Source organism: Sinohyriopsis cumingii, chromosome 12, assembly GCF_028554795.1.
Source record: "Sinohyriopsis cumingii isolate HCF-2022 chromosome 12, ASM2855479v2, whole genome shotgun sequence".
NCBI classification, from domain to species: Eukaryota; Metazoa; Mollusca; class Bivalvia; order Unionida; family Unionidae; genus Sinohyriopsis; species Sinohyriopsis cumingii.
The window spans coordinates 35,576,388-35,648,476 of NC_142972.1; the positions used below are offsets into that span (position 1 = coordinate 35,576,388).

The following is a 72,089-nucleotide window of genomic DNA, read 5'->3' on the forward strand; positions in this document are numbered from 1 at the left end:
ACAGACTCTACTTGCGAAGCGTGGAAGTGTTACCCAAAGTAGGAAGCGACATCAGTCACACTTTGAGCAGAACGACCGCCAAGTATCCGATACGACGCGTGGAAGTGAAAACTTTCACCATTGCCGCTGAACTCCGATCCAAGAACGAAGATCATCTGTTCCAAGGACGGTTACCCATGCGTTTAATCGTTGGCATCGCCAATCCTTTCGAGTTCAAGCACTACAGAGTGTTCAAGACCGAAGTTAGTTGCGATGGAAAAACCTTGTGTAAGAGACCCTTCGAACCTAACTTTGCTCAGAAGAATTACTTGAGATCGTTCTTGTCCCTGTACGAAGCCACCGGACATCTAAGGACCAACACCAGTCACGGCATTTCGTACGACGATTATGCAGGAGGCTAAACTCTGTGAGCCTTTGATTTCACTCAATGAATCGCCGTGAAAAGCTATAACGCTTGGCGGGGCGGGACATATAACTTTATATAACGCCTGGCGGACATTGTTGCCAATGTCCAGTACCGTGACGTCATCATTCCTATTGTCCCTATACAAACCCAATATTTTTTGTCCATATACTGGTTGTATATTCCCATGTTAAAGTCCCATTTTCCCCAAAGTGCCGGTCATGTATTCCCCATGTTAAATTCCCATTGTTGTTAGACAGTCCCAATCCATTGTCACTCTACATCCCTATGTTCTATTCCCCTTGTCCCTATACAGTCCCAATGCATTGTTATTATACATCCCTATGTTCAATTCCCCTTGTAGCTGTACAGATCGAATCCATTAAATTTCCTTTGTCCGTATACAGGCCCAACCTATGTTAAACTATCATTGCCCCTATACAGGCCCAACCTCTTGTCAGTATATTCCTTGTCCGTATTCAGGCCCAAACTATGTTCGATTCCCATTGTCCCTAGAGTGGACATAAAATTTCCCGTGTCAAATTCCCTTTGTGGCTAGAGTGTATATACCCCTTTTAGCATTAAGGTCCCATTGAAGCTAGGGTGACCCAATCCTTTGTCGCCATGTTCAATTCCTCATTCACTCCATGTTAAATTTACCCATGTTAAATTCCCATTGTCCCCAGAGTGGATATAAAATTCCCCATGTTAATTTCCCATAGACCCTATAGTGGATATACAATTTTTTAACACTTAAGTCCCATTGAGGCTAAATCGTTTGTATTGAGCCTACACAAGCACAATCCCTTGACGCCAAATAGTCCCAATCACAGTCCCAGTCAATTGAGCCGCTATAGTCCCACCCATGTTAAATTTCTCCATGTTAAATCCCCATTGTCCATAAACAGCCCCAGGCCCTTTTTAACTGGGATTTCCATTCTCCGTAAACAGCGCCCATTAACTACTGACGCAATATTAAACACATGTAATATTTAAAAGTGAGATAAATTTCAAAGACATCATTTGATAAAAAATATTTACTAAATTAGAGAGTGGTCAGATTAAACATTTTCAAAAATTCGAAATAAGATTCAAGCAGACGAAGGTAAATCTATTAAATGCCAAAAAAATGGGAAGGGGTAAGGATGGAGGGAAAGGACAATGGTCTCACGAACATTTAGCGGAAGCTAATGTGCGGATGTATGATTGTTTTCTTAATAAGCTTAAATACTTCATCAGTGTCATGTGTTACAATCTCACCATCTTAGGTCACGAGTTTCTAGATCATTTCGGGATTTTCTGCTTTGAATCTCAGCTGACTTATACCTTTTCTCGAAGTATCTAAACAAATCAGAACCGCCCCGGGTCCGGCAAGAACACCAGATAAGATAAACAGCTGCTGCCTTGGTGTCTTCAGTGCATTACATCATTTTAACAAATCTTACTTGTAACTGAACTTGGGTTTGGGGCATTTGAGTTGAAGCAAGCTTTTACACGTAACTTTACTGTAGCAATGCTTGGCAAGAAAGATATAATTCAGCAAAGACACCGAATTATAAGAAGTGATATTAAAGTAGTCTGATTTTATTGTCTGAACGGCTGTAATTCCTTCTAACACTCAGCTCACTGAAATAATGGACCTCGTCCCAATGATTGTACGCTTAGGTCCACCTTCATGAGCAGAGGAAACTCAAAAGGCTGGTGCTTGATTCCACTGCTACAAGATTTCGTTTGAAGACTGCGCCGAGGGATGTCTTTTGTCATGTATTGTAAACTGAATACAGAAAACTACACTTCGATACCAACACAAAATATAAGCAGTGATTCAGAATTCTATCATAACTTGGGAAGTCTTGGGAAAAAAGTAAAAACAAATATACTGAGGTTATCAACACCATATAAAAATCAAAGATCTCCGTACTGTATTTTGCCTCTGTTTGTTTTCAAATTAATAACTTCACGCCTTTTGACAGGTGTTGTAGCTTAGATCGTTTTGTAAAATAAATATAAATAATATTGATGAAGGGTTTCACTGGAGAAAGAGGGAGTCAACATTAGTCGAAATAGTCACAATCCATAAAATTGACTCAAGGATGCATTCTGTATTCATTTTGTATTGGTTTTGAAATATATTTTATATTCTCGATATCGAAATATGGATATATAAAAATGTAAAATATGTTTACATAGTATGCTGATTGTGAAGATTTCAAAGATCATATTGTCGATAGATAATCGAGAATTATTGAAAAACGATATTAGTCATTCTAAACTAAATGTCCGCACTGTACAGCTTTAGCAAATTCCACAGAAAGCAATACATATGAAGAGGTAGAGGCATGCCATCGACATTTAGGAGTTTCTTATGGTTTTTAGCTGCACTTTTAGTTCATAATTGGCTATATCAAGCCGAAAAACTGAAATCCTTCCCCAAGGACACACAGAGACAGCCGTCTTGGGTTGTCATGAGATGGTCTCGAACCCATATACTTTAGTTTACAAATCAGACGCTTTATTAGGCGAGCTACCATGGCTCCCAATATGAAGAATAAGAACTTTTGATGTAATCGTCAAAGGACCATAGACAAATTGTTGCTGAGGGAGAGTAAAATAAAATACAGAAATATTGATAATTATGTTGGACATGGTAAACTGAATCGAATCTCTGAGTTGTAAATTAATTAATATGTTTACGTCAAAAGTAAATGCTGTTCAAAACAATTATTATTTTCATTGATTTTTAAACTTAAACAAAATGAATAGATGAGACGAGCGTAAATTTCTGCATGAGATAGATTGAGATGGATGTACCACTAAGAAAACGGTTGCCTTTCTTCCATAATGCTATAATTTATATAAATCTTTCAAAACTTAAAGGTTGGAAAATTCAAAACGAAATTTTTTCACATTTAACGTCGTTAATACTTGGTTCATATAACCCTCACAACAAAATAATGTTTTCCTTAAGGATATCGACCTTATTCCTAGTCCAGTTTGACGGTTGTGTTTTATGTGCCAGAACCAAAAAAAAAATTAAGACTCAGCTTTTATTTATTTGTAGATTAACTGGTCTAGAATCAATTCTAATTTTTAAAACATTAAGTAAGCTAACAACTGTTCAGTTATACTGCATGTACTCTTTCAATTAATTTAAACATTTTATTTAATTTTTGTACGACAGTTTCCTGATAGGCTTTTCACTCCCCACGTGTGCCGTCAACCAGAATGTGTCTGAAACGACAACGTACAATGCCGTTATGCTGGTATGTTTTTTTTTTTTATAAAGCATCTTAAAGTAGCGTTGTATCCAATGTATTTTATTTAAGACTGTATATATAACAGACTATTGAAGCTTGTGTTCTTATTTAGAATGAGAATGCAATGATTCTCCTGAAAGACAGTTTGCCCAGTATACGAACACTCTACAAGTTGGTTCGGTCGTTCATTTACTGCTGCCTCCCCGAGTACGGATCATTATAACATGTAAGCCAGACAGCTCTCTGAATGTATGGTTCGAAAACCTCGGAAGTAACAGATAAAGGGGGGATATAGAAGTAAAGTTACTCGATTGTTAATGGTGTACTTATTTTGGTTTTTGACGTTTCTGTGAATGTCACAATCATAACATTGATATAGGGACAGCATACTCAGACCAGCTTTTATATAAAACTTGCATGTACATTTCCGTTATTTATTTATTTATTTATTTTTATTTATTTATTTAACCAGCTCTATTTACTTCTAAGGTGACTCGTCCATGTCACTTATCTGACTATTTGCCATATTATTCATGCCAAATAGTAGCATGCGAATAATGTGTCAATCTCAGATTTACTCTTTGTAAGCTGCCATTTTCTCTAGGTTATTTTCCTTTGTCCTAGTTGTCTTAGCTATGCAATAAATACGGTTAGAATTATCAAAAAGCTGCTTGATAATTTTCTTAGTGCTGATTTACTCCTTGCCAATGTAGGTTACTCCTTGTTTGCTTTTGTGGGATTTTTTGTACTGTTGTTTTCGAGAATTGTATGTTTTAATGTTTACATAATTCAAATGAAAGCGAAGGGTACTTACTAGGGTGTTATGACTCTTGTAGACAAAAAGTGTGAACCGGATTAAATGGTATTTATCTTATAATTAATTAAATGGCAATTATTTTTACTAAAAAATGTTGATTGCCAATTACGTGTAATTCCTTATAAGCTAGTAATAAATTATCCAATAGGCTGCGACCATTTTTATCTTTGGGAAGGAGGTGGTGGTGGATATTTTATTTGTTTAGTTTCCGGTCCAAAATTTGATCTCATGATCTAAGCGTCCCATGTAATTTACTGAAAAAAGAACTATTATAAAAAAATGAAAATAAAGAAAATGAAATTCACAACTTGATAGAAACCATCTCCCTAAAAGATAAAATGGCTAATGCCTTACCGATTACGATTACCCCATGTCTGATTGTATGTGGGAGCGGTTTGAAGTGATTGCATGCGGATGATTAATGCAGCGAAGTGAGGGAGCACCCTCCAGATTTTAACCATGGCACCACCAAACCCCTTTTTGCGTTAGAAATTTAGATCCTCGCTTATGTATGTGACGCTAAATGCGAATAAGTGGGTGACACACGAATCTAATGTCAAGACGACGGTTCCTGGACAGAAACCAACGTTTTATGTCTAAGAAGTAAATATATTTTTCTTATACAGCATTTCTCGGTATATTTTTCTCGTTTTATTTTTACCTCCAACGAACTGTCGTGGGATATTTATCCTATGAAAAAGTATTGTATAAATTTCCTTATAAATCTTGGAATTATTATTTGCTCATTTTGTCGTAGTATCAAGTAACTGAATTTAAGCATACAAATTTGTGAGAATCCAACAATGGACTTCAAATTTAACAAATTAATATACAGTCCACCTTATTTTGTCCTGCAACACATTTAACGTATCCAGTGTACCGCGACATTGGATAAATATTTAAAGAGGTAAAACTCTGCTACAATGAAAATAATATTAAGCATACAATCCGTTAAACAGTTTTGAAAACTACACTATTAGATTTGTTAATAATGACTTTTTGGGGTTGTTTGGGTTTAAAGCCATTCTTCAACACACGATCGGCTATGCATGGCGACCACTATAACTGGTGGAGGAAAAACCCGGAAAACCCAGTAAGAACCATCGACCCGCATATCAATACTGGTCGAGTCTGAGAACCGAACTCGCGGACAGAGGTGAGATGGCAATTATCGGTAAAGTGAGCGCATCTGACCACTTGGCCAGCCGGGGCCCCATAATGACTTTTTAACCGATATAGAGCACAGTTTGATACAACATTCTGGTAAAATGAATTAAACTGTCCAGTATGGTTGGCATTAGTTGGTCGTGTGATATCTTACAACATTCTGGTAAAATGAATTAAACTTGTCAGTATGGTTGGCATTAGTTGGTCGTGTGATATCTTACAACATTCTGGTAAAATCAATTAAACTTGCCAGTATGGTTGGCATTAGTTGGTCGTGTGATATCTTACAACATTCTGGTAAAATCAATTTAACTTGCCAGTATGGTTGGCATTAGTTGGTCGTGGGATAGCTTACAACATTCTAGTAAAATCAATTAAACTTGCCAGTATGGTTGGCATTAGTTGGTCGTGGGATATCTTACAACATTCTGGTAAAATCAATTAAACTTGCCAGCTGGTCGTGGGATATCTTATTGGCATTTAATTAATAATTGCCAGAGTTAATAACAACCGGCATCCAGGTTTCTTGTCTACTTGCAGACACAACACGATTGTTTGAATGTTTAACATCATTACCTGGTTGAATAAGCTTGTAATCCAGCCGCCATCAAAATGAATACAATCGAAACTATTTAACATCATTTGTAATAATATCAAAGATCGAAACAAACCAGTACCTGGGATATATAACTGGAAACAAATACTTAATTGATAATGGCTCTGAAGAACATACAACGGTATATTAGCGTTTCAGAGGGCCTAAACATTATGTTGCGTAAACAGCTTACAAACGTCGTTACAACTATACGATACTGCCAATTAACAGAAAGGTGTCTGATGAAGATATTAAATAAACATTTCTTTCTGTAATATGTCTATTTTTACACTAATTAAATGAACCCAAACCAGCCTGAAAAGTGATGTTACACAATATATAAAGTAGAGCAGTTCTATTTCCGGCGAAACAGAAAAATACTAGCAGGAGTTGAAATAAATAGATGGAATCTCCAAACAAATTGCTGGTAAAACGTTCACTGACCAAACACAATCAATAATACATATGAAATGTTTGTGATTGTGAAATCAGCTAAACTAGCTGTCATTGTCATGTGTCATCATCCTAGCATTTACATATTTGATGAGCAAATGTAAACCCATTGATGATTTCAATGAATTTTATATAGAGTTGAAAGATTACATGACGTGAATAGAATTAGATACTTCAATGGATTTTTATAACATTTCCGTTGGGATTGCCTCACTATAAGCATTGAGTTCTAGCTTGGTAACATTCCAACAGATACATTTTGAAATACCAACAGAAGGAAAACAAAGAACAGAAAAAATTCTAAATGAACGTGTACTGGATGGTTTGCAATTGATTCACTTTCCCCTTAGCCACTGTTGTGGCAACTGTTGTCATTACTAGAGTGTCTGTTTATTATCTTCTTAAACTTTCACGGAAAAGAAAATGAGAGAGAAAGCAAAATAAAATATGCGAAAAAATTTCTCAGGATTTGTAAAGCTTGCTGTTTAGAGATCTTTTACATTATATATTCCAACATCTCTTGTCAATGACATGTTATCATGATTTGTACCTAGTTTTCTAGTTAACATGTATATAGCATTTGACCAGTAAAATTAGTTACTTTGATGTTGAGAATTAAATTGGTGAAACGAAGAGCATGACAGAAGATGGTCTGTTTAAAACATCGTTACTTATACCTTAGGGTTTGATATAATTCAACTATCTCTGGTAGAGGTCAATAAATACAACGCTGAGATTTGTCAACGTCGTATCTCTTTAATTATTCGAATCTACAAATTATGTTTTAATAGTTTCTACAATTCTGGGCTAAAACGAATTTATATTCTCTCCCTTCAAGCAACGGCATTGAAATCTCTCACGAATGTGGGGTAGTTTCTGTTTCCTATAGAACATCTTTCCATGAACAATGAAAAATTTAAAAATGACAGCTTACTCAAAAGTATTGTCCAACAAGGCGGACTTTGATAATATTTATTTTCTTTACAAGGCAATGTATAATACAATGCAATCGCGTGCGCGGACAGGAAAGGGTCTAATAGATTTCATTATTTGGAAATTCACAATGACGCAATCGGACGCAATGAACCCGATAACGTTCTCCCTATTGTTTAACGGCACATATGTACCTTGTTGGAAGAACATTGTGCGTCAGTTATCTTTATTTCTAATTAATTACCCGGCATATGTTAATTATTTTTTTTTATTAATCAAACTTTAAAATCATACAATTGCTACTCATAAACAAGACCGCCTTTCGTGTTTGCGTACCTTCGGGCATACTAAAATTAAATGGCAATTGGTTTGGAATCTTCTGATGCATAACACATTCTGGCAAGATGACAGTGGCAAAATATCACAAAGGTCATTCTCAACTTTACCTAAAAGATGCCATTTCTCTAATTTGTTTTGTGGAAGCTTCCCAAGAGGAACGTTAAACCTAACTGTATTGATCAGTTGTAGAATACTGATAATATTTCACAACTGATAATCTTCAACACAGGCTACATTTATCAGTGTGCATCGTACGAGGCATAACACTATCGCGATGAAACTGAAGAGTGTATGGGTTTGGTTGCCCTGTATGCTTCTGGACCTAAAATATTTCCATGGAGCTCGTCCCAGTGATTGTATGCCGAGGTCCACCTTCATGAGCCGAGGAGACTCAAATGGCTGGCGCTTGATAGGATTCGTTTTCCACTACTATAAGAAGATTTCGTTGGGAGACTGTGCCGAGGAATGTCTTCGCCGGACGAACTGCAAATCACTGAACTACAATGTTATTACCATGTATTGTGAACTGAACACAGAAAGCTACACCACGATGCCAGCAAATATAAGTAACGATTCCGAATTCTATCATAGCTTGAGAAGTACATGGGAAACGGTAAGAGCAAAGGGGTGTTTTTATCGAAACCATCTAAAGAATCAAATAGCTTCATTTCCGTCATTTGGTTTTGTTTGCTTTCATTTGCATGTACTTTTTAAATTCAGAACGTCACGCCTTTGTCAGTGTTCTATGCCATCTCTCTCTCTCTCTCTCTCTCTCTCTCTCTCTCTCTATATATATATATATATATATATATATATATATATATATATATATATATATATATATATATATATATATATATATTCCGACGATTTTCCCAATGAGCAACAGCTGGTCCCAATATGAACAAGCAAAACGTTGATATAAAACCGGCACAGTAACAATGATAAATTAGCCATTAGCGATTAGAAACAATGGCGAGTAGAAAAGAAGAATGATCGATGATTTATATAAAATACTATTTTATCCTTAAACATTTTTTTGTTAAAAATAATTATTATTTTGATTGATTTTTCTTCACACTTTGAGGATGAATGGATGCAATGAGCGTAATGGTCTTTTCATTTAGCATTAAGGTAAAATGCGAAGTTTAATATATACTTCTAAGCGTTTAAATTCACTTGGATAACCTTGATATAGGGCCCTTGACAATTACAAACGGGATATAACCTTATAAGTTGCAGGTGCAAAGGTTGCTCTCGGAATACGTTCAAATCATGCATGGCACATGCTCACAACACGTGAATAGATGCACCGCAGAGAACACTGCATTTTAAGTCAATATGCTACAATTTATATCGATACTTTAAAACTTAAGAGTGGGAAAAAGCTATAAAAAAATCTATTTAAAGTTGCATTTTGACACCGCCAATGCACACGGTGTTCCACCGAAAAGATCCTTTTATTTTTTCTCCAGAATTATGGACTGTTTGCAGACCAGTTTGACTGATGTGTTCCATGCGCTAGAGCCTCAGTCTAAACTTAAGCTCCGACGTCGACAGACATGGTCTGATGTAGTATCAACTCCAACAAAAGCTTAATTAGGCTAACCACTGTTCTATTATATTGCACGTACACTTCCAACCATATTAAATATTTCTTTTAATTCTTGTAGGGCAATTTGCTGCTGGGTTTCACACTCCCCACTTGCTCAGTCAACCAGAAGGTGTCGGAAAAAGACCATACAACATGTATTTTAGCTGGTATGTTCTTTCCAGACCATCTATCCACATGTGTACAAATGAATTTGCATTTGTGTTCACTTTCATAGTTTTTAATCACTAACAATTCTCAACATCGAATTTAACACCATTTTCAAACTAAAACAACGCAATAAATCATTAACAAAATATGTTCAAGAAAACCTATTATATTGAGGTCCAAGCGAAAGTAGGGTTTTAGCCAATAGATTTTATAAAGACTGTATGTATAACAGAATATTGAAGCTTGTGTTTTTATTCAGAATGCAATCCTCCTCCTGAAAGACGATTTGCACAGTACACGAGCACCCTGCGAGAAGTGGGTTCGGTCGTTTATTACAGCTGCCTCCCCCAGTACGGATCGTTGGGTGACGTCACCAGCACATGTAAGCCAGACGGCTCTTGGAACGCTAGTTCATTCGAATGCTGGAGAAGTAAGAGAGAGTTGGGAATATAGATACGTGGTTCTTGCTTTTCTGCTCTCTTGCGTTTCATAACATTCTGAAACAAAAATCTCCGATTAGCACAGGTGCATCTGTTTTGTTTTAGGACGTTTTTGCAGGTCTCATACATTTTTCTCTGATATAAGAACAATATAGATGTTAGGATCAAACTAGTATAGCCGTGTCTGTTATCCATTTAATTTGTTTGGAAACTTTATTTACTTCAAATCTGATTGATACGTGTCTCTCGTTTGACTATTGTCATCCTATTAATATAAAATCATTATAATCTTGAAACAAATAATATATCAATGTTAGATTTGTTTAAGGTCCATTTTCTTCCGATTTATCTATGCGATTTTTTCGGTTACAATCGTCAAAGAGCTGCTTAATAAATGTCCTTTATCAACCTTGATAATGATGATTTATTTCTTCACAATACATTTTATTCCTTGTTGTTTTCGGAAATTAATATGCAACGTTAAATGTAAGTTTCCACACTTTTCGATGCAAGTAGAATGGACAGATTATACTGGCAATTGGTAAGCTGCAATGATTCCAGCTAGTAAGGTACTTAAATAAGTAGGGTACTATGACTCTTGTAGATGCAAAAATTTTCTGGATTATATGGTATTATTCTTACAATCGACTAAATGCTATACATTTGTTCTAAAAATGTTTGATCAACAAATGCTTGCAGTTCCTTAAAAATCAGTACTAAATTGAAGATGCAATCAATTTTATGTTTGGGGGGTGATGATGGTGGTCGTGGATACTTTGTTTATTTGCTTAATTTCTCTCCACATTTTGTTGGAAACATCTTTCGTCCTATGATATGTATCAATGTACCATATTATCTGATGAAAAATGTCTTTAATAAAAAGAAACGTTTCTCGACTTGATATAATCCCTTTCCGTAAAAAAATTAAGTGGTTGATGCCTTGCCGATTCCGATTACTCAAGGTTTGGCTATGGGTGGGAATGCTGGGGTGGGGATGAATAACCCAGTTAGATGTGAAAGCAATTATTTAATTTTGCAAAAATATAGTGTCATGTTGTTTCTTCTGCAGATTGCACCCACCCTCCAGTTGTTAATCATGGCACCACCAAACCCCTTTGGGCGTTAGAAACACAGATCCTCTCTTACGTATGTGACGCTAGTTACGAGGCAGTGGGAGACACAAGGATAAACTGTCAATCTAGTGGTTCCTGGACAGAAATTAACTTTTTGTGTCTAAGAAGTAAATATTGTTTTCTTATAAAGCATTTCCTGGAAAAATATTGTAAATTTTCTATAACGCCAACGAACTAATATGAACCGTATGTCCAGTCCAGCGATGTTAATTTCCTTTCAAATTTTGGAATTAGTTTTAGTTCACCCACCCTTAATGGCAAGTGAAAATGCGACATGGTCCTGAGTCCGTCGTGTGTCCGTCATCATTAGTCGCAATCATTAAATTTGTATTCCAGCTTCTTTGTATCGAGAAGATTTGAGTTTGCTGCAATTAAGTCAATATACGCTTAGAAAAGGACATGAATGAAGCAAACAAATCACACAATACAATCTGTTTTTAATAGCTTATACTTTTTACGTATGCATATAAATAACAAGGAAACAATGGACATAAATTCAACAGATTAACAGGTAGTACACCTTATACCTAGCCTGCGCTAAGGTTTAACGCACCAGACATTGCTTATATATTTAATGAGACGAAAATCCACTGTACGGAAAACAACTTTTCAAGACACAAGCGATTATACATTTTTGACAACTGTATTATACGATTTGTTTGTAACGGCGTTGTTAACAGATGCAGAACACAGTGTGATATAACACTCTGGTCAGATCAATGAAACATGTCATTATGGATGGCGTTAGCTGATTGTGGAATATTCTATTGGCATTTAATAAATATCACGGCAGACTAGTAAAATGGGCATTCAGGTTTCATGTCTACTTTTTAATACAAAAGCTGTTCACTAAATGTTTAGTACAATTGCTTGACGAATAAACTTTTAACGCTTCCACTAACTCAGAAGAGAACTGAAACAATTTAACATAAATTTTTCAAAACGTCAACATTTCACCAAATCATAATAGGGGATACTTTAAAAGAAAGAAAATACTTGATTGATAACTGACGAAACGGCGTATCAGGGTTTCTGAAAGTCTAAACCGGCTTGTGTGTGGAAAGCTTACAAATGTTATAACAAATGAAGCGTAGGAACTGTTGAATAACGGAGAAAATTGACAGCTGATGAAATTAAATTAATGGTATCAAGTGATGAAAAAAAGGGTGACTTATTTCTTTCGGAAATGAATAAAAACCAACCTGATAAGGAAAAGAATGGGGCTGCACAGAAGATAAAATAGCTAGAGCCTTATTCATTGAAATTGAACAATACAATCAGGAGTTGAAAATAAGCAAATGGAATCTGCAATGCGACTACTGGTAAAACATTTGTTGATTAGGACCTAAAGACAAAATGAACGAAGAACGAAGCAAGAAAACCCACGAAATGTTTGTGATCGTGAGGGAAGCTAAAATATCAAAAGGCAATATCAGATGACATCATTCTAGTATTTACGTATTTGATGAGTAAATTCAAACTCATTGCCAATGTACATGAACTGTATATAGAGCTCAAAATATGACTTTACGTTACTGGCATAATGTATTTCAATGACTTTCGCTGTCATCTGATTTGCCATGATCTCTGTTTGAATTGAGCGCTATCCTGATAACATTCAAACACATACATTTTAAAAATACCAAGGGACAGAAAACAAACATGATGAAGGAATATTTCAAAAATGTATCCTGTATATTTTCCAGTTTATGTATTTTCCCTTTGACCACAGTTGTGTCAACTGATGCTGTTACTTGAGTGTCTATTAAATGCGTTGTTAAACGATTCTGGAACAGAAAAGAAGAAAGATTTAACTATGACGAATTGCAGTCGCGTGTACTAAAATGTTCGATTTCCTTTGCCTATAATATCGAACGACAAAGCGGACGTAAGCAACCCGATACACTTTTTATTTATTAACGATATATGTACCCCGTTGACGGAACGGTATGGTTCAGGTATCTTTATAATTCATTTAATACCGGATGTATTATGTTCATTATTTTCTGAAAATGTTGAAAATTGTTATAAAACTTTTTTTTTAAAAATCAACTAAATGCTATAAAGATTGTGAGGTATGTGTGTAAACTTAAACAAAACTGAAATCCAAGTTGATCTTCAAAATAGTGCTTCTATTCGAAAATACAAAAAGTGGACCTATTATGATTCGATTTTTAAAATGACTAAAGTTTAAAAATAAATAGGTCTTTTATACACTCCAAAATTATCGTCTACGCCAGATAAATTGAAACTTAAGTTACAAGCTAAAAATACAAAACGAAGCATTCAAACTACTATTTGATTATATCTTAAGCCAGTCCGAAATAAGGGAACGATAGAGAAGATTGCACTTTTCCTTATTGCTTAACGCGCAAGAGTATTTGATATGAACTGATGACGTGACTTAGTGCATTAAAATTTCATACTAAGAAATAACCTTATGCGAGATAACTTAAAATGTAATTCACACGAGACTTCGAATAGGTTGTGGTATATTAAACGACAATCCTTACAAGAAACAATTGCTCATTCCGCAATATATGTCCCTGGGGTGAACCAGAAACATACAATGATTGTTTCTTACACTGTACACAGTATATGACCATCAAAAGCTAAACTTTAATAATGTTACACCATGTTATAAATGCAACTTTTTATATTGATGGGAAAACCTCTGCAATCGCTAAAAATCAACAACGAGATTTTCAAGGCGGTCCAAACGTAACTGTAACTAAGAAATGTGTGATATCACTACTTCACAACTGTTGTATCTCTGGTACGTATTTTGTTACTTTTTATATCACCCACGCTGAAGTTAAAGTAATATTCCCCAATCCCCAATCTCCATTCCATTATACGTGGTCTCTACCAATGACAGCATCCTCTTAATGTTTTTTCTTTATTTTTCTCGTTTGTTGTCTTGCAAGTATACAGCAACATGTTTCTGTTGTAAATACGTATAAATTACTGTTTGACATTATTACAATATTGTATATAGTATTTTTCCGTAATATCTCAATCGCATTTTTCAATATTTATGCAATCTAATGCCCTCATTACTTACACCAGCCACGTTATAAAAAGTAAATATTATTGTAAATGAGGACAGATCTGGAAATAAGCGCATGCTGTTGCTCAATCCTAAACATATATATATATATATATATATATATATATATATATATATATATATATATATATATATATATATATATATTATCCGGTTTTATGGACTTTCCATGATTACTTCAGCAAATAAACACTATACAAATCATATATAATCGCCAGTACCACACAGAGTTACATTTTGTTGATTCATAACCATTTACTTGTTTGTTTATTACCTGATAATCAATGAGAACATTTACATTATTTGCTTGCCGACAGATAAAGATAGTAATAATTTTTCGTGCCAGTTTGTGAGAATCCTCCACTCGTACCGAACTCCAGTCCTAATGCCAGCCGAACCCTGGACGGTCGTGCAGTGTCATACACCTGCCATGTGGATTATGTTGGTTTTGGGAACACGGAGGTACTCTGCCAGCCAGACGGCACTTGGAGCAACTCAACCTACGTTTGCGTTAGAGGTAATATCCGTCAGTCATTTTTGTTTGCTTTCTGGTTGTCACAGTAAAGTATGCAAGATGCAAGTATTACTTTGTACAATCAGTCAAAAAACGCCATTTGCCTTTCTCCAGCATACTGCCTCATATTTGAGGTAGGTAAAACAACTCCAGAGCCTATTTGTACTATCTGACTCTCCTTCTGATTCTACGATCTAGTCGGGGGTGGGGGGTGGGGGGCTGGGTAGGCCACGAGACAAAGTGCTCAATAATATTCTTGGACTAAACATTAAATCGGAATTACAGTTAATTCAATCAAGGACATTGTGAATTATATTATGGTAATACATCAAAAGAATGTTAACACATCATCACATTCCAGGCTATTTGGCATATTAGGACCATCTAGACTAGAGGCACATCAACACATTCAACACTGGAATTTATTTGGGAAACACCACTGGAATTCATTTGGAACTTTTGGTAGAACTTATAGGACTGTTTGGGATTTAATTCATGATAGAGCAAGTTGCTGTTTAAAATTTCACTTCGTATTCCAGGGAAATGAATTATTTGTTGAATTCTACAAAACTTGTTTATTCTCACTCTTTTATGTTGCTTAGTTTAAGACCATAGAGTGGGAAAGGTCTTTTTAGCACTTCAAAACGAATTTTGTGGCAGTAGGGAAAGCGTTGAACATAGTATAAGAAATAGACCGGATGCAACTTATTTACATCACAGCTATATTTACCATGGCGACATTCCTAACTTAGTCTATTGACAGGATTAGTTTTAATATACCATATATTTAAATCTGCTTAGTTTATTAGAATAACCTGGTATATATTTTATTCACTTGGTGCATTCACTCAAAGCACATTGAAGAGTTTGTCTTCCTTTCAATTTATCATATTTCCTACAATGGACAAATTGAGAAAAAAGGACCAACAGAATATTGTTTCGGAAATCCACATATGTATACCATTTGAATAAAAAAATTCATTATTATATGTAAATCTATATATACATGCAATGTTGCTTGACTGTTGCACACAAAGCTAAAGAAACCGACATAACTGCAAAACGTTACCAGTATGTGCTAGATAGACTGATAGACAAGGCAACATTGTACTCCTCCCACTTTATGGTCGAACATAGAAGACACACTTCGTTTGAGAGAGAGAGAGAGAGAGAGAGAGAGAGAGAGAGCAAGCACTGTATATCATGTCTTGTCGGTGACATGCGGATGATGACATCTAGTATGTATATAAATGTGTAGTCATAGTAAAAAAAAAATCATCGACTTACAAATTGTATCCACGAACTCTCGATCTGCGATTTGCTTTTCTAATCGCGTTGATATGTGACAGTTGTAAGATAGAGCTCTGCAAACTCTACAACATATTCTTTTAGGTAGAACCACATATTGCTCTGCTTTGTAATCGGTTCAGAACATTTTTCCTCATATAAAACTAGCTTGAATATTGAATGAAAAGATTCAGTGGATAAACTGACAAACACCTGCATCAAACGCACACCTCTTTACGTGTATATGTTATTTTGTATTCTTAACAGTGAAGAGTATCCACAGAATGACTGCATGCACCGTTGATAAGTTGGCGGAATTATGTCTCAGTTGAAATCTAATTTAAAAAACAAACATTTGGAGAAGTGTTTCGGCAAACTATCTTATCCGAGCTGAAATTTTGATTCGAAGTCTAGTTGAGCTTGAGCCTGAGAATGGTTTTATAAATCAATTTTGTGGTGGCAGTGGCATTTCCACAAACGAAAGAGCAATCGGAAAAGCAGTTTCATCCACTAGTTATTCAAAAATATATATATATGTGTTTTCTCTGTGTTTTTATATATATATGAAAATCCCTGAACTCTGATGATGGCCATTGTACGATCTTGTTCCTAGTATTTAGGAACAAAAGTATCGTTATTAGAGTATGCATTGATTTTTGTTTGAATTCACTCTGTACAAATCATGAAATAAGATCTGAAAACGTAGCAATGTCAAAGAAGATCTCAGAAAACCGGATATTCACTAAACCGGAAACACGAATTCTCTCTGTTTGTATAAGTAATTGACTAACGTTTATACAAACCAGTTATACGGGAGAAATAAGTAAAAATCTCCAGTGGAAATGACCATGACACCCATGGTGCAGTGTGATTGGTCGAGTGAGAAAAGCTCATGAAGTGTTTTTATTTATTATTTTAGGAGATGGTTTTAAAATTTCCATTATATTTTTTAATTAATATGTTATTTTCCATAATGCGATTCGTTCCTCATTAATTTCCTTTTCCATTTCTCAAAAATGGTGGGGTTTTGTTTAATGTAGTCTCAAAACACACGTTAACAAGAATAACCTCTCTATGGAACCTTTTATCGGAATTTATCTATACGAGCATGTTTTTAGTCAATGAAAAGGCATAGTGGTGTGCTTTTCATGTTGGATGCGCACGATATTGCTCCAAGACATACAACCATGACTTATTACACCAAATGGATACTTAGTCTGCGAGTGAATTAGGCCGTCATAACTATTCTAGTTAATATTTATTCTAGTCGAGCTAGACAAATAGTAAAATATTAACAGCTACTATGCCTGACTATCCTGTTGGATGATTCAGAGAGTTACAGTGTATATTGTTGCATTGCTGTCGAGCCTCCAACCATCTTTAAAAAGTGCTTATAATCGTATTTATACGTTTCAGGAAGGACCAGTCTCATAATGATAGGACTGCAGGTAGTTCCTCATATAAATCGAATTTACAAAGAGTGGCTTTAATTTGGGTATTTTTCATAACGTCTATACCCAGCGCAGAACAAAAATATGGGCTACGCAAAGTTTAATGGAACAGACACTTGTTGCACGAGATTTTTGCACTTGATGCTTAGGTCTTTTCAAGTTTGCTTGTTTGCGAGTGAAGCAGTCTTATAGGTATGTCTAAATATCGTTGGAGAAATAGTTCAATGCAAAACTTGTTTGTGGTCACGACTATGACTGGTGACGTCATACTATCCTTCATGTTAATATTTCTGTATGTAGTCCTGTTTCTTTCGCCTATTTATAGAATGTAAAAATCCACCCACTGTGCCAAATAGTACTCCAAGCGTAACGAAGGCTCTCCATGGAAACTCGACGGTCTATTCATGCAACGTGAATTATGTTTTATGGCCACCAGGCACGCGTACGGAAGCAAGGTGTGAGTCAGATGGCAGATGGACATTTTTGGCGAGTTTCTCATGCAAAATAGGTTTGTAATAGCCCAAACTTCGTTATTTGTCTAATTTTGCATGTAAAGCTTGTCTCAACTATCAAGCATAAACGCTTGAATTATTTTATTTTCTTAAATTTATTTGATCTACTTAATTTCCTATACTCACATATAGAAGAAGAAGAAGATAAGAGGATGAGAAGAAGAAAGAGGAAACAAAAATAAAAAGGACGAAACATTAATTATATCTCTACATTACTACTCGTTAGCATCAAACGGTTTTATGTTGCAAATACTTTCTTTCGAACACTAAATGCAAATTAAGCATTCCCACCCAAAATCATTGTAATTAATGTGGCTGATTAATATAAATAACTATTGTTTCTACACTAAAATCGACACAGATTGTTTGGTTGAGTTAATTTTATTTTTGGGTGATACCCATAAGTTACAGCCTCTATATAGTATTGATTTACACTTAGAGATGGTGAAGTTTTCAAGCGCTTTCTTCAGATTGTAAACACGATTGTTTGGGTTTTTCGATTGGGTCAATTCAACTTTTCAGATGCAGTCTATAACTGTACTATGCTCGCTGTCGTATTGTACTGTTTCCTCGTACACATCAAGACCACATACATGAGAAAGCATGACCACGAATGCATAATAAATGTCTCGATGAAGTTACTTTTCTATCTACTTAGTTATTTCCCGTCCCAAGGTAGTTTAATAAATCCAACATTTGAAAAGTATATAAAGAAACTTTTTATATTAGGTCTGATGCCAAAACCCGCGTTTCAACGCACTGTACTCTTTTTTTCATTGCACACCTATATATATATATATATATATATATATATATATATATATATATATATATATATATATATATATATATATATATATATATATATATATAATATGAACGCTGTATCAATGATATGCCCGGAGATGTATAAATCTTTCATTAAAAGGAAACGAGGCTTGCCGAGTTTCCGTTTGATGAAAAATTTATACAACGAGTGGTATATCATTGATACAGCGTACATACTATACATATATTTTATTTATATCACATACAGATTCACATATTTGCCCTTTGAACGGAGTTAAGATATGCTCTGCCAACTATGTATTGATCGAGTGAATAATCTCCTCACATCCCTGCTAGTGTGTCAACTACAAAATGTAGTTCTATTCCTTTTCTTGTTGTTCACAATCACATTTGCAAATTGATAAGTTGGTTGTTTTCATTTTAAGTTTCTGTTTTTATTTACATTAATTAAATCAATATGAAACACTCTTAAGATTTAAACATGAAAGATTGTTTTATGAAGAAAGTAGAGCACAACGAACACGTTAGCCTTTTGTACATTCTGAACACTCAGGCATTCACGTATTTGCGACTGGAAATTAGCGTGGAATGGAAATTAAACAAAATGAGAAACCAACAATAGGTAAATAAAACATTGTAATATATTTATAGTTGATCTAAGTTATTATTATGATATAATCAACATTGATACTGACCATAACATTCTCTCTTCCCCCTCTTCTTTTCATTTGGACGGTTTGACTTAACTTTACCATTATTCAAGGGTCCAGAGGCATAGTCGTATGTCAGAAGCAAAAATCCCCAACGCTCGTATTTTCATGGATTTTTGCCCGTATCTTGCTACGATAGTCCAGAGAGAGAGAGAGAGAGACAGAGAGAGAGAGAGGGGGGGTGCACTGTTTATACATTTTCATATTTAATTACTAATAATCGAGTTTTAGAATATTTAAGAAACAACAACAACAATAAAGCATTAAATACTGTACACCTCGTATCCGACAAATTTAACTTAGTGTCGATAGTCTATTGCGACTATGTATCACTGATATAATGAACACTGTAGATGGATCCCGAGAAAAATGTAAACATACTATTACAAGGAAACATATTCTTGTACATTACTTGGTGCAAGTTCAGTTTTAAAGTTTTCGTCCAACCCAAAGTGCGTTTCTCTCACTACATATTTCTGTGTATGTTGCCCCTTATGCATGATAGGGGAAATGTGAACAGAAAAAAGATATGATTGCGATTAAAATGTGTATAATGTTAAATTCCTTTAGAAAACGGAGACTATTGATACTTTTTTCATTATTTTCATACGTCGTTAATGATTCATGAGTGGAAATCCATCATTGATCTATAGGCCTGCAGTTGGAAGAATGTTTATATGTTCGTATTATTGCGCCATGGACGAATAACAATTTGATATACCAGTTGTATTGGTATATCAATTTGCTTTATTAGTGCACTGGATGCAGCAAGGGATCACGTGTTTTAGGTATTGATTAAGATACACACAATAAACTGACAACGAACAGTGCGAAACTAGTATCTGATTAACCTGAGCGCGTTCGAGCCTTGATGGGTCTATTTCAAAGGCAAATACAAAACATAGACAAGATAAACAAATATAACACAGAAACCGTTGTATTTGCAAAACTTTACATGGCTGTTTCTATAGGAATTTAACCTTTACATTTATTATGTTTCAACTAGGCTATATTAGCTTGTTGCGGATGCTGGAATTTTTATTATTATTCCAGCATTCCAATGGTTTTGAAACAGACGGTTTGGCGGGGAAAGAAAACCCCGTTGAGGTTGTTTCGGAAAAGTTTTAGTCGGAATTTGGCCGATTTCGGTAAATTGTTGGGCAAATGTTTGCTCAAAACCAGCAATTGGTCGGATTTTGACCGATTTTGGTACATTTTTGGGCAAATGTTTGCTCAAAACCAGATAAGAGGTCGGTTTTTGGCCACTTTTCGGTACATTGTTGGGCATATATATATATATATATATATATATATATATATATATATATATATATATATATATTGAACAGTTAATTTCATGGTCTCAACACTTACGATTAGCGTGCATTATTGCTTGAAAGTTAGAAGAAATACAGCTTTGCTGGACGCTGGAATTCAGCAACTCATCTTATAGGGAGTCAATACCAGGTACCTTGTAATTCTTCATGGCTTTGATAGCTGTTTTGACCTCTGTTTGGGCAGATGGGGTAATATCGATGATATTAATGTCATTTGATGGTGGGGGGTCTGCTGGCGCATCAGGCTTTGGCTGGATTAGTACTTCTTCGAAGTGATGGACCCATTTCGCAGGCTGCTCTCTTTGCGTTGTTATCGCTCTTCGCTGTTTATCTTTAACTGCCTTGAAGTGGTTGGGTTTTTCTCCACAGAGCTAATTTGATATCTTGTATATCATGTTCAGTTCACCCTTTGAGGCTGCTTGTTCTGCCTCATTTGACAGTTCCACAAAAAGGTTCTTTTATTCTTCTGAGCGCTCTTGTTCACGTCTTTATCCTTCAGCTTTTAATATTCCTGTGCTCCTTCAATCATCCTTAGTTATTTCGCACTCAGCAGTTTGTCATTTGGCCTATCTCCTTTCATCTATTCTTTTCCAATTCTCTGATATTAACCATTGCTTTTCTTTCCTTTCTATATCCAACGATTTTCTTTGCTGCTTTAGAGTATGTATTTTTGATGTTAGTCTATGCACTTTTAATTGTGGTATGGTCTTCCTCATCTTCACTGCCTAATGTTTTAAAACGATTTTTAAGCTCGATAGTAAAATCTCTCTTTATCTCTGGTGAGCAAAGCTTGCTGATGTCAAACGCTTTTCGCTGTTACTGTGTGGTATGTGTTGCCAGTAGATCCAGCTTTATCTTGGTTATCACAAGGTCGTGATCACTGCTGACATCTACCCCGCTATGGACCTTGACATCTTGAAGAAATCTGCGCCACATTCTATCGATGACAACATGGTCAGTCTGGTTGATAGTGTGTCCATCTTGGTATTTCCAAGTTAGTTTGTGGATGTCATTGTGCGGGAAGACAGTGCCGCCTATTACACAGTTGTTGTTGAGGTAGAAGTCCACAAGTCTTTCACCATTATCATTGGTTACTCCACAAACATGTTGCACCATCACGTCCTCATTGTTTGTGTTGTATGTTCCTACCTTGGCATTCATATCTCCATTTATCAAGAGCATGTCATGTTGTGGGACTTTGGAAACTCATACCAGTCCTCTTTATCTTTCTCTTCAGCCTCATTTGTTAGGGCACAACTCTGCAAGGTGGTGAGTTCGCAGCAATGGGAGTCGAATCTTACTCTGATAAGTCTGTCGCTGCTGATAAGAGCTACAGCACTGGTAAAGAATGATTTAGCCATCACTTGTCATCTTGCGTCCTGAACCTGTCCATCTGGTCTCACTGACACCAAGAACATCCAGTTGTAGTTGTTCGTCTCACTTATGATTTGTGCCGTTTTTTGATGTTTCAAACATGGTACGGACTTTCATGTACCAAGACGAAACGTAGTTTTGTGTCCTAAAAACTCCTAGTCAAGCCACTGACTCTCCGCAAGTGGTTTTCACCAGAAGCTGTCATGACACCTAATAATTTGTTTTATGGGGTGGAATGGCTGGCAGAACGCCCAACCCCCAACACGGATGACCAGATGCTGAATGATTAGTCTGTAGAAAATATATGCTGACTGTTTAAAAGGTATCATTGCGCAATGGTCAGTAATTACACACACCCTCTAGTCTCACTACCAAGTGTTCTTTACAAAGTGCCTGAGCATGTTGTCTGTTATAACAGAATAAAGCACTTGAATATCTGCCCTATCATATCTGGAAAAAACATACCTTCCGATAATGACATATCTACGAAACACAACTGTATTGTTGTACTGATAACTGAGGTAAACATTTAGTGAACGGTGACAAAACAGCCATTTTAGTATTAGACTTTGAAAAAGCGTTTGACACTGTCCTCCACGAATTGTTAAGGGTGTAAACTATTTAATATTTGAATTTCATGCAAAACTTTACGCAGGATAGACTCTTTTTTGTTTCTGAAAACAATGCATTGTGGTAAATAAGTTCAAATCTGATTGGCCCAAAGTAGCTTCTGGAGTACCTCAAGGCACAGTACTTTAACTTCTGGAGTACCTCAAGGCACGGTACTTTAACTTCTGGAGTACCTCAAGGCACAGTACTTTAACTAGTGCTCTTCTCATTGAAATTGCATCCGAAATTCCCTTCTTTGAAGATGCCTTTTTGCTGCAGATCAATTAAAACCGAGCAGGTTACCAAGATATTACATAATGGCATTCCTAAACTAGGACAGAGGGGACTAAAATGGAGTAGGCGATTCCAGCCTAAAAATGCAACATAATGCAAGCAATAGAAAAAGAAATGCCTATTTTAGAACGTACTCGTACAGTTTGGGCCCCCTATCCCAACATTTCAGAAGATGAAATTGAACAGTCCAAAAGCTAAGAGCCAAGTTTATTACATGCAGTTATGACAATACCCCATACCGTATGACGTCATCCTTGAATAAGTTGTCCTGGAAGCCATTAAAAAGACACAGACTTGAAACTATATTATTATTGTTTGTACAAAGTTCTTAAAAACAAAATAAAGATATCCTGTCAACATTTATTTAAAGACAAAAACGTAATAGAAACCAAAATGAATATATTTGTACGATACCTTTGGCAAATAAATTCAGCTTTTCAATTAAAACAAAAATGTCGCTACGATGAAGCAACGAACTAATCAAAATCAAACTCAACGGCAATATTTTGTGAATGAAAGACTGTTATGACACCAAAACGTATCTTTAATACATACATAACAACTGATGTTGATATTATTAATATAAATAATGAAATAAGGTTTATATTTTTTAATATCGTGGGTTACCAAAAAATTACTGTGCCCAGACTTCCTTAATTTTCTTTATTCTTTTGAATTTTGAGGGGAGCCACTGTACCCAAGCAATTATTGCGGTCGAGATACTCAGCGAGGCAATTTTATATTTTCTTACTTACTTACTTACTTATGCTTAAATTAACGTTGTTTTCCCCAATAAGGCATGTACGACTAGATTATTCCCACAAAGTGTGATACTTAATTGATCTGTGGGAGAAATATGAGCCATACCTCACACGCGTTTATGCATACAGAAAAAGCTATTTAATTAGTCAGATTCCGGGGAAATTAAGCCTCATGTGAATTAGTTTAGAAGATGAGTGGGAATTGAAAGAGACACACTCATACTCATCTCGATACGGTCTGAATCGTATTAAGATGCTCGGTGGAGATTAATACCCCACTCAAGACTCTACGCCTGTTTTGCGCACACACGCTCATCGGGGCACCTGTTTACTAAACGAGTGGTAATCAGCCCACGCAACCATCTTTGAATGTCCGAGCAGCGAAGGTGAAGAGAGGATTCTGATGAGGGACACCAACGTCAACTGGAACGATACCTGAAACATCGTTGATGTACCTAGTCAAACCATACTTAGTCATTTCAATCGGGTTTCCCAATTGCCAATTCTGTATAATCTACAATCTTAATTAGAGTCATGCATACCTTTAGGTTGTACGTTTTCGTATCATTCCTAATATTTCGTCAGAAATGTAATAATGTCCGAAATTAAGACGAATATTAGGTTAAAGTGACCCAATGAATGCTGTTATTCGTGTTAGGAAAAATTGGTTTGAATTTTGCACGGTGATAAAAGAATCATGATAGCTTATTCGTATTTCCAAGCCACAATGGAACGTCTGATAATGATGCATTTTGGTCAGTAGCCCTTAAAAGGACTCTTAGGACTGCAGTCCGAAAGTTTGGCAACGGTCTTGCTCCTCTTTATAATCTGCTGCACTACTTCTTTCCTCGAATGCCTCAAACCCGTGTTGTTCTGTCAGATTTTGAGCGGCTTCGATAAGGGTGGACTGGGATTGTTGATGCTTGCTTCGGGGTTTTAAGTTGCCTCCAGGCTAAGTACTTAACTGCACAGCCCAGGAATATATTGTCAGTCTGTTACCTCGCTCTTTTAAAGCCGGTTCACAGCCTCCAGCTAGTAACCCGAGCCTTACACAGGGCCCTAATGGCCAGTAGTTATCTAGCAGCCATGATGGCGTCGCACCATGTCTTGCGTGATATTTCCTTCCATCGCGACGTGCTCAGTAGCTTTAACCAGGCGACTATTTTATATTTTCTTTCGATTTTCATATACAGGATGGCACGATAAATATAAGCAATGTTCCATGTCTACCATTTTTTAAGATTTCGAAAATTATCTCTGTATCTTTCAGTGTGACGGAGACCATGTCTGGTGTCATTAATGAATATCACAGTTGTAACAGACATCTGTGGAAAACCAGCTAAACGTAAAGCCGTGGGTTAGGAGAATTTAGAACACCGGAAGGCTCAAATGAGAAAGACGTTGTCATGCAATAGTCCTAATCGTTAGATGCTATGAATATCACGTTAGTTATAATGTTTTAAAATTTATGTATTGAGGAATGCACATTCTTTGATGTGATAATTTAGTTTAGCAATTAGGCACAACTGCAAGGTTTTGCACGTCTAAAGTAAATAATTTTCGCAGGGTTCTAATGTTTTCTTGGCTCAACTACCTAAGTGTACCGTCAATAATAATTGCTATTTTGTTTTCGAAATTTATGCAATAATTGTAGAAAGCTACCTTAATATATTTGCATATATTATTTTTATTTTCTGTCTTGCTTTCATCAGAATGCACTGATCCCCCTTCACTAACTTTCGGAACAACCAACGAAAGCTCCGCTCTGGAAGGGTCAATGGTAACCTATGTGTGTGATACTGGGTTTGATTCTGAGGCTGCTATCAAGAGCATGTGCAATGCAGATGGAAAATGGACCGCGCCAAGTGCGTCTTGTCTTGGCGGTGAGTTAAGTTCGAATACTATTTATTTAAGTATATTAAAATAATAATTGTTGACTTAAATACGAAAATGCTACCTTAAAGAACATGATCTGTATGTTCAGACTGAATCTTTTAAAAAAGGTTCAAATTATCACCTCACTCGAATGAAACGAAGAACACTCTTGCCTTAGAGTCTATATTACATATGGCTTTGAAGTAATACTATGTAAAAAAGGCATACAAATGTGTATTAAGATGGTATTATTCAAACATAGCTATCGATACGCCTTTCACCTCCCCCCTCCCCCTGAACAGTTGGGTTGTCTTTTATATTGTTGCTCCAGCAAACTGTTCGGGTAAAAGTGATGCATAGATAGTCAGTTTTATAACACCTTTAGTAGCGATTCCGTGAGTCTCGTGTTTTAGTGTTCCTCACAGCGATCTGTCATTTCAATACGCAGGTGTAACTCTTTACGTATTTTGTTGCTGGTGATATTTCAAAACATGCGTGGTTGGCAAACAACATTAATGATAAAGAAAAACAGTACTGAAGATGGTTGGTGAAAAAACATGCTGAGACACAGACGAGTTTCTTTTGAAATGGACGTAGAGCGAGCGTGATACAGACATATCATTTGCGGAGAAATGTGCAATTGTCAAGTGTTCTTTTTATGGCAGGAATTATCCTGGGCATGCTCTCAATTTCCGTAGGAAAATGCGAAATACGCGGTTAACCAGAAGGTCCATATTTTGTTCTAGACGGTTGCCATTCTAATCCAGCGTGAATATCTCTCAAGACTGACATATGTTTTGGTAGTTACCAGTGGCGTACCAAGGGTAAATGGTGCCCGAGGCGACGATAATGGCCCGCCAACGGTTCTCCACCAAATTAATTTTTATTAGCTGTTTCGGTGCCCCAAAATCTCTGGCGCGCCTGACAACTGCCATGTCCTTCCCCTCCCCGCTAGTACGCTACTGTAGCTAGGCAAGCCGTTTGCCAAATTTATACATACAAGTTTATATATCTCGCCTTACAGAAAAGAATGTTTAGTTCTGATTATGCGTCACAGCCCCTATAAGCCATTACAAAACCTCTAAGGTCGTTCTTATTACAGGTTTCACCGATGTAAAGTGTAGAGCCTTCAGCCAAAATCAAGCATAGTTCTTCGGAAACCTTGTGTAAAAAGACAACGTCTATATGTAAGAATTCAGGGTCAGGGAAAGGTATGCTGTCATGGACATGCAGACGTATCTGAGGTCACTGAGAAGGAAGTTATAATTAAAGTGATTGATATCGTCCGAAATTGGGAGGCGAAGGGGTGTATTATAGGACACCATTCTTAACTGAACCTGGGGATAACTGTGATTTACATTACAAATAGAGGATGCTCCTGTTTTTCCAGCATGCAGGACGATCCCATGGAAATATGTTGAATATACCTAACTGATATTCTGATCTCTTCGCTATTTATATACAAGGTACTACTACATTGATTGAGCAAATCAACTGTTATTACCCTCTATTTTAGACCTAAAAGAAAGTGATTAAATTGTTTGTTCCAACTTTTCATGGATATTCGCTAACCAATGAAGAATGTTCATTGCATTCAAAAGAAAGTCTAAAAGGAATTAACTGTGTGTGTGGATCAACCTTTTGGAGTTTTCGTAGCATGCCAAAGGAAAGATGTGCGATTCATCGGCGTCCGAAAATGTGACTTGCACTAAAAGTTCTAGTCATGTCATTCAGATACAGCTATTTGCAGAAAATGCAAAGTAACCAGTTCTGATTACTATAGTATGTTATAGTTAGTGCTTAAGTGAAATATTCTTGGTGCATCGGACCTTATAAATTTTATAAAAATGCTCAAAATTATGTAATTTAAAAGGAACCTAGTGTTGTGATGCCTATAAAGCATAGTTTCGTTGTAGAGATAAATGTACATATTTTGAAAAGAGGTTTTAAATTGCTTTCATCATGGAAAGAAGCTCATAATGGCGTAATTGTACCGCTGTACACGTACGGAGTATGAGCAAGAGACTTCAGAATTTTATCTCCCGTTTCTATTTTCTTCGTTGTATTTTGTCGTATTTATAATATGTCACACACACACCCCAAAAAAATCAAATTATCATTAGCTTGCTCCACCGTTCTTGCAGTGATTAAATTAAAATTATCCTCTTCAAATAAACAATGAATAATATTTTCCCCAGACTGATATATTCAAATTCCTATCTCAGATGAAGTCTGGGCGGGTCAGAGCTACATTAACAACATGAATGACAATGCATGTTAAAAGTTAAGTTTTCATTATTGGGTGAAATATAGTCAAGCATTATTTTCAACACTGTTTTATGTAGATCGGTACGCTGTCCCAACCTTAGTGTGACGTGACGGGTTAGTTATGCCGCTACTGTGGTAGGTGTGTTATGGTTGGGGTGGGGTGCTCCCAATATTCTATTTAATTTATTACCGAAGTCCCACCCAGGCTCGATTTTGGCTGGAAGTTAAATTAGTGAAAAATGGATGTAAAGCTCCGAGCCTCCAATCAACAATGCCGACTGTTAAATGATTGAATATACAAAAACGAGAAATTCAACGAATAACAATTTAATAACGATTCAATAGTCAAGTGCTTCAAATTTCCCAAGTACTCTCCTTCCACTCGACCCTGTGATAGCCTATTGCATCATTTGATTAATAGCTTTCCGCCTGTCATTGTATTCTACTCATCTGTGTATTCTTCTCTCCTATTCCTCCCATATCTTCCCGTTCTCCCGACTTTCCCCTAATTCCTTCTCCACCTCGACTTCTCTATACCTCTCCTCCTTCTCCACTTTCTCCTCCTAGACTCATTTTCCTCCTCCTTCTCGACTGTCCATACCGACTAGACTTGTCGACCCCGAGTGCTCTGCTAGTCTCATTTCCGTCGCCCCTCTTAGAGACCCGGAACTTAACTGAAAAGGAAGTTCTGTCCCCAAAATGCTTCCTATGAAAACACAAGGACGGTACAATATTTCCCTTAGCCCTCTCATCTCACACTACACCCAGCCTATCATCAGATAACGGCTATTACATTTCTTCGGTCAAGTATTCAATCACATCGAGATACTCGTACTTTCTTGTATGGTAAAACAACGTCGTAATAACAGCACAGTATCAATCACTTCTCATACATACATCAATAAACTGCGTCACATCAGTACATATTCCTAATCCCATTATACTACACAATATCACATCAATCAGACGCATTTCTTTACATTTCAACTCATACAAAGTGCACAAATATTCAAAGATCCACGCTCTGATATGTCCATACATCCATAATAAATAATCTTACACACTTAAACCATTTTCCAGATTCACAATTCAAGCATGTGTAAAATCTAACATATCACATGAATAAATGCACTACGAAGTGACCTAATAGCGAATTAAAAAATTAATCTGACCACAGTCTAACAATCTACATAATTCTCTACATAATACTCAAGCTCTTTCCTCAAATACTCATGTAAATTAAACACTACAAAGGTAATTCTACGTACTAACGATCCTAGTAATTAAATATACATACTACACATAATTACAATTAAAATGCCGTACTATTCTGCAAAAATCGAGCAAATAACTTACTGACCTTTACGAAGCTTTGTCTTTCCTTATAATCTCCTCTCTAAGTTTTACCGCCAAATTTCGAGTGGCTTCCTCGGAGTAATCCTATATTACTCAACAATCTTCCTAGGCGAGATTAAATTTTTGCTTGCTAGTTAGAAGTTTTAATTCGGATCGAAATTGTTATCACACCCTCTGTCTCAATTCCGATTTGGTGTCGTGGTGACCCAATCTAATCACACTTAACGGACAATGTCCTTCTCGCTGTCTGTCCACGTGTGGATGGATTTAGAACACGCCCCGTTCCCCCTCGCGGGTTCCTCTGCTCTTAGGACTAAGCTGTAGTACATAGGTGGGAAGTCGCTCGATCTAACGCCCGTACCGATCCAAGATGCCGGGTCTTCTCTCTGGTCACGGTAACCTGGCGTAAGAGATTAATTCTAGCATGGGCCAATGTCCAGACATCAAATCATGGCTTGTAATAATATCTTAGTTTATACACGACTTACGAACTGGGGCTGAGCAAACTTGACACTTAGGTTGGGTAATTTCAATTCAGACAGTGGCTCTGTCATTTAATCATTGAGTTCCCTTAAGAAAATCGAAGCTATCACTTTGTTTGTAGACATATCTTTTAAGACCTTTATCTCTTCTTTTTTTATCAGTTTGTGAGAATCCTCCACTGGTGCCGAACTCAAGTCCTAGTGCCAGCCGAACCCTGGACGGTCGTGCAGTGTCATACACCTGCCATGCGAACTATGTTGGTATTGGGAACAATGAGGTGTCCTGCATGCCAGACGGCACTTGGAGCAAATCAACCTACGTTTGTACTAGAAGTACATATTATAATTCGATCTCTTTTGTTCTTCTACCTGTCATCAAAATCGATTTATGCAAGAATTTGGTATTACTTTGTGACTTTTTCAGCCAGTGAAATGTCATCATTTGCGTTCTCTAGTGCACTGCTCACCATTTGACGTTGGTAAACACGACCTCTGCCTACTTATACCATTTGGCCCTGGAGTCTGTCTCGTTTTATACGCATTTTCGATTCGCCATAACGATGATAGCGCCGCCCACTCTGTAAAATAGCGATCCATTTGAAAACCAATGTATGTATTAATGAAAATATAAAATATCATACAAAGTACCATGCATCAGCAGAAGAAACAGAAAATGTCAAGAAAATTTTATTTTTTAAAATGTTGAAGTGATGACTATTAGAATGTATATATGTTATATAGTGGCTATCATTAAGGTATTAGAACTGGTCTAACAAGCCAGGTGAGAAGCTTACAGCCTGCTTGTGATGACGAAATAAATTCACACCTAGCCAGTGATAGCAATGGCTGCCACCTGTTAAAGTTTCTTTGATGGGGGTGAGTGTAGACGGCAATCCATCTATTCTTATTGAACTCAACTTTTGTTTTGAAATTTGACTCGAAAACATGTTACGTTAACAATTACTGTGCTAGATCAACTGATTCAGTCCTTAAATTGATATTTATTTCAGTTACAATTTACGGATCATTTGGAAACGGCGGTAAAAGCAAGAACACGCGTTTTAGTAGGAATCTTCTGGTGGCAGTGGTATTTCCTAAAAACGAGAGATCCACAAGGAGAAGTAGTTTCATTCACTAGTTATTTTGAAAATGAATTTTTGACTCTGTATATTTATGAAAATCCACCAACATTGAAGATAATCACTCGGGTATTAAGAAACTAATACATCTTATGTAGCGCGTGCATTGATTGTTGTTTGAATTAATTCGTATAAATCATAGAAAAATATCATTTAAAAAATGTTACAGAGTGAATCAAGCAGAAGATCCTGGCCTTAGCCAACTATTTTTGAATAAACCTGAAATATGCATTTATTCTGTTTTTAAGCGTAACTGACACATTAACAGCAGACCTAAAACACCAACATGAGGTAGTAACACAAAAGCAAACAGTGGCATAAACTGGTCACATCTGAAGAAAAAATCCCAATCTGAATAGTTCCAAAGAAACGAACTAGTTACCTATATTTAATGTAAGAGGACATGCCATGGTCACTTGGTAAGAAAGGTAGACAGTCTGCCCAGGCCCCACAGGTCAAACAGGATCAGATATAGTTAAAAACTTGTTACTCATACTCGCTTAACCACCTGCCTTCTTGGTTACTTATTCTTGAGACTCACATAAGTAGATAAACTGCCATCGGGTACCTGCCTTCTTGGTTACTTATTCTTGAGACTTACATAGGTAGATAAACTGCCATCGGGTACCTGCCTTTTTGGTTACTTATTCTTGAGACTTACATAGGTAGATAAACTGCCATCGGGTACCAACCAGATGCAAAGTGGATCGTTCTGCTGACATGAGTAGATCTATCTGTCCAAATCACTTCTTCCTTCCTTATGCACGATATGTAGCAAATTGTGCAGAAATTAGACAGTTCAGTTCCATGATTCATAGTGGTCTTCCGGAACACACTAATTGAAATGATTTGATACGCCTTTTGGTTCACATTTACATTTCCAAGAGCTGTGGTATTTTTAATTAGAACTCAAGAAAAGCTGAAATACAATGAAAATCAATTTAAATCTATTCAAAAGTATATATGCAAAGGCCAATAAGATAAGAATGCTGCAATGTAGCAAGAGTTCATACATACTGTTTAGACTGTATCAATCCATATAGCACAGGTCGCTCATATGGATATTTTATCAGTCATAAATTATACCTGAGGCTCCAAGAATCTTGTGATAGAGTCTGTTAGCACTTACCGCACTGTCTTGATCAATGCCATATCACCTTGCTTAATTCTTATATACCAAGCGGCTGAAATTAGTAAAAGCCAACAACGGAAATGAACTGGTAATATCAGAGAAATATAATTTGTGTGTGTGGCGGGGGTATGTGACAAAACTGTTCCACAAGTAAGCATGCTATCTTTGTTTACCAGAAATTAATCATGGTGATTTTTAAGGTTGAACATACAGTGCAACAAATATCATTTTAAATGATATTTGCTGAAATTTGAAACACCCTGTAAAATTTGGAAAAGTCTGACATTCTCAAATTATAGCCGATTCCAGTTAAATAAATAAAAGAAAATTCAACCTTTTGACACCTGAGGAAAACTGTATATCATAAAAAGTGTTACGATCAGAAAACCTTCTAAAGAAGTAGCAAAAAAGTTATCGAGCATTTGTATTGAGGCCATTCTTTCAAAAATATTTTCGCACGAAACTATAAGATCTTTAATTCTGAGACAATTTAAAATTGTTTTGTTGTACATACTATTTAATCTGGGGGACAAAAAAAAACTGTGCACATAAAAAATAAAGTGGTATATATGTATATATAAATATATCTAGAAAATGAAGTTAGTGTCACATCTGGATCTTCCCAATGCATATTAAAATAAATATTCAAGTTGAAACTATGATATTGGTAACCCAGTGCATAATATAGGTTTGCCATTCAACAAAAATACTTTCACGATACGGGCAATGCAAAGACAGAGATGGCCTCTTGGATAACTGTCATACTGATGTGTAGCATCCGTGTTACCAAGAGTACAGTCATTCATAAAAATACATAATGAATGAACAGCCAATACTTAACAGCATTGTCAAGAATAAAACATAGCAAATATTAAACACAAAATACCAATGCTAACAACGTTGAGTGAATATTGCATATTCAGCATGGAAATAAGGGAGAACACTTGTACCGTAAGGTCAACATGAATAGTTACTTCATTATTATGCGCCTTGGCAACGAGTACAAACAGCCTAATCCAAAAATGAAGGGAAAAAAAAACTTAGTCACAAAGTTTGCAACAACTCAGCTTGACTCATGAAAGGTTGAAAGTTTTCTAGATACTTCCCATATTACAGACGGAATCAAACCTCCATCAATCAGTAACTTCTGAGATCTATTAATAAGTCAGCATTTCAAAGTTTTTTTTGATACTATGTACAGACTTTGTATTTAACAGTACACTTCCAATCTGCTTTCAAGAGCACGAATCTACCTTGATGTATAAACCAGTTTGTTTTATTTTGACTCTTGGGTTTTGACTGTGAAAAGGCGGAGCAAAACTACTTACTTTTCAAAATAGGTCGCAGGCAATATACAAAAAATCTAAAAATAACGTATTATATATATATATATATATATATATATATATATATATATATATATATATATATATATATATATATATATATATATGTAGGCTCACATGGGTATAACACTCAACTTAAGTCAGCGCAACGTGAGTTCATGAATATTGAGATATTTTTTGCATGTGCTAAACGCAAAATCAATAGCTCTGCCTCCAATTAAGCATAGTCTGAGGCTGGTATACACTAGATTTCAGAACCATACAATGCGTGAGGTAATGCAATACTTTCAAAGAAGATCTTTGCTGCGAATGGATTAAAACTATACTCATTAACTCCAATATAATTAAAACTGAATAGAGGAGTTATCCTTGGCCTCTATCATACTGTATATTTTATTCAGGCAATCACATGTATGTATAATGATCTATACAAACGAAAACAGTGTATTCAAAGTTCAGTAATAAGTTAAATTCAATCTGACATGTCATTCATAAAATGTGATGTTCATAGTATTAGATAAGACAAAGCAAAATAAAACTACACCTGACAACACGCTGATATGCTGTATAAAGTCGGCACCAGAATGTAACCCACCCACCTTTGCTGATGTCTCGATGTTGTTTGCTATTTTGATTATTTTGGCTAAAGCTTCCTTAATGATAGAAAATGCAGTAACATTACGTTATATATTATTATATTATCCATATCAACCTTTCAGTATCTGTTTATTATTTTAACATAAACATAGAACAAATTAATTATTTTGATATCGTTAATCCAACTCTTAAATCAATTTTCAAATCGTAAATTTACAGGCTGAAAATAGATAGAACCATTCGCGTCAAACATGAGACACAACATGCATATGGAACTATTTTTCCACAGAAGTTGATATTATTGCACGGTTACGGTCATGATTTAAAGAATGACCTTTGGTATCTATATATTGTTTTAGATTTTTAAAACCACATTTCTAACTTTAAATAAAACCGCTTTTGCATCTACTTGATTCTTTGCTGTCTCATTGTAGTTTTAAACAAATCTAAATGTGGCATGTATTTAAACAAAGCCCCGAGTTTCACCTCTGGTAATTTTTTGTTGCATAGTTTGACATTTTCTGTACAGTTTCTTTGGGATCTTTGCACCAAAACAATGCCGATTTTATTAAAGGAAAGTTGTAGAAAATAATGTGTTACTGAAAGCGGAGAGTAAGGCTAAAACTATCTGTCCATTTAAAAAAAAACCTGAAAAAACAACCTGGAAAAACCGAATTTTGCTGTAAAATCATCGAATCGGAACCCTTATGTCCAATATCTTCGGGCTCATATATGGGCCATATTTTGCACCAATCAATACGAAACCTGTAAATTTGCCTATGGAAGCCTTCGCCACACAAATATTCACACACACACACACACACACACACACACACACACACACACACACACACACACGCACACACACACACGATGACACAACACAAACGTACGCGCGCACACTGCACTGCAAATAATGTCAAATCAGCATACCAATCGAATCAGATTTTGGTGCAAGCCTAATGATGAATTTTCGGACCGTGATCTAAGCACACACACACACACACACACACACACACACGGCGGATGTAGTCAGCAGATTAAGGTTTAGTTTACGGTTTGATGATGGCTTTTGTGAGGAAACCATTTTAATTTAATTGTTGTTATTTAACAATTTTTAACACCATTCTCTCTCTCTCTCTCTCTCTCTCTCTCTCTCTTGCAAGTTGTAGGGAAAAATTTGATGGAAAGGTTTGTGGTTTACTGTAGCTCTATGTAGGCAGTAGGTTAAAATGTCCTTTAAGGATATTCTTATGACTCGCCATAATATTTATATTTCACGTCGGAGTATCAAATAGCACGTGTCTTGCTGTCTTTAACTTTTGTTAACCATTTTTACTGATTGTATTAAAATGTAAAGGGGTAAAGATTCATGTTATAACTTGCGTTTAACGTTTGTATAATGTAAAAGGAGGGTACAGTTTATATTTAAGGTTTTATATATTGCTTGCCGAAAGTAACTATATATTTGAACTTCAATTTTGTGTTTTAAACAGCATGCGGCTGACGTTAGTCGATATTTTTGTTTCTTTGTTAAACCCAAATTTACTGATTTGTTTGCGATTCGGGGAAAAGCTTTGTTTAGGTTAAAATTTTGTGTCAATGTTTTTCTTATGGCTTGCAGAAAGGGATTATGAACTTAAATTTCACTTTTTTGTCTTACATATCGTGTGCATTCCCTTCTTGAGTACCTTTAAACCCAATATGACTTATCATACTGCATTCAATGAGGAAAAGGTTCACATTAAAGTTTTGCATTTAAGGTTTGCTCTATGCAGACATGGTGGTATGCTTTGTGCTTATTGACTTGAATTTTATTCTTTGTTGTAATTATCAGGATTCGTGCATTAAAATGTCCCTTATTATTAAAATGTCCCTTATTTAATAAAAATGTTCGGAACCATTGTTATTTTTTAAGTGCGCGCGTGTGTGTGTGTGTGTGTGTGTGTGATTTGGATTTTTAACGTAGTTTTGACAATTTATCAGCCATATCGCTACGATGTCTGCAGTGTGACATTTTATAGTGATGTCTTGCCCTGTGGCATCATGCCGAAGACATGTAGCATGATGTCCCACCCAGTCACATTATGTTGATACCAGTCCTAACACTAACCTCTTAATGCCGAGCGCCGAGCAAGGTAGCTGTTAGTAGCATTTTTATGTCTTTGGTATGACTCGGCCGGGGTTAGAACCCCCGACCTCTCGTATCCGAGGCGGACGCTGTAGCCATTAGGCCACCAGCGGGGTCTATTTTTATAAAAAAATTGTTTGTATTGTATTACAGTATATAATAACAAATATGAGATCGAATATCTTTTATATGATTGCTCTATCAGGAGAAAGTTTTAAATCCTCATCGCTGTTAGCTTGGGGTCAACGTTCTAATTTGCTTGCAGATGATATAAACCATATTTGTAAGATCATTTTGAAATCTGAAATAGACATTTAGTGGTATTCTCATCTGTCCACACTGCTGTTTATCTCCTTGCCATTAGCTGCAATAAATTTGCATTACGTTAGGTACATTTGTCAGTCTATAGGGTCTTGGAATGTACTGTGTGGACGCAGCAGTGAGCGAAGCAAAATGGTATGTCAGAGTATGTTATTACCTTTTTACCCGGAGTTTTTATGTAGCTTGGAGTGTACATAATATGGTTTTGAATATGGATCCGCCATGCTAAGTACAATATCATGATCTCAAATCTCATTCGTTGTCACCTGTATTTTATCCATCACTGACTGAATGGGCCATACATACTGGCTAGTTTCTTAAGGAATGTTACTCGTAGGGTAATGTACCTTTATTGGGATTCTTTGTAGTGTATATGACACCATCATTTGAAAAATAGATAACTGTGACTGATATTCAATGCTTCGTTACCTTTTCTCAAAGTTTGGTAGAGTAGAGTGTGTTGTTTTGTGACTATTAAGATAAATGTACATGTCCAATTACTGATCCTGGTCAGTAGCGATCTAGTAAATCCCAGTTTAGAGTGGTATTTTGTTTATATTATCTCATTAATCTGCTTATACTGTTGCTGTAATGTCAGTACAAAATGCATAATACACTGTCTCAGGAGGGAAGCTATAATGTCAGAAAATTATCGTAATGATGCTAATCCTTTATAGAGACAATAGTAATTTTAGTTTAAAAAGAAACAACTAAAAATCAAACAAACAAAAATGCTAGCAATTTGGTCTTCGACAGACGTTACTGGTTGTCATTGGTGTACATGAGAGATATGCTTTTGCATGATAATTTTTGTTCTTCATTCAAACATTAAAAAGTATCTGCAGTGATTCTTCATTAGAACTGATATTGTTCCTACTGAATTTCTACATTTAATATGATTCCAATTTAATAAAATTCTTAAAGAACGTATGTTTCGAAAATCATGACGTGAAAAAATAATTTGTCCATTACATATGAGAGCAAAGAGGAGCTAAATGATTGTCGTGGAAATCGTGTTTTATCACGTTTTAAAGGTTTTCAATAAGTTCTCTCAAAGGTTATAAACGATAGAATATCACACTAGGAAAATGGTAAGAAAATATTTCCTTAGAGCCTAGCAGGATTTTATATTCAGAAATATGTTTTAAAGAAAAGACGGCATTTATACTGTTTTTTTTTGTTGGCTTTTATAGACTGTTTAAACATCTATGTTTTGTTTTATATTTTGAACAGAAGTGCATTTCATGGTACAATTTTTAATATCTCGATATATGAAGTTAAAATAATGTGAGAAACAAAGAACGATTTAATTTTTATTGGTACTCGCCAAGGATGTATATTATGGCCGACCTGTTTAGTTCACTATGAAAATGACTTTTCTTGTTGACAATGAAACACCATAGAAAAATACAAATGATTCGAAAATTAGGCGACGTGTGTCCCAGTTAATGCTTGTGATTTTCTAAATATTGCTTACATCAGTGAATCTTCTTATCAAGAGTCATAAAAAAAATCTCTGCTATGATTATTGAATCAAAGTAAGTCTGTGTAAATCAAAAGAAGAAAAAAAATCAGAAGGAGGCGTGAAAAGGAGGATGAAATTTGATATTCTAACAAGGACCATTTTGACCTTTTGACCTTGCCTCACTTGATAAATATTTAGGTATTATATTTTAAACAGATTGTGGGGCTCTTGTGGTTTTTGCTGCACTCTGTCGATGTACGGTTGTCAAGATACTGATTTCCTATCTGACCACACGATTTTACCAACATCTTTAAATGCACATGACAACACGATTTTACCAACATCTTTAAATGCACATGACAACACGATTTTACCAACACCTTTAAATGCACATGACAACACGATTTTACCAACATCTTTAAATGCACATGACAACACGATTTTACCAACACCTTTAAATGCATATGAAACGTGGAAGGGTGAAGAGGATAATTGCTCTTAAAACGTTCAAACATGTTTTGTCCATAAATTCTTTTAGCAAACAAAACTACTCCAAGAGGTTTTGGAGAGTTGTTTCGCTATTCACTATCAGTTTTAGTTAAAAGTTATAAAAATGGATGAGTACAGAAACGCAACAGTAGACTATCAAATGTTTAAATAAAATAATGTAACAGGAAGAATGACTTCAACTATTTATATAAAGAATCGTGTAATTAGACTTGGATTTGGAAAGATCTGGTTACCAATGTAAGCAATATATAAGTCGAGCAGACGACTGGGATACAATATATTTATCGTAGTATATGGCAAGAAAATGTGTGATTGCAGAACAGTCAAGGAAGTGCTTAGGTTCAGGTTTTTCTCTACCAATGTCATTTATGTTCCCAACTTCATAAAATACCTTGTATCATAAGAACAATACATTGTTTACCGCATTTAATTAATTTATTAAAGGCGAAAGACATCGTCATCCAATAATTTTGAGTAGTTAGATGCTATGCATAGCAAGCTAGTTATATGATCTTGGATTTCTTAACGCGTCTATAAGGAATTTATTTTGTCAGTTTATCATAGCCGCTTGTCTAACATGTCTATCTGTGCTGTTGAAAACCTGCCACAATTTCTTTTGCTTAAGGTAATATGCATTTAATATACAAAATGTTATATTACTGCAAAATAAATTTACTTGGAAATATTGAATTGCTTTGTTTTCTGGCACATACTTATGTTGTGTTATAATTCAAAGGTAAAAAATATATTGTCCATATAGCGAACACTGACAAACTCACGAGTAGTTTCTGGATTTCGTCTGTGGAGCAGTGAATAAGAAGGCTTGTGTTTTTATTTGGTTCTTCTTCTTCTTTTTGTTTTTAGAGTTGACACATTTCTGTCTTTTCGCAAGTTGGTGTTTTCTTTTATTATTTACATATAATGTGGCAGGGTCTGAATCGCTGAATCTATTTCGAAAGGTCCCTCTCAGCCCCTCTACCATTCTAATCCGGATGTTTACTAGCAATGATTCATTTCAGTCCATATGCAAATTTCTTTGGGTCTTGTATTTCGTTTTATATTTTCATGAACATGTTCTACTCTTTTTTTCTTGTTAGGGTAATCAATTTCAGTCATTGAAATGCTAAAACTCTCCTTTTCTTATTTCTCTCTCTCTCTCTCTCTCTCTCTCTCTCTCTCTCTCTATATATATATATATATATATATATATATATATATATATATATATATATATATATATATATATATATTATTTATTTATTTATTTATTTATTTATTTCTATTTAACCAGATGCTAGGGACGTCTGACATCATGATTCAAAATCGAAATTGGTATCACCCATCCATGAAAAACCAGCTAAACACCTAAACTTAAAACACTTCCTATCCGTTTTGTACGAAAATTTGAATCATGGGAAAAATTAAAGAAGAAAGACATCGTCATCCAATAATTCTGAGTAGTTCGATGCTAGGCATAGCATGCTAGTTGCAATTTATGCAGTGATGGAATACATCTTTAAACAGGTTATTAATATCATTGAACGATTATTCTTAGTTCTAATGTTTCTGTCAGCTAGTCTGAAAGGATATCACCGACAAAATCCAAATATGTGATGTTTTGGCAGTTTTATGAATTAATTAGTATCGATTTAGCAACCGTATTTAAGGAATCCAGTTATTGTATACTTTGTTATATGGTATTGTTGCAATGGTTATTCTAAATAAATTATTCGCTTATTGTCTTATGCAGTTTGTTTTATTTTATCCATTATGAAGGAGTGAAAGGGTCACTGTCTATCCGTCGGAGCTTGATGCCAGTCCAGAAACATTCCATTTTGCTCAAGTATTTTATCTGTAGCGTCAGCGGTTCTTCTTATCCATATAGCAAAAATGTGCAGTGGTTTCAGGATATGTTATGGTAAAGCATTTGTATAGATTGATTTAATTTACTATCTTGATTTTTCCAGAATGCACTAATCCTCCATCGCTCACGTTCGGAACAGCAAATAAGAGCTCTGCCCTGGAAGGGACGTCAGTGACCTACGTGTGTCGAACTGGGTATAATTCTGTTGCTGCTATCACGAGCACGTGCAATGCGGATGGAAACTGGACCATGCCCAGTTCATCTTGTCTCAGAGGTGTGCGCTAAGATCGAATCCAAATAAAATAAATGCATGTTGTTTTAATTACATTTTAAATAACAATGGTTGATTAAAGTATGAAAATGAAATCACGAATTTGCTAGGTCTAGCAAAATTATATGTATATTCAGGCATACCCTTGACAAAAGTTTAAAATTATCACCTCCCTAAAAGATGAATTCAAAAAAAAATCTCTCTGAAATTTGTAAATTATGACTTATCATTGCATCGAATCAAAATTGAATCAACCAGAAATACCAATATCAATTAGATTCGTCCAAATCAGAAACAGTTATGGATATACTTCCCAGACAGTTGAAGTTGTCTTTTATATTGTTCCTACAGCTAGTGATGACAAATATGATACATTGGTAGTCAATAGTTGAAGCGGTCATTTGGATTACACCCATTTCTGCGTTTTCCTAAGTCGGATCTGACGTGTAAATATGTGATTATCACTCCTCTTGTAATACATGGCTCTTCAGATTGTATAACATGCCTACTGGGCAAATATCAATAAAGGATAAAGAAATATATTATTGAACATAGATGGTGACAGGAATCTGGCTCCGAGCCAATCCGTCTTGTCGAAGAGTAGAACAAAAATATATTAATGTACCATCAAGTAATGCCAATTTTACCAATCGTGGAAGGCTATAGCATCGCTAAGAGCGGGCCAGCGTAATTGTCTGGAGTGCCGATCATTCCCAGTCATATAGCTACACATTATTTTCGAAATAATAGTAATCCCTTACTGAAAATCAAGCTGCTGTCATTGAAATGTTGTCTAAGTCAACTACAGACCGAGTTGTCTCTTTGTTGCATATCGTATTTTATTATTTGGTTATTACAATACATTTTCGAGACTGAGTGTGGTGAAGATAGAGCAGCTCTTGGGTAAGACATTTTACAGAGTAATTGTCATAGCAGGAAGTTTCTCTAGGGCTTACTAACTATTATTTGGGTTGTCAATGTACCTGGTATGTGTGAACATCCAGCATTAGGTTTCAAGTTCTTTAGTTTTTGTAAATTATTTCTTATTCACTTTGTTTAAATTTTGTTCTAAAAGAACACTTCTGAGATTCATATGTTATATATTTCTACCTTCAACAGCAATTGTCAAGTACCCTAGTTTAGGATTGCTATGAGTACATGTAGAATAAAACGAGATTGTGTCTATTACTTCTTTCGGTATTTACAGAATAATTATAAAGCTTCGTAATCCAGATCAAAGGAACTCGTATCATTACTTACAATTTGCCGAAAAGCCATTGATGCGGGCCCCTATGATCTAAATAATGTTTTCAGAAAAGAAATTAAATCATATATAGTATGAGTTCAAGTCCAGTAACTCGACAATGAAATACAAGTCTGTAACAGTAATAATCTTCTTCAGAATGTTCCGACCCACCGTCTCCTCTTCGAAATGCTACGACAACGGCAACCTCGGCCCTGGCCGGAAAAGCTATATTCTACGTGTGCAATGATGGTCTTAGCTCCGTCAACGTCACCGAACTGATGTGTCTGGAGGACGGGAGTTGGAGAGAAGCAAATTTCCTCTGCGAATGACTGAACCTGTCCTTAAATGATCTATCACCGTTGGTTTTAGTAACGTTTCCATTTTTGCTGTATAATTTTCTTTGAATACTAGCTTAGTAACAATGTGAATTTGTCATTTAATGGAACGATAAAGAAATGGATTGTCATTTTGATTGTTAGATTAATTCTTTTTCAATTTTTTTTTAACTGAAGAAGCTTGGAGAAGCAGTTGATCAATTTCTAATTATTTCTCGTTGATATGATAGCATAATCATAAATATCTAACTTATATCTCTGTATTAGTCATCACGATTGAAACGAAAACATGTGTTAATTTGCCGTGGATCTTTCGGAAACATCTCATCTATGCGGCCTGTATCCGTTTCTCTAATCAGCTGTTATGGTCCATGCTTCTCAGGCATAGAGAAATATGGTGATCACCAGAGATTGCATCAGTCTGACCTTTGAAGTGAGTGCGATGTTCTTGTCATTCCAGATGGGCTTCAGTTTTGTAAGCGCTGATGTTTTCTGTGCAATCCTGGATATTATTTCAGGCTTCGATCCTTCATCAGTTACAGTTGCCCCGAAATACTTGAAGTTGTGGACTGTTTCTAGCTTCGTACCTTGGACCCTGATGTCAGTGCTGATGCCCTTGGTGTTGTTGGTCATCATTTTGGTCTTATCTACACTGATTTCCATGCCGTAGGCTGCATAGGTTTTTGTCGAGGCTCTCTATTAAGCTAGTAAATCTTGCTCATTTCCTGCTAGTCCATCAATGTCGTCAGCAAAACGTAAGTTGGTAGATTATTCTGCCTCCGATGCTGACCGTCCTTCATGCTTTTCAAGCGCGTCTGCCATAATTCTCTCCAGGAAAATTTTGAATATTGTGGAAGAGAACAGACAGCCTTGTCTGACTCCTACTGTCGTTCTGAACTAGTCCCATATGCTGTCGTCGAAATATACTGCACTGGTGGTCTTGTCATAGAGATGCTCTATCACTGTTATGAGGATGGCATTGATATTGAACAGTCTCATGGTCGCCCATAAGGCTGCATGCCCTACTCTGTCAAATGCCTTCTTCAAATCCACGAAGACGTGGTACAGATCTTGCTGGTATTGGAGGTACTTCTCACACAATATCCTGAGGTTGAAGATCTGCTCTGTTGTGCTGCGCCCTGCTCTGAAACCTGCCTGTTCCTCGGCAATGACCTTTTCAGCCTGTGGCTTTAGTTTGTTCAGCAGTATCCTTAACATGACTTTGCTTGGATGGCTTGTAAGACTGATTTGACACTGTTGCAAGTCGCCTTTCTTGGGGAGGGTGATAATCAGTGATTGGGTCCACGGCGATGGCCATACTCCTGTTTGCCATATCGTGTTGCAGATGTTTGTGAAGGCGCTAATCATTGCTTCTCTCCCAGCTCGGATCAGTTCTGCTGAGATGTTGTCCCCTCCTACTGACTTCCTCTTTTTCAGCGATCTCACTGTGGCTTCTACTTCTTCACATAGGATAGGGTGGTTGTTAGTTGCTGGACGAGCGTTCAGTACCTCTGGATCTATTGTGGCTTGGTGGTTGTAAAGTTCAGCGCAGCACTCTGTCCATTTTTCCAGAATATCTTTTTCTTCTGTGAGGCAGTTTCCGGATTTGTCCTTTAAGGTGATAATCCTCGTTTGTTTTATGCTTGTTAGAACTTGGACCAGTTGGTATGCTTTCCGGCTGTTCTTCCTTTTCAAGTTTTCTCAATGTCTTTGGACTGTTCTTCTATCCAGTTCTCTTTGCTTTTTTCATGCTTTCTTAACTTCCCGGTTGACTGCCTTGTATTGCTTAGCCCGTCTGTATCGTTCTTTTTCTCCTTCCGTTCCCTCCTCTTATCACACAGGTCCAGGACCTCAGCTGTGACCCAGGGGTTCTTGACTGGGCTATGTCTACCAAGGATCTCGCTGGGTAATTCGGTCGTTGCTGTATTGAAGGTGGTGATCAACGTGTCCATGTCGGTATTGTCAGCATTTATTTTTACGTCTCTTTCCATTCATTTTGGTACACAGTCAATTAATTTCTAGCACTCTAGCCGCGGTAACCAAACATGTTTAAGATGAGAACTTTAGCGACATTTGTTTTCAGCCCGTCTTCGAAAAGCACGGTTGTATTATGTGACCAGAATATTGCAGTTAACAAAAGTATATAGAATGGCTTTTTTAAGTCGGTTTTAAAAATGTTTGTCATTTTCTTAACAAAATGTTTAAAAACCTTTTTAGTCACTACTTTATAGTACTTATAGTAAATGCTCGTATCCATGAATAATGTATGAAACATGTATTATATGCTCATTTTTGTCTCCGTTAACTTTACATTGTCAGAATAGTGCAATATTTTACGATATTGCACACTTTCATAATGCACTCACGTTCACGATGCGTGTGCCCAGTAGTGTATTAGGATCTAGTTTGTAAACAAATCATGTACGCTCATGTAGTAGGCGCATTACATTTTGGAAAATTATATTTGGTTTTCAATGAACTAAAACAGATGTTTTGTAAACTGCCACATACCAGCTGCTTTGCAGTATTTCGCGTTAACTATTTTAATACATTGTTTTGGATTTTGGCTAGCGATAGACACCAGACAGGTCATGAAATTGCAAGGTCCCTACAAATAACATGCAAGTGACAAGGCATAAAACGTGTCTTCTTGTCTGATAATAAGAATGGCAAAAATATACATCCTGAATTTCTTCAAAATGTTCTTTCTTATTTCTGCAACTCCGAATTACATGAGCTGACAAACAGTAGCATGGTGGATCTAATCCATAGGTATCTCGACAAATATATGTCCTTTTGGAATATATCAGTTGGTATTAATACATCTTTCTTAATACATAAATCATTAAGATCACTTAATTTTACATTTTAGAGCAATCCCATACCCTTGTATGTAATTATAATCTTGTATAGTTATACTCACTTCTTGTAACAAATTATGAAACAAGATGTATGAAGGAAGATTTGTTTCTTTAAGCTGCTCAGATCAATCCATATCGCTTAATTGTCGATTAATCGATATAGTTTATAAATCACATAGCGCTACAGTTTGATTTTACTTGCACACGAAAGAATATAAATACGGTGAAAATTTCCAGTAGAATCTGGGTTTTATCATATACTATATATAGGTAATAAGGTTAAGAATTTTAACAAAAAGCGATTGCAAATGTGTTTTTAGCCTTTCTTTTAAAAAAATAAGGAGTAAACTTTCCAGAATAAATAAAATGATGTTATTTATTCGTGCAGATGTCTGCAGATGTAAGAAATGAGAGAAAGCATGCGGTTGGGTTACATTTTAATATAATTCTGAAATATTTGGTTCGCTTATTTGAAATTCATCAGAAGTTCCTTTCGATTTCTTTGCTCGTAGTATTATATTTTGTCAGCTTTAGTGTTGCGTATATGTGCAATTTTTATATATCTTTCAAGCTTTTAACCCCGTGGTGATAATATATATTCTCTTATAAATTATTGTGGAAAATAATAAGAAGAATGAATTAAATATTTTCTAAAGGTTTGATGTGAGTTGATTTCACTATTCACAGTACTTCTTTCTACATTCATAAACTTTACTACAGAGACTTTCGCTAGGAACTCACGACACCACTCTTGTGGCTATTGACCTATTCTCATTTCAGACTAGAACATTTCAAATTATAAAACCCAAATGAGGTGGTGTTTTGTTTAAATTATGAATAATAAAAAATTCAAACCTGCCCGAACAAGAGTAAACTTAAACGACCGAGCCAACATATATATTAAGAAAATAGTAATCTTTAAATCTAATCTGCAAATATTATGTGTACTTGTAAAAGTATTAATACATTTCATTTGTTATAAATTAAATATGTTTATTCATGCCTACTGTTTTTATCACCAAGTAAAACAACAACACCCGCTAACAAAAAACAAACAGACAAATAAACAAGAAAAACAAGCAAACATACATAGCAAAGTGTCAACATTACTTTATCGTTCTGTGACAAGGTCGTCTCTAACGTCATTGGCGCAAAATGGTCCAATCAATACAAGCTTGTAACCTTGAAGAATAACATGAAGGAATCGATCCTAAATTTGACTTTGTCAAAATCTCTTTGAGTGAAAAAATTGAGTTAAGTATATATTCATGGTTGAGAAGTTTTATTTATTTAGGGCCAGATAGCGTAAGATGAACTACGTCTACACATTGAACAGTTGCATATACGCTATGCACGGATAGATACGGTATTTCGTTCATAAAAGTATGGAAATATGTGGACAAGTCTCATAGAAGCGCTTTAACACCTACAGTTCAATTTATCTCCAACTAAACGTCTCATACGGGTTCCCATCTGCTCGGATTTTCATTTATGTTTAAGTTTCTCTAGGGATCTATATTTCCATACCGTTTTTGTAGAAATACGCACATATGTTGACGTAGAGATGTAAAAATGTGTCTGTTGAGCATCTTAAATTTTATGCGTAAAGTGTGTATCCTCACAAATCAGTTGTGTCCTGCGGCCAAAATGAATTTAATTTTTTTCTAGTTTTTTTTTCTTCAAGGCAGCTTAGTGTTAAATTGCCTCTACATTAGTGGAATAAAAGCCTGTCACATGAAATAATGACTACTTCTATATCTCTTAAGGAACACAGTCGCACACCAGTCTCAGATTCCACTCTTACTGCTGGGCGCCGCAATTGTCGATTCGCCACCAATCTTTCGCTTGAAAATAAAAATCGAAATCCATCTGTACTAAATCCATAACCACGCACACAATAGCAACCACAGCCGTTCTTTGGGCTATATTATTTCTTCATTATTCATCCATTCCAGTTACCAAGAGATCTCATTAATTTTTAACTGTCCTTTTTATTCGCACACGAACTGATTTTAATCTGACATATACGACTGAATTCATTTCCATAAAATTAGTTAAATTCACAACTCGTAATTTATAAAGAGTCGTGTGAGAAGAAAATTTGTGTTTGCTTTTTTATTATTTCTTTAATAAATTTTGATTCGACTAATAGGGTCTCATTATAAACGAAGACAAAAGAGCACGCGATATTCATGATGCTAAAGCGTCGCCTCCTGGTTTATTTTTTATGATAATATTCTCACGTGTAGTCTTATAAGTATAATGTCATTCAATAGCAAAGGACATCCACACGAAGTTGGTAATGGACGAAGCTTATGGACATTCTTAGAAAATGTGAAAACGTGCATAATTGTTAATTGCTCTGGGGGCCACAGTGGAGAGAACCGTCCACATCATATAAGGGAGGTCGCGTGTTTGAACCCTCGCCGAGTCATAGAAAAAAAAAGACATAAAAATGGTACATACAGCTGCCTCGCTAGGCGCTCAGCATTAAGAGGTTAGTTTTAGGGATGGTCGGCCTGGTGTCAGGATAATGTGACTGGTTGGGACATGATGCTACATGTCTGCGGCGTGATGCCCAGTGCTAGACATCGCTATAAAATGCCACACTGCAGACATCATATCGTTATGACTGAAAAATTGTTAAAGCTACGTTGAAAATCCAAATATCACACACACACACACACACACACGCGCGCGCGCGCGCGCATACAAATTTACAATCGTTATACCATCAGCGACATAAGTTTAATATCTATAAAATTATAAGTTTCTTGATAAATTGGTGGCAGTTGTCCTGAAAACACGTAGAGAAAACGTTTTGGGGCAGATTTTAGTTAGACACCCGGAGGGATTTGGAAGGCGGTTGATGTTTTAAAAAAATTATAATTTAACTGCAACGCCCCACTCCCTTCTTGAAAACTGATCCGATACTTAAGAAACTTAATGCCATAGTCAGCAAATTTATCTTACTAGTTTTCTCAGTTTTGATATTTCCCAATACCTCATAATAAAGCACAATACGTTTTATCCAAGTTCTATTAGAATCCCTATTTTCAGTAATACATTTTTGTGTATGTCTTTTTCACATTATTTTCGGTTTCTCTACGTTCAGTTTCAGTTGAAACTAGTTCATTTTTTTAATTTTCTTATTCACTACAATCTATTACCAGAGTATATTCGTTCATTTTCCGCTCATTTGTTTGTTTTTTTCTTCCGTCGATGATGCATATTTTTCTTCAGCCATCCCAAGTACAACGCATTCAATCCGCATTCGGATCCCCTCAGCTTTTTCTGCGAAACAAAACTATTCCTCGGATGCATCAATCCAGTAATTGACAGGAAACGTGTACATTTTGCTCACCGAAAATTTCTTCACAAAGACGAATTCGCATGATCCGCAAGACTGACCTCGAAGTTGCGAATGAGTCGACCGTTAAGATGTGCTAAATATAGCGTTCATTTCAGAATATGTTACAATAGTTATAAATTATTATTATTATTATTATTATTATTATTATTATCATCCTCATTATTACACATCTAATTTTATAATTTAATTTAATTTCCATCACGTATATTTTTGATTGCAATTCGTTCAATTTCAGTTCATTCATTTTTGCTCATTTATCGAACTAGGCATTCCATACTTAATATTTATCTTTGAGAAGCCCCTCTGTGTGAAATTTTTATCTTTGTTAGAAAATCGAAATAGAATTAAGAGAACAAAACCTATTGGTCTATCTTATTTTAAGGTATCTCAACAATATGAAGAAAACAACAACAACCAACACATTCAAACCATTCCGGAGTAACTCTGCCAACAGATTCACATTGAGCCAATAGAGATTTCGAAATCAATTTCAATATTTTTGCACGTCTTACTTCAGACACAGCCTTGATGGTCCCTCTAGTATACACTTTGTATCAGTTGTTGTCACTTATTTCATATACATTTTACAGAATTTTGTTTTTAATTTATAATCCATCTTGTACTGCAGGCTTAAATTTAAATGGAAGCGTTTGTCTACCTAAATTGTGTGTGCAATTTTCCATTTTAACATTTTTCAAACTTGACCTTTAGTTGGTACTGTATAGCCACTACCGTCCTTATGTGTAGAGAAATACAATATAATACCATCCAGTATGACGTATTTATCTTTGAAGAAAACAGAAATAACGTTCAGAGAGTAAATACAAATGACCTAATTTAGTTTCCAACAAAGCATAATGAAAACGAAATAAAAAGCGTTCAAACTGGACAGCAACACACAATAGCCTATTACAATCCTATATTTGTTGTTGATAGAAATATTTTTGTTCATTATCATTAAAAACTTTCTGCCAAAAGTAATTAATCACTGAAACGGAGAGATCTACTGGGACAATGTTTGTCGATGCATCAATAAGCATCGTTATTGATTTTTAGAAATAGACGCTATGATAAATAAATAACAAGTTTTGCTAAAATAGGCCCAGTTTGCATTGAGCTTCTAAAATTTGCAGTCCCAGTTCGCCAAAAATGCTTCATAAATACTCGACAGGCTTCTGGCGTTGTTTATCACTGTGACATTTTGCTTTATCATGCAATTATATCGGTTTGTGTTGTTGACACGATCTTTGTTTTTAATAACGTATGTAAGGGCGGGTTGTAATTTTCTGTATTGTTGAAATATGATGAAATATTTATAACTGTAATGTCCCGATCGAAGTAGCTTGTACAACATTGGGTTCCATCTGTCTGTCTGTGTAAGTAGGTAGGTAGGTAGGTAGTAAGTAGGTAGGTGGGCATGCAGTCTTTATAGGTATAATTTGATAGAAATATTGCGTACTTCTTTAAAAGCATTGTTTCTGCCTCATAACAGACGAATGCTCATTTCAAATGAATTTTATTAAATACATTTTATAATTTAAGTATTTTGCGAGCGCCGGCAATGTAAAGATTTCATTTTTTCACTTTGCTTCATCTTTTTGCTTGAAATATGCCTAACAATTAACATCTTATTTTGACGCGAGAAAACAAGCTTTTTATTTAATAATCATTCAGAATCATCTAGAGAACTGATCTTAAATTACCTTCTGCAGGTTTAAATGATTTTGATCTCATGACCCCATGTCGGACATATCACGTCATATTATGTGCATGCAATAATACAAATTGATACAAAGTTTCAAAGACGTTATGTGATTATTAAATATTCATCAAATTGCATGAGTTATCTGAGTAAGATTTTAAAAAATAAAAACGACTAAATGTCAAAAAGAGGTGGGGGAAGCAGATGAAAGTAATGGAGGTAAAGGACTATGTCATTTGAACCTTTAGCGTAATCTGATGTTCTGCTTTATGATTGGTTCGTTAATGACATCAAATACTTCTCCTGCGTCAGGAGTTTCAATCTTCCCATTCTACGTCAAAGGCATTTGGATCATCTCGGGCTTTTCTGCATGAGCTTGAAATCTCAGCTGAGTTTTAAAAAAATCGTCCAAGTATTTAAACAAATCAGAACCGCTCAGACAATGCAAATCATCTTACAACACAGCTTAACGGGGCAGTTAAGCGAGACATTGCGCAGATGCTTAAAGAAATTAGCTTCCAAATCACGGAACTATTTATTATACAAACCTTTAAACATCTTTGATAACTGCACTACATGATTTGTTACTGATGACTTTTATTAAGGAGATACAGAGAACAGTATGACATAACATTCTGGTAAAAATCAATTTAACTTGGGAGTATGGATGGCAAAAGCTGGTTGTGGAATATCTTATTCGCATTTCATTAATATAATGCCAGGTTAGTAAAATCGGTATGCAGGATTCGCATCTACTTTCAAATACCGAAACTGTTGTCCCAATGCCCAATACAATTACCTAATCAATAAGCTTTTAATGCAGCCATCAACAAAATAAAATTGGATCAGTTTAACATAATTTGTAATGACTTCAACATTCCACCAAATCATTAGTGTTTTTGTGCGATATGCTTAAAATGTAAATGCAACTATAACTTAGAAACTGTTGAATTCTGAAGAAAAGCTTCAACTGATGAAATAGGATGGTCTAATTCGATCTGTAATATGGACATTTTCAGACTATTTAACTAGATCAAATCCAACATGAAAATGAATGAGGTTCCTCAAAAGATGATAAAGTGGCAGAAGCTCTATTTCCGCTAAAATGGAACAATGCAAACAGGAAGGGAAAATAAATATAGCAAATGGAATCTGCGATGAGATTGGTGGTATAACATTTATTAACTAGAAGTTTGAAAAAGAACGAAAAACAAATCAAGAATAACTATGAAATCTTTATGAATGTAAGCTTAAGCAGAAAATCAAAGTCATGGTCAGAAGACTTCATCCTATTGTTTATATATCTGATGAGTACATTTGAACATTTATGATTTAAATCGACTAAAGAGTTAAAAGATGATTACATGGCGCCAATGGTACTACATATATCAATGTATGTTTCTATTATTTCTGTCGGGATTAGCTCTATCAGCATTTTAAAATAAAAGAGAGTGAAAACAAAACAACAGAAAAGAATGCTAAATAAACGTGTACCGGATGCTTTCCAGTTGATGCATTTTCCATTTGGTTACAGTTATGGCAACACTTGCAATTAGTGGAGTGTTGGTCTATTACGTTGTTAAAATTTTCAAGCAAAAGTAAAACAATGAAACAGTATATAATAAATTGCAACTGCGTGTTTGAACACTAAAGAGTCTGATCGATTTCTTTATATGTCAAGCAGAATGACACAAAGGAACGTAAACAAAGCGTTACCATTCTCCTTTTTTATTGATTCTATATTTTCCCTGTTGACTGAACGTTGTGTGTTAGGTATCTTCATCATTAATTTAATACTGGATATAGTATGTTCATTATTTTCTGACACTGTTAGAAACAGTCTCGAAATTGTAACGAAATTGCAATAGAACTTCAAAATAAATAAATTGCTACAAAGGAGATGGGTGTGAACTTGAACAAAACGGAAACCCATGTTTTGTTTCTTTACAATTGTGATCCTCTTAGAAAATACCAAAAATGGACTTATCAGAGTTCGGTTTTTGAAAATGACTTCAGTATGGAAATATATAAGTTTTCTATTCACTTTAAAATTGTCATGGACGCCACTTAAATTAAATTTTAAGTTACAAGCTTAAAACTGTGTATTTCCGATCCCAAATTTTCGAAAATAGTTTGGATTCATATTACGAGACGAAGCATTCAAACTATTTGATTCTTTTGCAAGCTCCATCCTTTTGAAGGATCCAATATCTGAGTTACGAACATTCTCATATGTTTGCAACATTGAATACTGACTACTGTACATATTTACTCAGTGCAATTCTTCGGTCAACAACAATATAGCATTAGCAGAAAGAAAGCGGACGACTGTCGCATTGTATTAATTATGTTATAAGTAGTGTAAAATACTGGTGTAAACTTATGCGGACGATGATCAATTGCTGTCCAAAAGAATGATATTTGATGCATAAATCATTTGACAAAACCGGACGCAGAACACGGGAATCTCAAGTTAAAAAGTTCCTATTTAAATGTTGCTATGTTCACGTTGCGTGCTTCAAGTAATTAGTGATATTAACATTTTTAAGAATCTTTTATATGTGAATGCTATGAATGTTTTAGAACCTTGATGAATGTTGAAATATTCCTAAGTATTTATTTTTATTTATGAAAAGCATTTGCTCGGATTAGGTGTTCGAGTCACAAATTTAGTACAGAGACATTCCGAAATAAGGGATCTGATAGAGAAGATTTGGCCTTATTGTTTAAAGGGCAATAGGATATGAGTTTAATTGATGATTTCATTTAATGCATTAAAAAATTCATACAACTATTTACCAGATACCGTAGAATGTAACGCAGACAATACTTAGACCAGGTTGTAGTGTATTAAACAAGAATCTGTATTTGTTCATGCGGTGAGCCAGAACCCTTAGACAGTGCAAGAGAGGTCACCATCTTAAACCATCTAATAATCTATTTGCCCTATATTAAAGTATAACTTCAATGTTAACGGGTAACTACTTGCAATCGTTCAGATCAACAAAACTAATTTTAAGGTGGTCCCAAAATACATAACTGCAACGAAGAAATGTGTTTAATCACCATCCATCATACAAATAATCCATCAATACCAATACCTTCATATTGTTTTGTCTTTCTTTTTCTCCTTGTTGTCTGTTCAGTCACAATCCATCATACATAGAATCCATCAATACCAATGTCTTCATATTGTTTTGTCTTTTTTTCTCCTTTGTTGTCCTTCAAGTATACAGTAACATGTTTCTGCTGCAAATGCTTATTAGTTAGGGTTTTTCACTTTTATATTATTGTAGATATACTTTCTTTCAATGATTGTAATCCTATGCCTTCAACACTGACCGGCCACATTGTAAAAGGTTAATAATATTGTCAATGAGGAAAGAGCTCGAAAGAAGCCTTTGCTTGTTAAGCAATCCTCAAAATATCTTGTTAGATTTTATGGACTTTCCATGATGACTTCAGCAAATAAATGCCGTTTAATTCGATTGTAATCTTTAGTACCACACAAAGTTAACTTTGCACAATTTGTATGTATAACTATTTACTTGTTTGTTACATTATAGTTCAATAGTTCATGAGAACGTTTGCATACTTTCGTTTGCAGACAGATTTAACAGATATTAATAATTTTCCGTGCCAGTTTGTGAGAATGTCCCACTCCTTGAAAACTTAAGTCCAAATACTAGGGGAACCCTGGACGGTCGTGCAGTGTCGTACGCCTGCCATGTGAACTACTTTGGTTTGGGGAACATAGATGTACTCTGCAAGCCAGATGGGACTTGGAGCAACTCAGCGTACGTTTGCGTTAGAGGTACGTACTATCCTTCCATCTCCTTTTGTTCACTTTCCGGTCGTCACACTAAATGAATGCAAGGTTTTAGTATTACTTCCTCACTTTGATCAGTCAGCCAAAGGTCGTCATTGCGTTTCTCTAGCGTACTGGTTGACACTGGTAAACAAAGCCATTGTCTGCTTGTACCACCTGACCCTTCTTCTGAATTGTTACTAGTTTAATGTTAGTAGTGAAGGGGGTGAGATTAGCCTCAATGGGAATTAGCATTACAGACCCCCTTGGGTCAGATTAGCCTCAATGGAAATTTAACATGGAGAAAAATCGTGGGTCAGATTAGCCTCAATGGAAATTTAACATGGAGAAAAAATCGTGGGTCAGATTAGCCTCAATGGAAATTTAACATGGGAATAAATTGTGGGTTAATATACGTAAAAGGGGAATTGAACATGGGATTTTTTTTTTAAATTTTTTTTTTAAAAAAAAGGGGTAGGCAATGGAAAGGCTATCTCTTTTCGAGAAATATGGCTGGCCCTGAAAAGGGCCTTTGGGTTTTTCTTCTTCTTTTAACTTCTTAACTTTTTCCACCATCCTCTTATTTTGTCCATCATTCCTTTCTTCTTCTTCTTTTCTGTTTCCGGCATCCAGTCCGGGCGACCCATGGCTCGGAACTTGTTTTGGATTTTCATCCAATTGTTGTTAAGTCGCTCGAACTCTTCCTTTTTCTTTTTGTTTTCCACATCTTTTCTTTCTTCCCTCCATTTCTCTTTAATCTTCTCTACTTCCTCCTCCATTACTTTTCTCATCAGATCTTCCCCTTTCTTCACCTTGTCCAACCCCCATTTTACATTCCTCCACTCTGTCCAGTATAATATCTTTTCTAGGAAGCACCGGACTTGGATGACATGATCCAGTGCTTCCTTCAAACTTCCCACTCTGAAGTAAGGTGGGTTAATGAAGCCTCTTGACTTATTGACTTCTTCTTCAATCATCCCTGCTATGAAATCTCTTGCTGTCTTTAGGCCTTGAACTTGACTCGTTGGAAAGTCTTTCATATCTCCATGCATCCATTATCCAGAAATAGATGTCTCTCAGTAGATTGAATAGAACTGATACTTGAGTCATTTTGTCTCAGTTATTCCGTAGAATGGTTCCAACGACGAATGTGGTGGGTTCTTATACTGAAAGCGCGGACGTGAAGGAAAACATCCCCCTAAAACATAAAATTGATCTTACCTAGATAATGACCCAACAACGCGCGGACGTGAAGGAAAACATCCCCCTACTTTCTCATTTCATATAATACAACCCTAACTATACTCTTCACATACGCTAAGAAACCCATAATCTACTATTCACACAAACATACCTGAGCTCTTATAAACACACAAACACATACCCTCACATTTTTTAAAAAGAGTTAGTGTTTATATTCACACTACTCTATCTACACACATTGGCAAATTAATAGTTATTTCTTTTCTAGAGTATTGGGTAACCCTTAAAAGGGCTGTTTTTTTTTAACTCCAGATGCAACTATCTAATGATTGCACCTTCCTGGCCTGGCGCCGCACACACATCTTCTTCCCCAGTCTCCTTTCACTTTTCTTCTGCGGAGCGAAGAGGGAGGATGATTCGCTTCAGCACCCCAATCCTCTGTCTCGGGAATATTGAACGACATCATCTCTTCTCTTTTCTTTTCCTCCTCTTCCCTCTGTCTTCTCTCCTCCTCTTCCCTCTTTATTCTTTCTTCTTCTATTATAGCCTCCGCAGCCAGTTCATTTACCAGCCGCCTGACATATTCCAGATGTATCTGGAGTTCAAGAAGTTTGCTTATTCTGCTACTATTCATTCTTGTGTTGATCAATCAACAAGGGTAGCTGGACTGCCGAGCGAGTTTCAATTTATACTGAAAGCGCGGACGTGATGGAAAACATCCCCCTAAAAACATAAAATTGATCTTACCTAGATCATAACCAAAAACAACAACGCGCGGACCTAAAAGAAACACTCACTCACTTTTTTATGCTACCCATCACTATTTTAAAATTTTTAATAAATCACTTCAATAGACTATCCACATACGCAAAGCAATCCAATCTAACCTCAAATATACACCTCAAACACGGAAAAAGACATCATTTTAATCTACTAGCCTTACCAACGTACTTAATCACTTACAAACACAAACTCACTAACACATACCCTCACATTTTTTAAGAAAGAGTTAGTGTTTATATTCACACTACTCTACTTACACACACATCGGCAAATCGATCGTTATTTCTTTTCTAGAGTATTGGGTAGCCCTGAAAAGGGCTGTTTTTTTGTTTCTATGGCATTCTTTTTTAGTTTCTAAGAATGCGATGTCCTCTGAGGATAGACTTTCTGGCGATAGGTCTGCTTCTTCGGAAAGAGAAGAAGAACTCTTTGGTGTCGATACGACAATCGACAAAGCCTCTGTCAGCTTCAGGTTGCTGCTGTTGCTGCTGTTGCTGCTGTCTCTGAAGTCTGTACTTCTCTGTCCATTCTTCTTTTTCCCGGTTCATTTCTTCTCTGAAGAGCTCTTCTATCAGGTCTTCAGTGATTTTTAACATTCTCACATTCTCTATTTCTTCTGGCTTCGGTATCAGACTGTGTCTGACCCTATGCAAATTCACGTAGGCTTAGTTGAGTTTAGCTAGTTTGGAGCACATCTTCTTAGGAGGATGAGTCGACAATTAATGCTTAGACTGGAAACAACCCCGGTTCTTAAAGTCAAAGCGCGGACGTGAAGGAAAACATCCCCCACACGGTTTTCGAGCCGCAACGTTCAGTGAGTGTCATGAGAGGGATAGTAAGAAATGAAAGTGCATCAATCCAACATTCTTATAGCTAAACAAAAGACAAAGGTATTTTTTTTCAAAACACAACATTTTTTTATTCAAAAATCACTTAACACTAACCAACAACAACTCTAACATTTTTAACAATAATCCAACACTATAACATCAAACAATTGTTTCAAATCACAAACATTTTTTTCTCAATGGACAATCTACTTTAAACAGGGCTGACAACGTTGTGAATGAAATTGTGATTTCCACTGTTGGAAATCATGAGGCCATTGATGGACACTACGTTTCCTAGCTTGAGACAAAAGATAAGCATAATGGTCACAAAACCATCGATCTACTTTCACATCATTTCTAGAAGAAGAACGACGATCAAAATGAGTTACTATATGTTCTAAGGAATAGCCCAGGCTGCGATGATGCAGGAAATACACACAGTACTGTCCACACACCAAGGAATCTGTGCCTTGTAATTTCACGTTATTGAATCGGGTGGTCTGAGCATTTCTTCTCATAAAGTCGATGATATCGTCTTCCAAAGGGGGCAATCCGTACGAATCGAAATATTCCACGCATCCTTCTTGAGGAAAGTAGACGGCTACCCAGTGGGTTCCTGGGAGATGACTGTCGTCCGTGTTGATCACGTAAGCTTGATGGTCTTTAGGTTTGCGATGAGGGAGTTCATCTTTAGCACAGACGACAGGATTCCAAGAAGCCGTATACGAACTGTGGTTCAAAAGGTAATAAAGTTCTCAGGTATCCATTGATTTGTGTGTGTTTTTTTCTTCTTTACAGGTAATAATAAGTCGTCAATTCGATCCTGACTTTTTGCTTGAAAATGTCTGACAAATAACCGTTTCTTCGTTTCGTCTCCTCACTCTGATTCAGGAGAGCTTCGATACGATGGATCTCTTGAGTGGTTAATGGTGGACAAGAATGTTCACGCAAGTCTTTATACCATGGTGCAACACGTCTTTGTCCGAGATGAGACTCCAAGCCTCGTCCAGATACTCGTCCAATTTTTCTTCTTGACTCAACATCAGGTATTTATCGTGTTGAATTTGACTGGGATGATCGTTTTGACATCCATAACACTCTTTCTTGATCAATTCCGTCATTTTTTCCACCAAGTGTTTGGCAAAACAGGAGACTAAATGGGCTTCTTGTTCTGGCCATCTTGATTTCATCATGATCACTTCTTCTTTTTCCACGGTCTCCTCACATTCCATGTCCAAAGTTTCTCCACTAGTCAAAGAGGGATAACAGTCTTCCATAGCTTCTAGTAATCTAGAATGACTTCTCTCAAACTGTTGATTTCTATCGTATTATCGAATTCTGCATACAGGATGACGTTCACTGTCTTGTTCAGTGGTTCTGCAAACTGAAGTTCCACACGAATCTGGCCAGATTTTATAGGGTGGAAATGTCCCTCGTCGCTGCCTTGGTCTGGAGTGAAATCGAAAGCCCACAAAGCGTAGCCTCCTGCATAATCCTCGTACTCAATGCCGTGACTGGTGTTGGTTCCTAACTGACCGGTGGCTTCGTACAGGGACAAGTACGATCTCAAGTAATTCATTTTTTGGGGATCAAAGTCAGGTTCGAAAGGTCGGGTACACAAGGTCTTGCCATCGCGATTGACTTCGATTTTCTTCACGTTGAAGTGTTGAAAGTTGAAAGGATGTTTGCGAAGGCTCCGTTGAGGCTGAATTCTCGACCATACCAAGGATTAAACGTTTGGGTAACTGTCCTTGGAACAGATGATCTTCGATCATGGAATGATGTTGAGCGGGAATGGTGAACGTTTTCACTTCCACACGTCGTATGGGATACTTGGCGGTCGTTCTGCTCAACGTTTGACTGATCTCGTTTCCCACTTTAGGTAACACTTCCACGCGTCGTACGTAGAGTTTGGCCTCCCCGATTTTGCTTTTGGGATTGCCACCATTAGTAGCATCACTATCAGCCAACAAATGGAAAGCGGCACTACTGCGATTCAGTCTCAAGCGGACATTGACTCCGTTCAGCAAATATTTCTCTTGCAACCACATGTCCAAATGCAAACGATCCATCAGTTCTAAACTCTTTCCATCTTTGATTTTGTTTCTTCGTTCTACAAATCCCTCATTGGTGGTTGTTTTCGTTTTGGGGTCAGCTGAAGCTGATAGTGATGCTACTAATGGTGGCAATCCCAAAAGCAAAATCGAGGAGGCCAAACTCTACGTACGACGCGTGGAAGTGTTACCTAAAGTGGGAGACCTTTTTCATTAAATTCGCCCGCTTAGTCAGGTTCCCACAGCACACAGGCATTGAGATGAGTATCCTTGGCATCTATTCCGTACGTCAAGAGATTTTCCAGGTAGGCACGGTAAGGGTAAGTATCCATGCTGCTGCTAACCAGTTTGCTATTCAAGTACAAGTCCACTGAGCTGAACAAGGAATGCATGAAATTGTTGACGGGAGCTACTTTCTCTTCGCCGTTTATAGTATCTCCTCCCTTATCTAGAACTTTGACTTTCAAATACAAGTAACTGCTATTCAGATCGATGTAATCTTCGGGCTGTCCGTTCATTTCAAACTCGATGGGAGCGGAATCGGCCAGTGAGGAGACGGGATGAAATTCCACCCACTGGGATTCTTGCATGGTCATCATGGTGGGGGGCATGGCAAACAGATCCAGTTCCGTCTTGGAACAAGCGCAAGATTCTCGGTGCATCATTTTTTTGTTGCTATGTCTCAATAATCGAAAACGTCTAAGTCTCGAACGGTTCTTCTTTTCTTGATCTTTCTCGCTTGAAGTCTGGTGAAAGGGTGTTTTCTGCGTCGTCTCTTTCTGCCTTGTCCTTGCTGAATGCCTGACTCGGTAGCGTGCAGGGCATTTATAGGTGTGTCTCGTCGGCCCAAAATGTCTTTACCCGTTTGCAGCAAGACATTTTTGCCTGCCCTCATGAAGGCTTCTTTAGGGTTTTGTTTGTCGATGATGACATTTTGGAGAAATTCTTTGCCTTGTGTCAGTGCCGCATCTTTCAAGGCGTGCAATCCGCGTGTCACCATCGGTTTCAACACCGGGGCCACCGAACGAAAGGCCGATTTCAGCATATCTCCTAAACCGTGTCCTCGCTGTCGAGCAACCCCTCGGTACACTGGGTACATGACTTACTTACGAGTCGTGAGAGAACCGTTTTCGAAAATGGAGTTTCACCGTGACTTTTCCTTTGGTGAATGGAATATTTTGTCCCAAATCTCCTTTTATAGTAATGTTGACCGTGTCCAAATACGACTTGCTGACAGGTAAATAGTGAGGATGGGCAAATTCGCGGTGGACGTGGTAAGTGTTTCCACCTTCCTCGTCAGCGAACGTGGCAGAATCCACTTTGAAAGGAATGACACGCAGTAACGGCACAGAGGTGTGTCCCACCACGTTGTACTCCACCACATCGGAATACACAAAGATCAAATTAAGTCCTTGATTCAGTTCTACCGGGGTACGAAAATACTTGGCAAAGGTCTCGTTGTCGAAAATGCCTGATGATTCGGGTGGTGTTTTTTGTTCTACTTTCTTCCTCAGCTCCATGTCACCGCCCAACATGTCGAACAATTCATGACAAAATAAAATGGTTACGATTTTACTCTGCTCAAATTTCATCAAGAAGCGACGAGCTACTTTGTGGTACTCCATGGTGACACTTTTGTTCTTGACCTGCTCAAAAGCTTTCCCAAACACGCCATTGAACTTGGAGCTTATGGCGCTGACCAAATGATGACCACTAAAATAATAGCCTGCGGGAATGAACAAGTGGTAGGTCCACGTTTTAAGGCTTTCATTATAGGTTTTCTTGTCAGATACGGTCCTCTTATTCAATTCCTGTTGCAATTGTGGGTCATGAACTTCCACCGTAAAAAAATTTTGATTGGGAAGGACATTGAGGACTTGGGTCGGGTGAATCATTTCTACTAAAGCCACTTCCCAATGGGCTTCGTGATCTAAGGGGATGGCTTGAGGTAATTTGGCCGTGTAACAGCACAACGTGTTGTGGGGAAACACCTCCATGGAACTGTCACTGGGTAAGGTTAAGTAAAACTGGTTTTCGCGACTCATAATTCCAGAGTTCTGTGGCTGTCCGAGGGGTTATTACTGGACGTCAAAGGCGTGTCTCCGCCCAAAATGGGGTTCTGGTTGTTGGAGTGGTGACTGACACTGGCACTGGACACAAGGTTTCCTTGGTTCCCGTTCGAGGAGAATTTCAGGGAGGGATTGGGAAGCAGGTAACCGATGCAACTGCTCAATAAAATGGTCCACAATTGTTTGTCTCCTTGTTGCAAACTCAAATTGGCGATGGCTGCCCCGATGACACAATACACCACGAAGATTTGGCAGAAAAAGACGATTTGCGTTTTAGGCACACGTTCTCCGCACCACACCCACAAGGGTTGTTTTTGTAAATCTTGCACAGAAGAACTAGGTGAAGTAGGAGTGGTCGACGTAGTAGCTGCGTCTGTGTGAAAGAGCATGATGGTCACTTCTTCTTTTTATAGTCGATGACTTGCGAAGCGTCGATCCAAGAATCGAAACTGGGTGGATATCCTTTCCAACGTACTTTGACTTCTTTGACACGTCGTTTGTCCACTTTACGGGTTCTGCGTTCGAGAATGCTTTCGATGTCGTACACGTCGTCTTCTTTTTTGGTGACACGCTGTAACTCGGGCAAATAAAACGTTCCTTTGAGCACTTCTCCGTTCATGTCTTCCAATTTATAGACGGCAGGATGACGGCCATGCACTCGTCCAGTGACGCGAAACAATTCGGTCGTCCAGTTAGGTAAGTAACCTTTGTCGAAAGTGCGTTTGGTTTTGCCAATGCGCACCCAATCTCCTACGGCCAACTCTCCACTTCTCTTGGGGACAGCCCTCGTCGGGGACGTACCAAACAGACGCTCAAACACCAACACTTCGTTCTCGGGAGTCACGTCTTGCGGGGCACGTCCGATGCTTCGATGGTAAGATTGGTTGTACGCTTGCACCAGGTGAGGTAACATGTCGATGTACTTCAGAGTGTGGTGATGCGTAAAATATTTCCACATGCGTTCTTTCAAAGTGCGTTGAAAACGTTCCACGATGCTAGCTTTGGTTTCGGGATTCTCGGTGGTAAAAAAATGAATGTCACCTTTCTTTAATTCTTTTTGGAAAGCTTGGTTCAGAAATTCGGTGCCTTTGTCCGTTTGCCATCGAAGAGGGTGACGACCGCTTTGTTTCAACACCCGTTGCAGGGCTCGCACTAACTCGCTGCTCGATTTGGAAGTCAAGGGTACGACCCAGGCAAATTTGGAAAAGACGTCGATGACACAAAACAAATATTTGTAGCCACGATTGTAGCTGGCCAAATGAGAGACATCGGCTAAATCGGCTTGCCATTGATGATCGATGCCTTCCACTCGGGTGCGACTTCTGGCAAACTTGCGTCGAATGGGTTTGTGTAAAGTGTAGGTAGCTTGTTCTTGTAACCATCGTTGCACTTGAGGTAAACGGAGACTTTTCAATCGAGTTTTGGCAGTACGATACAATTTTTGAACTCCTGCGTAACCTGCAGGATGCGAGGAATCGTAGTAAATGCTGGCTAAGACTTTTTCCATTTTTTTTGTGTTGATTGGTGTGTTAATAAGGCACCCACTCTTGGAAGAGGCTACTCTTTTTCTCTTGGGGTATTTTCTTGGATTGCAAGGCTTTGCGTGTGCGACCGGCAATAGGTGTTGAAGAGGAGGAGGAGGATGTCTGAGCGGGGGATATCGGTTCTTGTTTCACTTCTGTCTTCACTTCAATCTTCACTTTCTTTTTCTCTTGTGATGAAGAAGGGGTGGCCATCATCGTTTTAATCCATCCAATTCTGGAGGTAGGTGGTGTTGTTAACTTGCGTACTTTTTCGGGTGGAGTTTGAAACCCTTCTTCTTCTTCTTCTTCTTTTCCTTTTTCTGTCTTGGTCACTGGTAGTGGTGGAACTGGTACTGGTACTGGTGATGGTGCTGGACTTTTCATCAAGGTCTTAAAATCTTTCAGAGTGGGTAGAGCTGTTTCGTCTAAAGCTTTCTGGTGAAAGAGTTGCAGTCGTTGCAAGAGTTGACCGTACTTTTGCGACTTTTCTGTTTCGGACAAATCTTGGCGATCCATCAAGGACTGCAATTCGTGTTGTAACTGGGACATTTCGCTCAAATGGGGATTGGGAGGTAAATGCGGGGTGCGTTGTTCTTGCCACCGATGGTATTCCATCCATCGTTTGTAAGGCACTAAAGCTAGTTTTCGTCCTTCCATGGGGTTGTCAGCGGTCGATTCTGAGATCTTGGGACTTCCGAGGGCCTTTTTATCTTGCTCCCACCAGTCCTCCCAACATGGTTCCCAAGACTCCTTTCAGTATGGGGCCTAACAAGAGAGGCAAAATGCCTCCACGTTGCACTAACATCTTCTTTTTTTGACGAATGGGAATTTTCTTTCGAACCATTTGGCGAAGAACGTGACGATGCTTGATCAAGCATTGTTTCTGGTGTTTGGACAAAGGAATCGTGCCTTTCAAAACTTTCAAACAACGATCGCACACGGTATCGATGACCTCTTTGGAGGCCGTTTGAATGAGTTTTTTTCGTAGGGGTGGAGAAGCTTTGGACAGGACAGATGACATGTCCCCATGTTTGGCTAAACGTGGTGGCAGTCCTTTCCTTTTCTTTCCTTGGGGTTTTCTGGAGGGTGACATCTTTGAGTCTTTAGGAGCACCAAAAAACACTGATACCCTACTCGGTCACAGGCCTTTTTTATACTGGAACGCGTCGCCACTGATTGTCTTTACGGCGTATTAGTTTGAGGACAGGCATGACACGTCGTGCAGGGGTACGTAACGGACTAAATCGAGCCAGTTCTTGCTTGGACAAATCCAGTAAACTTTGTAACATGCCCGATCTTTCATGGACTTTGATTTTGGGAGAAGGTACTTTGTGAGCAGCAGCCACTGCCGCTAAATTGGAAGGTCCTGCCACTGGGGAAGTTCTTTTGGGGGTCATCAACGGAGAAGTTCTTGGTGTGATCAACGTCTCCAAGTACTCTTCAGTTCCTGGTGACATCAACGGAGAAGTGGATAAACGTGAGGCTGCCGGAGACACAGTCACCGCTGTGGCAGGTCGTGGATTGCGAGTGTAAGGTTGCGTCCTGGCCGAAATGCCTCTCTTGCGACTAGTTTTCTTCTGTGGACTTTTCTTTTTCTGGGGACTTTTTCTCTGTTTCTTTTTCTGGGGGCTTCTTTTCTTTTTCCGGGGTGGTGTCTGGTAAGAGGAGGGTCCCGCCACTGAAGAAGTTCTCCTTGGGGACTTGGTCTTTTTCTTCTTTGGGCTTCGTTGGACTTTTTTCTTGGGGAGAAGTTTGGGGGCATTAGGATCCCATCTTAAGAGAGAGCGAATGATGACCCCTCCTAGAGTACCGCTCCCTCCAGGTTTAAAAATGATTTGTTTTTTGGTTTGAGTGTCGATGCGGGGATCGGCCAGTTGGACCAAAGCGACTTTGTTTCGATCGAAAAAGCGTTTGGTTTGATGAGGAATCTGAATGATTCCTTGGAGTGATTGACGTGCCGTCACCGTGAACCATCGTAAGACTTCTTTGAGACTAGCTTCTAAGACACGAGCTCGTGTTTGTGGATTTTTTTCTCGACTGATGCCATACAAGGCACGAATCAATTTGACGGGAAGATGCGACTGAAGGGACGTCATGTTCACACTGTGTGAGACAGACGAAAAGGGTCTGAGGTTTTTATAGATTTTTATGGGGAGTGAAAATGAAGTCGAGGACGGAGACGTGTACAGGACAGGCCCTCCGTCTTGGCACCAGTGGTGAAACAAGTGGGTACGAAATCGCAAATCCTCGGGGGTTGTAGGTTTCAAATCGACGAGTAAATAGGCGTGTGGCGTTTGAGTGGCATCGTCGTACGCCTGAGTCAGCCAAGGTGTTCCTAACTGTTTGGCTAAGACTTGCGATTTATCTCGAGGGCTTTTAAACAAGACCACGTAATGCGCATTGAGACTGATGGTGCGATGGGCTTTACTTTGTTGAAACAAATTTTGGGTGATGTAAACGACACTGGCATTACGATGATGCCCTTTGCGCGTGAACCACAGTTTAATTTCTTCTTCGTCTTCTCCTAACATGTCGTCGAAAATGACCAAATGGGTTTGACGGGAGTCAGAGACGATGCCGTCGTCTTCTTTAGGAATGCCTTCCACAAACACGATGGAATCGCCTTGACTTTCTCGCAAGAGGCTGTACGCCGATTGCCACTCTTTGTAACACCACACGATCCGTTGAGGGGGTCGATCGATCAAATGATGTTTATGTTCGATCAAACGTTTGACGAATTCGGTTTTGCCTGAACCGCTAGGTCCAGCAATGAGCATGTTAAAGGGATGGCGAAGATGCAAAGCCTCCCAACTGGCACGATCTAAGTGTTCGTCGATGACTTTGACAGTAAAGGAAGAGGGAGCAGAGACAGCAGAGGTAGCCATGGTGTGAGAAATGTCACTTGTGACACGAAAAGAAACAAGACAAGAGTTTATATACTTTTTTCAGAACACGTTTATTGAATGTTTTTTTTTTCAAACATGAATACGAAAGACAAAAATACATAAAAGCCAAAGGCTTAAGTACAAGGATAACATGGCAGACATGGTGCGGCGGTGACATGGACTTTAATGTTTTTCGAAACTTTTTTAGTCATGCTCAGTCGACCCCACATGGATTCGTAACGATAAATTTACATGATCCTCGCACACGATATCGTATCGGACTTGACCAAATATTCGGTTAGTTGTAAATAATTTTCATTGTAAATAACCACTTAGCAGCAGAGGGGGGCGATGACATCGACGCGGTCGTCGATGTGCTTACCGGACGCCGACGACGCTGGGGATCGACGCGCAGAAGGTGTTAATTAAACCAAATGACGACGCGACGATTCCCCAACGACGTCGTCGTTTTTTTTTTACCAGCGCTGACTACACCGGATCCGCTGAGTGCAGAAGTAATAATTAAGCAAAATGACGATTGGACAAAATGTCGGATTCGCCCCCTCTGCTGCTCTTGAAGTCTGGTGAAAGGGTGTTTTCTTCGTCGTCTCTTTCTGCCTTGTCCTTGCTGAATGCCTGACTCGGTAGCGTGCAGAGCATTTATAGGTGTGTCTCGTCGGCCCAAAATGTCTTTGCCCGTTTGCAGCAAGACATTTTTGCCTGCCCTCATGAAGGCTTCTTTAGGGTTTTGTTTGTCGATGATGACATTTTGGAGAAATTCTTTGCCTTGCGTCAGTGCCGCATCTTTCAAGGCGTGCAATCCGCGTGTCACCATCGGTTTCAAGACTGGGGCCACCGAACGAAAGACCGATTTTAACATGTCTCCTAAGCCGTGTCCTCGCTGTCGTGCAACCCCTCGGTACACTGGATACATGACTTACTTACGAGTCGTGAGAAAACCGTTTTCGAAAATGGAGTTTCACCGTGACTTTTCCTTTGGTGAATGGAATATTTTGTCCTAAATCTCCTTTTATAGTAATGTTGACCGTGTCCAAATACGACTTGCTGACAGGCAAATAGTGAGGATGGACAAATTCGCGGTGGACGTGGTAAGTGTTTCCACCTTCCTCGTCAGCGTTCGCGGCAGAATCCACTTTGAAAGGAATGACACGCAGTAACGGCACAGAGGTGTGTCCCACCACGTTATACTCCACCACATCGGAGTACACGAACATCAAATTCAGTCCTTGGTTCAGTTCTACCGGGGTACGAAAATACTTGGCAAAAGTATCGTTGTCAGAAATGACTAGTAATTCGCCTTTTTGTTGTTCTACTATCTTCTTCAGGTTCATGTCACCGCCCAACATCTCAAACAATTCAGGACAAAATAAGAAAGACATGACTTTGGGCCCCTCAGGAAATTTTATCAGGAAGCGACGAGCTGTTTTGTGGTACTCCAGGGTGACACTTTTTTTGACACTTTCCAAAGCTTTCAGAAACACACCATTAAACCTGGTGGCTATGGTGTTGACCAAATGTTGACCACTAAAATAATAACCTGGGGGAATGGACAAGTGATAGTCGGTCCAGTTTGGATTTTGTGGGTTACGGGTTTTCTTGTCATATCTGCTATGGGTATCCATCCACTGTTGCACTTGCTCGTCATGAACTTGCACCGTAAAAAAATTTTGATTGGGAAGGACATTGAGGACTTGGGTCGGGTGAATCATTTCTACCAAAGCCACTTCCCAATGGGCTTCGTGATCTAAGGGGATGGCTTGAGGTACTTTGGCCGTGTAACAGCACAACGTGTTATTGGGAAACACCTCCATGGAACTGTCACTGGGTAAGGTCAAGTAAAATTGGTTTTGGTGACTCATAATTCCAGAGTTCTGTGGCTGTCCGAGGGGATATTACTGGACGTCAGAGGCGTGTCTCCGCCCAAAATGGGGTTCTGGTTGTGGTTGTTGTTGGAGTGGTGACTGGCACTGGCACTGGACACAACGTTCCCGTTCGAGGGGAATTTCAGGGAGGGATTGGGAAGCAGGTAACCGATGCAACTGCTCAATAAAATGGTCCACAATTGTTTGTCTCCTTGTTGCAAACTCAAATTGGCGATGGCTGCCCCGATGACACAATACACCACGAAGATTTGGCAGAAAAAGACGATTTGCGTTTTAGGCACACGTTCTCCACACCACACCCACAAGGGTTGTTTTTGTAAATCTTGCACAGAAGAACTGGGTGAAGAAGGAGTGGTCGACGTAGCTGCGTCTGCTGTGTGAAAGGGCATGATGGTCACTTCTTCTTTTTATAGTCGATGACTTGCGAAGCGTCGATCCAAGAATCGAAACTGGGTGGATATCCTTTCCAACGTACTTTGACTTCTTTAACACGTCGTTTGCCCACTTTACGGGTTCTGCGTTCGAGAATGCTTTCGATGTCGTACACGTCGTCTTCTTTTTTGGTGACACGTTGTAACTCGGGTAAATAAAACGTTCCTTTGAGTACTTCTCCGTTCATGTCTTCCAATTTATAGACGGTAGGATGACGACCATGCACTCGTCCAGTGACGCGAAACAATTCGGTCGTCCAGTTAGGTAAGTAACCTTTGTCGAAAGTGCGTTTGGTTTTGCCAATGCGCACCCAATCTCCTACGGTCAACTCTCCACTTTTCTTGGGGACAGCCCTCGTCAGGGACGTACCAAACAGGCGCTCGAACACCAGCACTTCGTTGTCGGGAGTCACGTCTTGCGGGGCACGTCCGATGCTTCGATGGTAAGATTGGTTGTACGCTTGCACCAGGTGCGGTAAGATGTCGATATACTTCAGAGTGTGGTGATGCGTAAAATATTTCCACATGCGTTCTTTCAAAGTGCGTTGAAAACGTTCCACGATGCTGGCTTTGGTTTCGGGATTCTCGGTGGTAAAAAAATGAATGTCACGTTTCTTTAATTCTTTTTGGAAAGCTTGGTTCAGAAATTCGGTGCCTTTGTCCGTTTGCCATCGAAGAGGGTGACGACCGCTTTGTTTCAACACCCGTTGTAAGGCTCGCACTAACTCGCTGCTCGATTTGGAAGTCAAGGGCACGACCCAGGCAAATTTGGAAAAGACGTCGATGACACAGAACAAATATTTGTAGCCACGATTGTAGCTGGCCAAATGAGAGACATCGGCTAAATCGACTTGCCATTGATGATCGATGCCTTCCACTCGGGTGCAACTTCTGGCAAACTTGCGTCGAATGGGTTTGTGTAAAGTGTAGGTAGCTTGTTCTTGTAACCATCGTTGCACTTGAGGTAAACGGAGACTTTTCAGTCGCGTTTTGGCAGCACGATACAATTTTTGAACTCCTGCGTAACCTGCAGGATGGGAGGGATCGTAGTAAATGCTGGCTAAGACTTTTTCCATTTTTTTGTGTTGGTTGGTGTCTTAATAAGGCACCCACTCTTGGAGGATGCTACTCTTTTTCTCTTGGGGTATTTTCTTGGATTGCAATGCTTTGCGTGTGCGACCGGCAATAAGTGTCGAAGAGGAGAAGGATGTCTGAGCGGGGGATATCGGTTCTTGTTTCACTTCTGTCTTCACTTCTGTCTTCACTTTCTTTTTCTCTTGTGATGAAGAAGGGGTGGCCATCATCTTTTTAATCCATCCAATTCTGGAGGTAGGTGGTGTTGTTAACTTGCGTACTTTTTCGGGTGGAGTTTGAAACCCTTCCTCTTCTTCTTCTCCTTTTTCTGTCTTGACCACTGGTACTGGTACTGGTACTGGTGATGGTGCTGGACTTTTCATCAAGGTCTTAAAATCTTTCAGAGTGGGTAGAGCTGTTTCGTCTAAAGCTTTCTGGTGAAAGAGTTGCAGTCGTTGCAAGAGTTGACCGTACTTTTGCGATTTTTCTGTTTCGGACAAATCTTGGCGATCCATCAAGGACTGCAATTCGTGTTGTAACTGGGACATCTCGCTCAAATTGGGATTGGGAGGTAAATGCGGGGTGCGTTGTTCTTGCCACCGATGGTATTCCATCCATCGTTTGTAAGGCACTAAAGCTAGTTTTCGTCCTTCCATGGGGTTGTCAGGGGTCGATTCTGAGATCTTGGGACTTCCGAGGGCCTTTTTATCTTGCTCCCACCAGTCCTCCCAACATGGTTCCCAAGACTCCTTTCAGTATGGGACCTAACAAGAGAGGTAAAATGCCTCCACGTTGGACCAACATCTTCTTTTTTTGACGAATGGGAATTTTTTTTCGAACCATTTGGCGAAGAACGTGACGATGTTTGCTTAAGCATTGTTTCTGGTGTTTGGACAAAGGAATCGTGCCTTTCAAAACGTTCAAACAACATTCGCACACGGTATCGATGACCTCTTTGGAGGCCGTTTGAATGAGTTTTTTTCGTAGGGGTGGAGAAGCTTTGGACAGGACAGATAACAGGTCCCCATGTTTGGCTAAACGTGGTGGCAGTCCTTTCCTTTTCTTTCCTTGGGTTTTTCTGGAGGGTGACATCTTTGAGTCTTCAGGAGCACCAAAAAACACTGATACCCCTACTTGGTCACAGGCCTTTTTTATACTGGAACGCGTCGCCACTGATTGTCTTTACGTCGTATCAGTTTGAGGACAGGCATGACACGTCGTGCAGGGGTACGCAACGGACTAAATCGAGCCAGTTCTTGCTTGGACAAATCCAGTAAACTTTGTAACATGCCCGATCTTTCATGGACTTTGATTTTGGGAGAAGGTACTTTGTGAGCAGCAGCCACTGCCACTAAATTGGAGGGTCCTGCCACTGGGGAAGTTCTTTTGGGGGTCATCAACGGAGAAGTTCTTGGTGTGATCAACGTCTCCAAGTACTCTTCAGTTCCTGGTGACATCAACGGAGAAGTGGATAAACGTGAGGCTGCCGGAGACACAGTCACCGCCGTGGCAGGTCGTGGTTTGCGAGTGTAAGGTTGCGTCCTGGCCGAAGTGCCTCTCTTGCGACTAGTTTTCTTCTGTGAACTTTTCTTTTTCTGAGGACTTTTTCTCTGTTTCTTTTCCTGGGGGCTTCTTTTCTTTTTCCGGGGTGGTGTCTGGTAAGAGGAGGGTCCTGCCACTGGAGAAGTTCTTCTCTTTGGGGACCTGGTCTTTTTCTTTTTCTTCTTGGGGCTTCGTTGAACTTTTGTCTTGGGTATAACTTTGGGGGCATTAGGATCCCATCTTAAGAGTGAGCGAATGATGACCCCTCCTAGAGTACCGCTCCCTCCAGGTTTCAAAATGATTTGTTTTTTGGTTTGAGTGTCGATGCGGGGATCGGCCAGTTGGACCAAAGCGACTTTGTTTCGATCGAAAAAGCGTTTGGTTTGATGAGGAATCTGAATGATTCCTTGGAGTAATTGACGTGCCGTCACCGTGAACCATCGTAAGACTTCTTTGAGACTAGCTTCTAAGACACGAGCTCGTGTTTGTGGATCTTTTTCTCGACTGATGCCATACAAGGCACGAATCAATTTGACGGGAAGATGCGACTGAAGGGACGTCATGTTCACACTGTGTGAGACAGACGAAAAAGGGTCTGAGGTTTTTTATAGATTTTTTTATGGGGAGTGAAATGAAGTCGAGGACGGAGACGTGTACAGGACAGGCCCTCCGTCTTGGCACCAGTGGTGAAACAAGTGGGTAGGAAATCGCAAATCCTCGGGGGTGGTAGGTTTCAAATCGACGAGTAAATAGGCGTGTGGCGTTTGAGTGGCATCGTCGTACGCCTGAGTCAGCCAAGGCGTTCCTAACTGTTTGGCTAAGACTTGCACTTGCGATTTATCTCGAGGGCTTTTAAACAAGACCACGTAATGCGCATTGAGACTGATGGTGCGATGGGCTTTACTTTGTTGAAACAAATTTTGGGTGATGTAAACGACACTGGCATTACGGTGATGCCCTTTGCGCGTGAACCACAATTTAATTTCTTCTTCGTCTTCTCCTAACATGTCGTCGAAAATGACCAAATGGGTTTGACGGGAGTCAGAGACGATGCCGTCGTCTTCTTTAGGAATGCCTTCCACAAACACGATGGAATCGCCTTGACTTTCTCGCAAGAGGCTGTACGCCGATTGCCACTCTTTGTAACACCACACGATCCGTTGAGGGGGTCGATCGATCAAATGATGTTTATGTTCGATCAAACGTTTGACGAATTCGGTTTTGCCTGAACCGCTAGGTCCAGCAATGAGCATGTTAAAGGGATGGCGAAGATACAAAGCCTCCCAACTGGCACGATCTAAGTGTTCGTCGATGACTTTGACAGTAGAGGAAGAGGGAGCAGAGACAGCAGAGGTAGCCATGATGTGAGAAGTGTCACTTGTGACACGAAAAACAAACAAGACAAGAGTTTATATACTTTTTCAGAACACGTTTATTGAATGTTTCAAACATGAATACGAAAGACAAAAATACATAAAAGCCAAAGGCTTAAGTACAAGGATAAAAGGCACATGATAACGATGAACGTGGAATAAACACAAGTGTCTGTACAACATGTTTTGGGTAATGTTCTAACCAGTTCTATAGTAGGGGGTAAGGTCACACAAGTGTCCTCCCGAAAGGGTCTTTCAGGCCTGTCCACGACAGTCCTGTCCTGGGTGACGGGTTCTTCTGGCACCGTCACTAACACGGGTTGAAAAGT

At 37.9% G+C, this 72,089-nt stretch overlaps 1 protein-coding gene across 1 annotated transcript; it reads left to right on the forward strand.

Annotated features, from left to right (window-relative positions):
• The first annotated feature begins 8,238 nt into the window (after positions 1-8,238).
• On the forward strand, positions 8,239-45,865 carry LOC149786250 (sushi, von Willebrand factor type A, EGF and pentraxin domain-containing protein 1-like). Its single transcript, XM_089976631.1, has 10 exons — positions 8,239-8,577; positions 9,638-9,725; positions 9,986-10,108; positions 11,236-11,406; positions 14,716-14,886; positions 17,947-18,129; positions 25,720-25,890; positions 30,151-30,321; positions 40,597-40,767; positions 42,167-45,865. Exons 1-10 carry the CDS (start codon positions 8,239-8,241, stop codon positions 42,337-42,339), a joined length of 1,761 nt encoding a protein of 586 aa, XP_089832757.1. The 3' UTR covers positions 42,340-45,865.
• Positions 45,866-72,089: the final 26,224 nt, after the last annotated feature.

Excerpts from the sequence above, each read along its gene's own strand:
- LOC149786250 (XM_089976631.1), top strand. The coding sequence starts at position 8,239 with ATGAAACTGAAGAGTGTATGGGTTTGGTTGCCCTGTATGCTTCTGGAC. Across the intron at positions 18,130-25,719 it reads GAGTTTCTCATGCAAAATAG|AATGCACTGATCCCCCTTCA; the intron begins GTTTGTAATAGC and ends TGCTTTCATCAG. Across the intron at positions 30,322-40,596 it reads AACCTACGTTTGTACTAGAA|AATGCACTAATCCTCCATCG; the intron begins GTACATATTATA and ends TGATTTTTCCAG.